Raw genomic sequence first — 69,030 nt, 5'->3', positions numbered from 1 at the left:
TCAGAATATAGGAGGTTGCATCTCATTTTAGCACATAGTGTTGGAGAAACCCACTTGAGGTGTAGTTAGTTGTCCTCTCATGCCTCTTTGTGTGTGAGATCCACCTATTTCTGTGACCTCTTTATCATCCTCTCATTATTACACATGTTGCACTTGTACTTTGTTGTACAATGGAGGATGATCCACCTTTATGGACATATGATTACACCTTATATACTTCATAGGTTATCACTTGAATCACACACAAGGATCACATAGAGAATTTAAAAACCAATAAACTTAAGTTCTTATGAGTGTGGGATAACTCTTACCACATACCAACTTTTGAAGGCATTCATCAGCACCAATCTGGCCTCCTTCATCCCAATTTGTAGAACAAACTATGTGACTTATGATATCACCCTTTAACTTGTCACTCAACTCACCCAATTACACCCCTACGTGTAGTGAGTGACATCATTAGACGTTGTTCACAACATCATGTCATTCATTAGAGCTACATCCAAGAGAAAGTGCATTTCTTTCAATGACTTGTCACCTGAGCCAATTTGATTTGGAGCATCGACTCTGAGCCAATTAAACGATATTCATTCCCAAGATCACTGATCATTTAACTAGCCAAGCTAGCCACCACTTGTACTTTTTATTGAAAATCTAGTTCTTTCGTAGATTTCACTATCAATTTTGGCACCTGTTTGAGTGTCATGGGGTCAAATTTATTTTAATGTGAGTCATATACCCTAAAAATTGTAATCCAATGATTGTACTGTCAATTGTGTATGTTAACTTTGACAACTATTTAACCATCAAAATTGAGTATTCTTGTTTTCATGTGATGGTCATTCAATTACTAAATTTGAGTTTGTACTTTTGATGACATCTTCATATTTTAATAAATTAGCCCCCTTTCCATATGCAATTTCAATTCAGTAGTCCAATCTTGATAAGCCATAACTTGGTCGTCTAGGCTCCAAATTGAGTCCATTTTTTTTTATTTTTTTGGCTAGGCTATCCTAAATTTTTCATTGGTACAACTATTTTAAAGTTTTGGTAAAATAATTTTGTAGAACTGACATTTTTTGGTGGTTGTACCTATCCAATCCTAGTTTTGGCAATTTTAGAGGCTTTGTTCAGGCTCATACAAACACATTCTCAAGAGTAATTCATTTTTAAAGTCCATGATTTTTGGTCTATTTTCTAGATCATTTTGTCTATTTTGACCTAGTTTAGCACTTGTAATTGATTAGATCCTATAGAGATATTGCATCTTATTTTTTTAGTATGTTAAAACTTTGTATTTGTTATTGTAATCATCAAAATCACAATTCCACTTTTATCCATTTTGATAAGTGGTGCATGACAAGAATCAAACTCCAATGGCTATGCAATGAAACTTCAATGCGTCTAATACAATGTTATTATCTACTTCCATCAAATATGAAAAAAAAATTCATTTAACAAAACCCTTGAAAAATTAACAAGAGAAATACAAAAAAAATGAAAAAATAACAACATCTCTAACAATTATATATTCTATTGATTAAATAAATTATAGAAACTAAAAAACAATATTTAAAGAAAAAACTAAATTAATATTAAAAAAATTAAACAATTAAAACTAAAATCAAAATCAATTTTATAAATCAAAAGCTAGATAAATAAAGATCACAAGATTAGCTAATGTGGAGATCACAAGTAATTTTTTTAAAGAATAAACAAAAAAAGAAAAATGATAGTTAAAAGTGGAGATAACAATTAATACATATCAAAACAAGAGTTAAAATTGGAGTTCGATAGAAACTGACCGGTAAATAAATAAATTTATAATTTTTCTACCAAATTGACAACTTTTTCAAAGGACTCTCAACTTTTTCATCAAAAAGTCAATTTCTAGGAACAAAGTTCCCACAAATAGCCTAGTGGCTAAAAGATCAATTATATATATAACTATCAAAACTTTCTTTCACTATAAGATAAAAACCACATTGAAAATAACACGAATATAGGAATTTCCTAATTTAAAAAAAATCTTTAAATCCATTATTACTTTTTAAAATTTGAGTAGAAACTTTACAAGAAGATAGGATAAATAACAATATTATTTTTCTATTATAAGATTCTTTAGAGTACTAGGAATTTTTGAGATGGAAATCATGTCACACAAGAGACAAAAGCAAGTTTACATCATAAAGACACTGAAATGCATGGCTAACTACCACATATGTTATTTCAAGGCCACATGTAATGTATAAATTATAGTATATTTACATATTTTTTACTACTATGGAAAATTTTCTAAATCCTTTTTCATCAAATTCTTATTAGTACTTGTTGTAGGCTAAGTACTATTGTGTCATTTTTTGGATTACTCACGTTAACTTGTTATTAAATTACCTCTATTCTACCAATACAAATTCATTTCATTCCATATTTTTCTATAAATATTATGTTAATTTATATATATTAATTTTCTAGCTTTTAATTGGATGAATGGATTAGAGTCTTATATGGGGATTTGTGAGTTTGTGGGAAGTATTATTTTATCAAAATATTTGTATTGTTTCTCTTATTCCTAATTTTTAGCACATTTGTTATCTGTTTTGTTGAAAGTGATTTTTGCACACTTCAATTATTATATATGGATTTTAGAATAGAAAAATATATATTATAATAATATAATCAATTATTTATATTTCTTATTTTCTAGAACTATTATAAATAGTTTGTTTGATTATAAAGAAATACATTGAAATAATTTTAAAAAAAATATTTTAATCATTTACTTTAATTATTTATTACAACTCTTAGGTGAGTGTTATTCCCTCCAATTCTTCAACTTTTGTTTGAAAGATTTATAATACTTTATTATATTAAATTTTTTAATACCATTGTTAAATTTTATATTGTATTTATTTCATTCATACACTACTAATATTTAATAAATAGTTCTTTCAATTATCAGTATTTAAATTTTAATATTATATTATAACATTTCAAAAGTAATATATTATAAAACAAAATTGAATACTTTTTTTTTTCCCAAATTATGTAGCATAGTACGCAAAAAGTATTGTTTCAATTATTATATTTAATAATATATTGTCAAAGCATTAAAATTAGTAATCAACTTATTTCTTATGTATTATAATGTGTGAAGCTTATGTGAATTAATGTGTTGGTTAAAAAAATTGATAATTTGCCACAACTACATGATTGTACAAAATCAATTATATATAAAATATATATAATTATGAAAGTACACATTAATATATTTGATACATATAATAAATATATAATAAAATTACAACTAAATTTATATCAAAATTAAAACTAATATTATTAAAGGCAAGTACTAAGCCACTATGTGGCACTTGTTAATAAATATGATAATGGAATTTTTTAGTCATCGATGAATTATAACTTTAGATTAGCACGGAAGAAAAGTAACCCTCTAATTGAGTACACATTTATGAAGTCCACAAATTGCCCTTTCAAGATGTATAGTCACTTAAAAGGTTTATAAGGAATATGGAATTTAATATTTTGAAATGGTTAGAGAGTGAATACAAAGGCTTAAACAAGTAGAGTGAAGATAAAGTGTTATATATTATTGTTATTTTTTAAATAATAAGAATAATGATTAGAAAATTGTATGATATAAGTTATTTATTTATTGTTGTAGTAGATGTGTTGAATAACTTTGTATCAACATTTTTTAATGAAAACTAGTTTAAGAAAGTGCAAGAGTATTAATTTAAAAGAAAATAGAATTAATTAAGTATTAACATTTCTTATTTATTTTTAGGTAATATGTAAAGTAGTTCATGTTGGGTTAGAATTATTATTTTTCATATATGGTTTGAATGTAGTTATGGTATTGCATTGTATTTTATTTTGATTATACAATTTGGATTTAGTGGTTATTATTCAATAAATGTGAATAGTAAGTTGAGGACGTGGCATTGTTATAATTGAATTTGTAACACAAACACAGGTTCCAAGATCAAATGACAAAACAAAAACACTTTTCACAAGGAGAGAAACAAGAAAATAATTTTGTTACTAAGAAAGAAAAAATTGTAAAGTTGAGATTGTAAGATGAATTACAATGAATATGTTATTCTTTTATAGAAAAAACATGTCTCTAAAAATAGTGTAAAAACTAGAAAGCTAAGGTATGGAAACTAGTGCACGATGTAAAAACTAGAGCTAAAAAGGAAAACTAGAGCCCAACTAGACAAGTGACTAAACTAAACTAGGCTCAACTATGTGGGATTAAGCTATGAATACATGCTCAATTTTGCACGAAGATATGTATGAAAATATTCTCAAGCATGCACCATTAAAATTAACATAATAAAATAAAATGTGCCCAATGTAACATAAATGCATGCTTTAACACCCCCTTAAGTGAAACTTAGCTAGACACAATGCTCCGAGAATGAAATCCATGAATGGGTCTTGACAACTAGGTCGTATTAGGTTTCCATGCATAATGAAGAACATCTCAGAGCTTATAAAAAGGAGAAAAACAATGTGGAAAAAATCTTCTCCAAAAGTGAAAGATGCAATTACATTATGTGCAGAAGAACAAACTCTAAGAAACTAAAAAAATATGAATAAAACTCAAATGATAATTGGCATAAAACTAAATGAAGAACCTCGTTTCAAACCAAGATGGTGATTAGGATCAATCTACATAAGTGCCCCTTAAACTACTACTCAGACAATGCTCGTAGATAGCCAAAAAAAGCCGAACATATGTTAGTCAAAGATACAAAAGATAATAATCATCATGAGTCCCCCAAATAACACTACTCAAAAAATGGATGTATGGAAACAAAGGAAAAATAAATGTTAGTCAAAAATACAAATGGAACATAAATTTTTATGAGTGACTCCAACAATAATACTCAACTATATAAGAGAAAGTTGCTAGTCAATATTACAAGTATCAATAGTTTACAATTCTAATCTATTAGAGAACAAATGAAGCATTAGCATAAATAATAGCACCCCATGTCCACACCTCCCCCCTATCCAATGTTGATAAAGGATATTCATGATAGGTTCATTGAAATTGTGTTGCACTAAGGAGAAGCTAAAAGAAAGGCCCATAGAAAAAAAGTGTAACAATTTCCTGTGTGTGAAGAAGTCATAGGATTTGAAATGTGATATTTTTGTAAAGCACTCTTGAAAGCATCTATTCTTCTCTAGTACTTGGTGTAGACACCTAAAAAACCTTTAGAAAATAAAGTATTTTTATTTTCTAAAAAATTCTTGATGACATCATCATTTATTAATTAATTAATTAATTTATTTATTTTTATGCCATTAAATCCCTTTATCTTAATTAAAAATATTTAATTAAGAAATCCCTCCCAAAAATGTTTAAATCTTATTTAAACATTATTTCCTTATTTATTAATTATTTAATTAATAAATTGACCAAAAATCCCAAAATAATTAATTTATTTATTTTTTTCCCAAAAGTTGGCCAATTTCCTTAAGACCAATAACCTCTTCCAAAATTTTCTAATCCTTCTTTAATTTTAATTAAAGGCTAATCCCATAATTTCCTACCCCTAATCCCAACTCAAAATATTTAATTAAGATTAAATATTAATCCTCATGTTTATTAAAAAAGTTTTAATAAATATCTCCTCAACCCAAACCCTTGAAATAAATAAAACTTTATTTATTTCCTAAAAATCTAATTTATCCTCATCCTAAGAAGTTCTAGACTCTTCTAGAAAGTCTTCATCCTCATCCTAGGAAATTTTAAACTATTCTAGAAAGTCTTTATCCTCATCCAAAGCCTAGACTCTTCTAGAAGATGTCTTTAACCCTAATCCTAATCCCCTCCTAACCTTGTCACATTCCCTAACCATGAGTTAAAACTTCCTAACCCAAGCCAAAGTTAACAAATATCTCCTCCTTCACCCACCCTCATTAAATGCCATCCACTTGCCTATCCCTAAGCTAATCCTAAACCATCCTAATCCATCCTCTAATCATTTGCACAAGCCTAAACAAGCTTAAAACCTTCCTAATCAAGTCCAAGTCGAAATTGCTCTCATCACCCTCAAAATATCTCAACCATAAAACTTTATGAAGTCCACTAGGTCATAAATGACTCTTCCAAGCCCTTTTATTGCTCTTACAAGTCATTATGAAGATTTTATCCCTTGAGCCTCCTTTGTTGACTCATCCTTCCCCTTTCTTCCATCCTCTCACCATGTGACATGTGTCACTCCCTGATTGGTTGAAAGGAAGCACAATCCATGTGCTCTCCTCTCATGCAATCTGAGCCTTCTATAAGCTTTTTCACATCCTTGCATCCTAGCCCTTGATCCCTCAAGCCCTTTGCCTATTTAAGGAATCCTCTCCCAAGTCATTTTAACACAATCCATGAAGTAAAGTCATAATGCCATTTTGAGAAGCCATTTTACATCAAAACCATACACTCACACCCAAATTCCAACTCCATTTGAAGCCCTTTTTGAAGCATAAGCTTGAGCATACATCCTATCTATTTAGACAAAGCCACTCAACAAGAGAGCTTCTCATTGAGAGAGTCCATTAATGGCTCATATTCTCAATTGAGAGTTCATCTTAGTCTATCTTGAAGTTTATGAATTTTGTTTAGTTTGTAGAAGCTTTATTTAAATTTGGTTTCTATTAGCATACTAACATTGCTCATATACATTTTGGCACGCCCGGTGGGACCCCGCATGGGTCATCTTCATTAGCTTTTTTAGTCAAGTTTTGTATGTCATTTGCTGATTTTGGCTAATTTTGCTTGTTTTTGTGATTGGTAGGATTGTATAAATTGGTTTTGTAGGTCCACATGAGCATGAAGAAGACAAAGGAACTCATAGTCTATCTCATAGTATTTGCAGATTTTTCAAGCTTATAGGTGGACAAAGCACTTGGAATTCTTCTTCCTCTTCTTGTCTATATTCTTCTTATTCCATCTACTTCTTCTTCTTCTTCTTGTGGGAGATCTTGGCCTTTTTTTTTTTAAGGAAGCAAAATCATACACACTTCTTTTTAGTGCTTAAAATGAACCCCCAAATCATACTTAAATCCATTTAGAAACTAAAAATTTGCAAAAAAAAAAAAAGTCTTTTAACAAGTGAAACTAAACCAATTCAATCATTTGCATCCTTGCAACATCAAGGTTTTAGATGCATTCATGCAAAGTTAGGAACACTTCATTTTTGGAAATTTAAAAAAACTTCAAGTTTCCATTTCAAAAGGTTCAAAATCAACACTAAGTGCACACTAAAATCTAAATCAAACTCAAAGCATCAATCAAGGATAAAATGAACCTCATTTGAAAATATTTTAAAGTTCTTTTAAAAATCTCATGAAAACTAAGAGTCCTAAATGGTTGCCAAAATTGACCTAAAAGCTTTGTTATTAGTTCCAAACAAATGTCTTGTTGCAAAATCTTGAATGTTTCTTAGGTTTTTCATGCATCAAAACAATCTAGGAATATCATTTTTTTGGGCTTAAAATATGCAAACTAGAACACAAAATCTTGAATGAAAACCAAAGTCCAAAGAGTCATTTTCACTTTTGAGTCCAAAACAATCTTGAATGATCTAAGGTTAAAACAAAACACTTCAAAGCTCTTAAAAAAACACACAAAATCTCAATCTTGAATGCTCTCAAAGGAAAAAACTTGAATGTTTAATCACTTGTCTTTGAATGCATGTTGCTAAAATCACTCTTGAGTGCCATGGATTAAAATCAAATTTTTTTCTTTTATGAATGCATGATTAAAACAACAAAATCCAATCTTGAATGCCATAGATCAAATAATCATCTTTTGGGGCATAAAAAGAATCCACATTTTTGAAATCTTCTAAGTTATAAAAACTAATAAAGACGCTTTGAGTAAGTTTTTAGTTGGACTCACCCTCTTCAATCACCCATCAATTTAACCATTGGTTGCAATCTCAGCACCATCTATGGGGATGGGTCTACCTAAGAGGGTGTTAAGTGCTCCACAAATATCAAACTCCACTCACTTGGGTCTTTAGTGGTTTTTCTAAGTTAGAAAATTTCTTGAATGCGCATTAATCTCGCTCACACTTCGTTTGGGCATAAAAATTGGACAAATCTTGATGTGGAGGGTCTCTGGGCGCGCGCTTGAAATCGAATCTCACACACCTTTGTTTTGGGCTTAAAATAAACTCACACTCAATCTTGAATGCCTTAAAGAAAAATCAATCGATACTTGACGTGGAGGGCCTCCGGGCGCATGGGTTTACCTTCTTGTTGACCCTAACTCTTCTTCTTGTTTGCATTCTTCAATCAATTTTATTTTTGTCGATGCTTCAAAGTTGGAATAAACATTGTATCTTAAACATGAGTGCTTGCAAAGTCTAAATCAGAAAACTTAAGCGTCAATTGGTAAAAGAACAAGCATGTTTTTTAGCCCAAGATCATCCAAGTCTTCTCTCCCCTTGTCATCTTTCGAGGCCATCTTGGGTGCATAAGATTAGGATCCAAAATCTTGTCTTAGCTTTTTAGGAGGCCTGCTTGGGGATTTCATCACCCCTTGGGACGACCTCAACTCCAGCGTTCCGACGGAGTATAAAGATCGGGAGGTGAATCCAAAGACACCTCTCTTGGGATCAAAATTTTGTCACTCGGGCTAAGCCTCAAGGAACTTTATACCCTTGAGAAATGAAAGAGGAGAAGTGGGTTACCGCTCCTCTCGGCTGTGTGACATCTTTTTGGTTTCATCTACAGATTTGGGCCTCACGTACCATGTGTATATCGAGGACTCCCTAGCTAAACCAAATTTCATCCTTGTAGAAAGCTTCCTAAGATGTTGGTGTGTTTGACGTGCTTGCTCAAAACTTTTGTCTGCTTGTTTGTTCATAGTTTTTGAATGAATGTTTGCCAATTTTGGTTGAAATCCCAGAAAAGCAAAAATCTCCCAACTCAAGGCATACTTAGCGTAGTCACTGCCTTATCAAAAAATCATCCAAGCTCCCCCGATGCAACCGAATCTATCTAGTTCTTTGCCTTAGAACAATCCCAAATCCAAAGTCCATCCAAATCATCCCCCCAGCCAGCTAGCAACCCAATCCAAAATCACCCAAGCCTTTAAAGAGTTGTTGTCACTTTGCTAGATTTTTCCATCCAATCAATCCTACCAATCAACCAATCTCACCAAGGTTATCCCTTTGACAGAGCATTGTCTAGGGTAATCTAGCTTTGTCACTTGTATCCCTCATCACCTTGAGCTAAAGGTTGGGATCCACAAGTGGTCAATCTCATGTCATGCCATAGGATCACTAGTCTATCCTTAAGTTGACACAATCACCACGAATCCTGCACATTGGAAAGCAAAACTCTCACTTTTTGATAGCATACCCTTGAAGTCTTCCACCCACAAGAAAGCCAAAAATATCCAGCCAATCCTCCTTAGGTCTGTCATATAGCTTTGACTCTCCCTAGGAAATCTTTCATCAGCCAATCCAAAATCTGTGCTTAATCCAAATCCAACCATGAGCTTCCGTGTTCATCCATATGCAAGACCCCATCCCCATCAAACTCATCATCAAAGCATGAAGTACCAATCCTATCATGATGTGTTTGGTCGCATTGTCCTTGCTCCCGCCACCTCCTATTCCAATGATGATGAAAATCTTGTTGACTATGACGGGTCTATTGAAAGCCTTAGAAACATTCCCCCAAGCATCCTCCAAAATCCAAGAGTTATTCCAAACTATCTAGTCATCCCATCTGATATTCCAGCTTCCCCTCCATCACCCCATCAACCAAGCTTCTAATCTTCCACCCCCATCACACTAGCTATTCCTGTCAATCCACCTCCACCTTTGACACACGAGTCTCCAAGGAATCTCCTAGAGTAAATACAATAAAAGTTGCCTCCAACAGTCGATAAGCCATGTCATCTAATCCAAAAATTTGAAGTAGTCAGTAATGAAGCTTCCCCATCTATAATATCACCTCCATCTCCCATAGCTATCATCCCCATACCATCCATCAAATTGCTTAAAATCCTTCCACTTCCCACAAGCATCAAAATCCCACCACCTGTCAAATCCCTCCAAATCCTATCCACATCGCCTCCAAGAATTTCCCAAATCTCTCGTAATGACCCTTATGCATCCATCTTCTACTCACCCACCTCCACTACAGAATCTCCCATCTATCCATCCGCTGCCTTTGAAGAATCCATCCCTTCACCTCCTATCGCACCATCCACTCCAAACCAATCCTATCAAGATCCTGCCCAAAAGGATGTTGACATCCCCCAAAGCATAAATGAAGATATCATCGTACCATGTCTTCCATCCATAGTGCAGTCACCATCTCCTCCATCTCCAAAACCTCGAGCCATATCTCCTCCACTACAAGATATCTTGTCATCCCACCAGCTACATCAAGATCCTATCCTTCCATCTCCCCCACTCCATGCTTCCATCTTACCACCTATCCAAGCTATTCCACCATCTATAATCTACCCTCTTGGTTCACTTACATTCATCCACGGTGGCCCTCTCTCAGCAGAAGAATTAAGAATAGTATCTCCCCATTGCAATACACCTAATAAATCACTTCTACCATTTTCTGCAAGCAAAAAGTTTCCTCAGCTTGTTCAAATGCTCAATCGATGGCATTATCAAGGTCAAGGTTTACGACCACAAGAGAAAGGAATCAGAGAGCCTATTATTGCACAAAAAAATCTAGGATTTCATGGTCTTGGATATGTATCCAAAGGCTCACCATCTAAAGGTGTTGGTACACCACACCCCCAAACCAAGCCTATCTCCAAGCCCACCATGCCAGCCTCCCATCACTCCTTCAAGAAATCTTATGGCATCCCCCCTCCACCATCTTTGCAACCCAAAACAACCTACCATATCCCCCCTTCATCCGCTAAATCCATTTTGGGTCCCTATGTCCCAAAATCTACCATCCTCCATCCTCCTATTAGCCATCATAAAAATCCTATTCCATCCATTCCTATGCAAGATCAACAAAGGCACATATCAGGGCACATCATCCATCATCATCCCCCTACATGCTCTTTCATATCCTCTCCATCTCACAAAGCTTCTCCTAACCATCTTCCCAAAGCTTACCACAGCAATGTGAATGCCAACTTCAAAATGCATAAAGCTAAAAATCCACATCCTACGCAATCATATGTCTATTCTAAAAGACATACTCCAAAAAGGAAAAATCCAATCAAAGAATGCAAAACAATGCAAAAGCCTATGAAAAGAAAATCCAAAACCATGTGGATCCCCAAGAAAAAAGTTGAAACCCCACCCACCATTGCTAATCCCCCATCTAGTGACTCATGCCCCCCATCTCCTAACTCCATCTTGGGTGCCTATATCCCCAAGCATGCTTCCACAAATCCTCCATCACGCCCGCATCTACCATCTATCCCCCATATGCTCTTTTCACACCCGTTCCAACATGTGCCAATGTTGCTCTTGCAAGCATCCCCATCTCATGCTCCTTTCCAGCATTTTCATCCCTCCATCTCCTACCATCAATCCCATCTAATCCGATCTATTGCATTAATCACACATCCGATGTACCAACAGCTAGCAACAAAATTGAACATTCCAACAGCCAGTGAAAAATCCCAAAAAAGCCAAAATAGCTGAAGAAAGCCAAAATCATTCCAGCTAAGTCCAAAGTCAAAAAGTGAAAAAAGAAAAGAAAAATAAAGCGTCCACTGGTGAAAACTTGGCAATTCAAGTGCCTTGGACAAGTACCATGATGAAAATTTGGCAAACAAGCGTCATGCGTAATCCCGCCATCCTCAGCTTAGCCTATCACCCTCATGCTTTTGGTCATCTCTTGACATCCAACTCCATCTTCCAATCTATCCACCTATCCTCCATTCTCTAGCTTCCATCTCACACCATCCACTAATCTTATGCAGCTTCAGCCAATCATCCCAGCTATCATCCATCTCCCTAGCCCCTTCAGCTTTTTCCATCCTAGCTTCAATCCTATCACATCCATCATAAGACCTCCTTCTGCATGTTATCTTCTGATTGGGGGCACTATATTCCTTGGAGATCTTGTCTTGTCCATCCTCCCTTGTCATTGGTATCTAGCTCTAGGCTATCCTCATGCAAACCCAATGTCATCTCCTTATATCCATCATAATCCTAGCTATCTACCATCCTATCCAGCCATCTCATCCTGCTCCTCTAGCTATCCTTGGTCACAAAATCTCTCATCATCATTGGATGCATCCTGCCAAATCCATATCTTTCGCTATCACCCCACCCTTAGCTTTCGCATCTTGCACAACATCGAACCATCCCACTATCCTCTCATCCTGAGCTTTTGCCTACTTGTAACTATCTTGGTTAGCTTCAACTTGTAAATATCTTGGTCTATTAGCTTGTACATCCTCTTTAGCTTAGTAACATTGTATCTATCCAGCGTTTGTGTCAGTTCGTCCTTGATCAGCATCTTGCACACATCGCACAACCCTTGGTTAGCTATTCCAATGCATCCTTTAGCTAGATCTCCTGTCACCAAAGTGCTATCCTTCTTAGTTCAGCTTGCCAAACGCATCACCCATCCAGATCCATCAGCTTAGGTGCTCTTCGATAGATCCTTGTAGGATATAGCTTTTCTCATGTCTGATCTTGGTCCGTTAGTACCTTGTCCTACCCATCTCGTTGGCAAACGGTTCTCTTTTGGATTTTCACTTTCTTTTGATTTGGAATCTTCCCTTTTGGGTCTTGAAATATCTTTTCCAAGAAATCTTTTTGTTTCCTCCTCAAGGTTGCCACGATCTTCCATATCCTGGTATGCTACGAATGGGGCAATCTGAGCGTAAGGTCTTGATCAAGTCTTTTGTTTATTTTTCTTTTCTGCTTGTGGGTTACCCAGTGTCGGTTCCACACTGCTTCCTCTTGGACTCATGTGTGATGCTGGGGCAATCCTTGCATGTTTGTTTTGAGTCAGTCCGTCAGTCCTCTGGACAGTTGGTGAAAAGGCCTTGATGTTCTTGGTAACCTTGGCAATTAACCAATAGTCCTATAGCAAATCTAGTGCTCAACTACATGGTGGTACTTCTCTTTGAAGTATCCCCCCGCTCAAAAAGCTTCAATGGTTTTCCTTCATCTCCATTATCCCCCATCCATATCCAGCATCCGTCTCTCCTACCCCAAATTATGCATCAGTATCTCTTTGAATCACTCCTCACCTTTAGCTTTAGGGATCCACAATCCTAGTCTTAGGGATCCACCAATCCAAATCAATCCACCAAGCCTCATCTTTCGAGATCCACAATCCTAGTCCTAGGGATCTCTGAAACCCATCTTCCGCCAATCTGACTCGTTGAAATCCTGTTGCATCAGCTTTTTTAATCCCCTCATCCATCTCCCCATCCTGGATTCCTTTTATAGCACTCCGCTCCTTCATCCTCTGCAATCCCTGAGATCTTAAGCTTGCTTCCTCTTGTGCCTCTGATTCTCCCTTTATCATTCTCCCATAGTGAGAGTTTGAGCTAACCAAACCTCTTCTCTTAAGCAAATCTGAGTCTTCTTGCTCATCTCAAATTCTTGTACTTTTCAAGAAGTCGTCGAGCCTCGCTTTCTCTCCCCACCGCCATCTTGAGGGGGCATCTCACAATCCATTCTCTCCTCTTCTGCTCTAGCCTTGGGCATCTTATTTTCTTATCTTTGATGTCATGCCACTTGCGGCATTACATCAAAGAGGGGCAAAATGTAGACACCTAAAAAACTTTTAAAAAATAAAGTATTTTTATTTTCTAAAAAATTTCTGATGACATCATCATTTATTAATTAATTAATTTATTTATTTATTTTTATGCCATTAAATCCCTTTATCTTAATTAAAAATATTTAATTAAGAAATCCCTCACAAAAATGTTTAAATCTTATTTAAACATTATTTCCTTATTTATTAATTACTTAATTAATAAATTGACCAAAAATCTCAAAATAATTAATTTATTTATTTTTTTCTCAAAAGTTGGCCAATTTCCTTAAGACCAATAACCTCTTCCAAAATCTTCTAATCCTTCTTTAATTTTAATTAAAGGCTAATCCCATCATTTCCTAAATCTACCATCCTCCATCCTCCTATTAGCCATCATAAAAATCCTATTCCATCCATTCCTATGCAAGATCAACAAAGGCACATATCAGGGCACATCATCCATCATCATCCCCCTACATGCTCTTTCATATCCTCTCCATCTCACAAAGCTAATCCTAAACCATCCTAATCCATACTCTAATCATTTGCACAAGCCTAAACAAGCTTAAAACCTTCCTAATCAAGTCCAAGTCGAAATTGCTCTCATCACCCTCAAAATATCTCAACCATAAAACTTTATGAAGTCCACTAGGTCATAAATGACTCTTCCAAGCCCTTTTATTGCTCTTACAAGTCATTATGAGGGTCTTTATGAAGATTTTATCCCTTGAGCCTCCTTTGTTGACTCATCCTTCCCCTTTCCTCCATCCTCTCACCATGTGACATGTGTCACTCTCTGATTGGTTAAAAGGAAGCACAATCCATGTGCTCTCCTCTCATGCAATCTGAGCCTTCTATAAGCTTTTTCACATCCTTGCATCCTAGCCCTTGATCCCTCAAGCCCTTTGCCTATTTAAGGAATCCTCTCCCAAGTCATTTTAACACAATCCATGAAGTAAAGTCATAATGCCATTTTGAGAAGCCATTTTACATCAAAACCATACACTCACACCCAAATTCCAACTCCATTTGAAGCCCTTTTTGAAGCATAAGCTTGAGAATACATCCTATCTATTTAGACAAAGCCACTCAACAAGAGAGCTTCTCATTGAGAGAGTCCATTAATGGCTCATATTCTCAATTGAGAGTTCATCTTAGTCTATCTTGAAGTTTATGAATTTTGTTTAGTTTGTAGAAGCTTTATTTAAATTTAGTTTCTATTAGCATACTAACATTGCTCATATACACTTGGTGACTTGCATATTCCACCTTGCCACAAAAAATACAAGGATCACTTGACTTCATCTATGTTTTGGAGGAAATATTTCCATAGTGAGAAGAAGGAGAAGGAGATGAAGTGGAAGATCTTTTATCTAACCTTTAAGTGGGATTTGAGGGATTCTCACTTCTTAAAGAGTATTTAAGGATTTTTCTTTGTCTTCTACTTCTCCTAAGATGATTGTACAATTAAAACATAGGACTTGGAGCCAATAAATGAATCATGTTGAATCAAAAGAGACTGCTCCCATGTCAAGTCCTCAAAGCATGCCTCAAAAGTAGGAAAAATAAAGGCATCTCCCCATAACATCTATGGTAGCATAAAGTGTTAGAGTAATTATTTGTTCACACTTATTAATTAAATCACTTTGATTTAATTAAATAAGTTGCCTATTACTCTAGTTTGCTTAAGCTATCTTGTAGGTACATATAATTAATATTTTATTAATTATATTGTGCAACCTAGATTTTTTTGGCTTTAGGTTACCCTTTTCGGGTTTTGATCTCCTTTTATAAGGATTGATCTCTTTGTATTTTTCATTATGAAGAATCCATTGAATAATATTTTTCTTCTTCATATGAGTTTTTCAAATCAAACCCTTGCTTCTTCTTGTCTTTTTCTTATCTGTGACAGGTTTTCTGCATGTAGGTTTTCTTGGGCTTCATAGATTTGTTGTGCACTTTTGCTCAAATCCTACATGGTATCAGAGCCAGATCTATTGTAGCTTGTTTGGTGTTTCAAGAAAAAGGGAGAACAAGGGTTTGGCATATCAAATCAGGTTTTTTTTGGGTTTTTTTTTGAGAAAATAGGGGGGTCACCAATTTTTAGAGTAGTTTGAGGCCAAATGAACATCACAGATGGATTCAGAAGGTGTCAAAACCCTCGTTTCCATATAAAATTTGTCTGATTTGGACAATGTTGATCTAGGAGACAAAAAAAATTTTCCATACAGGGCCATACGGCCTCTGCACGCAATCTGAGGCAAAAAATATTTAAAAAATCACAAAAAAAAATTAAAACAACGGTTTGAATCGTGCGGCAGTTAGTTAGCCGCAGAGGAATAGCTAGCGGTTAACTATTGCGGTCACTATTGGCACCCGCCGCGGCCCCACTGCCTCTCCACCCTATAGCGGCCCTCCGCACTCCCACCACCCCGATCGCCGCTTCGCCAGTGGTGCAGGGGTGGCACTTTTTTTGTTTTTTTAATTTTTTTAATTAAAAATAATAATTTTTCTTACATTTTAGAGGGCTTGATGGTTTTTTCTTCGTAACTTGAGCATTGGTTTTTTCTTCGTAACTTGAGCATACGAACGTATTTTTTCGATCTAAAAAATGTGCTGAAAAATGGTTTCGAGATGGAGATTTTTTTTAGACTTTTTTGAGTTTTGATATAGTTTGGTTGCCTATTTTGGCAGTCAAAGCTAGATGTTCTATTTTGCACTCTAGGAGGCATATCTTGAGCATCCGATCTCCATTTTTGGACTTCTTTATATCACTAGAAAGTTGTTTCTGTACTCTTTTTAGTGATGCTAGTTGTTGTTCCAGATTCTACTCCAAGTACATTTTTTTCAGCCTTCTGCATTTTTGCATGTTGGTGGATATCCTGGCTGTTTTAGGTCCGGGGATCAATTTTGTTGCTTCAGATGCTTTGTTTTGGCTTGTACCTTCGATTGTATCAGCCTTATGCTTTTTTTGATCATTGTTGATTTTCATTGTAAGCATCTTTATGCAAACACACTGAGATAACGTGTCACTCTTGCGTTTCAAGATCCTTTTCATCATTATGATTTGTTGCACTCGCACTATTTTATAAAGTGCCATGGGGGGATAGTTGATTGCCATTTTGGCCCTCTTCCTTTGTCAAGTGAGTGTCCCTTCCATGACATTAGCCTCATGATGTGTTGATGACACGTGTCTTTATAGGTGTCTATACCTCACTCTCAATGTGTTTGGTTCCTGCGTTGTAGAAGATTTTTGGCCCATCTTTTCAATTGCCTGTCACCTCAGCCCATCTGCATTAAGGGGGGGTTATATTGTTGTTCTATGCTTCCTCAGTTCGATGGTTCATTGGTGTGAGCTATGTATTTAGTACTTGATCCTATATACTAGGCGATTGCAGTGACTAACTACCTATGCATTTTGGTGAGATGGATCATCTACCATATAGACATGCTTGGTTCATGCCTTCTATTTCCATGGATGTTCTACAGATCAACATTTTGACAGATTTTTGCGGTTCTTCATACTTCAGTGATTCTCTTCTGATCTCTTTGTTCCTTCTTCTGGAACATTCTTTGCTATCTCTTTTTGGAGTAGGGTTTTTCCCATGTGGTTTTCTCTATTTCTCCTCTTTATAGAGATTTTTTTTGTGATTGGGTACCTGATCAGGCCTTGTTGCCGAGACCCAATTTTCCTACTTTCATAGCTGTGCTAGGTTAGCTTACCTCCTAAGCTTCGCTTAAGGGGGGGTGTTAGAGTAATTATTTGTTCGTACTTATTAATTAAATCATTTTGATTTAATTAAATAAGTTGCATATTACTCTTGTTTGCTTAAGCTATCTTGTAGGTGCATATAATTAATATTTTATTAATTATATTGTGCAACCTAGCTTTTTTAGGCTTTAGGTTACCCTTCTCGGGTTTCGATCTCCTTTTATAAGGATTGACCTCTTTGTATTTTTCATTATGAAGAATCCATTGAATAATATGTTTCTTCTTCTTTTGAGTTTTTTAGATCAAACCCTTTGCCTCTTCTTGTCTTTTTCTTCTCCGTGACAGGTTTTCTGCATGTAGGTTTTCTTGGGCTTCGTGGATTTGTTGTGCTCTTTTTCTCAAATCCTACATAAAGTGTAGAAGAAAAATCTAAAGGGGTCCTCAAACCTTAGATGAGATCATCAAGATGTGTTGGCTTTCTCTTTCCCACATCCATGAAAAATATTTATAACAGACTTAAGCTTCTTTAAGAATTCATGAATGGAAGGAAAATAATTTGGTACCAAAATAGTGAAATCTATCTCTAGCTACAATGTCCAAAACTCATTAAGCTTCCCAAAGAGAGTCTAAAACTTGAGCCACATGGATCTAAAAGTAGTGTAAGATCCAATTTAATATCCATAATACAAGGCACTCTTATACTAGCATAAATAATCGAGTAATCTAAGCCTATCCTTCTAATAATGGACATCTCAATTACATGAAGTATCGATAAGTTGTAGCTTTCAGTTTAGTAAATCAAAGGAAGAAGATAATGTATGAATTTATAAAGGCTTTAACATTACATACAAAACATATCAAATTAGACACAGTAACCAAGGAACATAAGTGACAAAGTGGTTATTCAATTACATACAATAAATGCATCCATGAACAATGATGGGGACATCAACTTTGGTATATAACATAGTAATGAAAAGGGTTATGAAGGCCACAACACTCCATGTGGAGGATACACTGATGAGAATTTAAGGATATTTCTATAATAAATAATAATAAGATAAACCATCCAAGTATTCACAATTGCCACATCAAAAGTCATCAACACCTTTATATACATGGATGAGGACAGCTAAGTGAAATATGATAGAATTGTATTAACAAATATACTATCATTTATCATATAACATTAGATTAGTAGTGGCGGTTCAAGGGATACAAGAGTCCACTTGGATAAACAAATATGATTAAAGTAAGTAATGACAAAGATTCTAATTATAAGCCATGGAAAAATTGAGAATGGTATAATTTCTAGTATCTCAAATATATTGATTAGTTAAGAATTTATTAGTAGCATGAATGATAGAATTACCAAAAAGAGACCTAAGGGAAGATTGAATCCATGAGAATGATATTGATCCTATCATTAACATTTATAAAACCCATAAAACTTAGAGATGATAATAATACATGGTAAATAACAATAGATTTATTTTTGGATAAATGTAAAAATAGGTTTTGAGGGGACCTGAAACTCCATACAATAATTATCCAAGAAAAAAGTAATAAATTTAAAGTATTAGTAAAATAAATAGGTTTTACAAGGACCTAAAACCTTAGGTATAAAGCATTACAATACAAAACAAAATCCCTAAAGGGGAACACCTTACTGATGTAAAAGAGACAAAGACCACTAGTACCATCCAAACACTATGACTAGAACTAGACCACAGACCAAAAAGAACTACATAACCAAAAAGAAACTAGAACCCCTTCAAATGAGCTCCTTCACTACTCAAGTTCTTACCAATGTTAGCCACTTCCTCAATAGATTCTTTAGTAGTCGAACTCAGACCAACTTCAATAGCCTTCTTAGTTCTCTACGTAGTGCGCTTTTTAGGATCCCCACTAAGAGAAACAACCATTGGAGAAACATTATCATCCACACTTCTCCTTTCCAAGATAGTAGTGGCTACACATAACTTGGAAGTAATCACATTCATGTTTTTCTCACTATTCTTAACAAGCTATCTAAGTTTGGCCTCATAGTCCAGGAGCTTACCACAAATTCCACAACCTTTTCTTCTAGCTCCATTCTATTTTTCTTTCCTTGACCATCTTTCTTAGAGAATTTATTTCATTATAGATCCATGTGTTGACCATGAGGGATAGGTCAGCATGCATCTTAGCCTTATGGAGAAACTCAAGATTACCACCTAAGTCCTTCCTAGCCATCTCATTAGGGTCATCAATAACATAATTAACATTCTCACCACATTGTCCCTTATTCAGATCTTTTGGCCTAGTATCCACAGTACCCTCTAATAGAGTCTTCTCATTCTCAACAACAATATTATCATTTGGGTCCTCCATACCATGGCTCAGTCACATCCCCCATAGGTTTGTTCAATGGGCTGCCCTAGATTTTCTGAAAATCCCCCATCTTATTCTTAGTCAGCTCCATATCTTTCCTACTCTCATTACCCAAGAAAAAACCCTTCACAGGAATATGACTAGATTCTAATAGGAGGACCTTCTGAGATCCATCATGGTTCTTCTTCTCCTAATCTAAGATTTCACTATAATCAACCCTACTATTAGACATTTTCTTCAACCCATTCGCAATTCAATAGAGTACCCATCATTGTTTGCACTATATCCACCACTCTTCGTAATAGCCCCTTTATTCTGACTTCACACATTCTTTTTTTCTCAGTGATAGATTTGTTGGTGTAATTAAACATTACTAATTACACTCAAGTTTACTTAAGATAATGCATTTGCATGTTAGTTGTCATGCAGATGACTTTGCATCTCATTTTAAGACATGGTGTTGGAGAAACCCACTTGAGGTGGAGTTAGTTATCCTCTTAAAACATAGGAGTTTGCATCTCATTTTAGCACATAGTGTTGGAAAAACCCACTTGAAGTGGAGTTAGTTGTCCTCTCATACCTCTTTGTGTGTGAGATCCACCTATTTCTATGACCTCTTTATCATCCTCTCATTTTTGCACATGTTGCAAGTACTTTGTTGTACAATGGAGGATGATCTACCTTTATGGACATATGATTACACCTTATATACTTCATAGGTTATCAATTGAATCACACACAAGGATCACTTGGAGAATTTAAAAACCAATAAACTTAAGTTCTCATGAGTGTAGGACAACTCTTACCACATACCAGATTTTAAAGGCATTCATCGGCACCAATTTGACCTCCTTCATCCCAATGTGTAGAACAGACTGTGTGACTTCCAATATCACCCTTCAACTCATCACTCAACTCACCCAATTACACCCCCATGAGTAGTGGGTAACATCATCAAACATTATTCACAGCATCATGTCATTCATTGGAGCCATATCCAAGAGAAAGTGCATTTCTTTCAATGACTTGTCACACGAGCCAATCTTATTTGGAGCATTGACTCTACGTTGATCAAACAACATTCATTCCCAAGATCGCAGATCATTTAACCAGCCAAGATAGCCACCACTGGTACTTTTTATTGAACATTTAGTTCTTTCACAGATTTAACTATCAATTTTGGCACCTGTTTGAGTGTCATGGGGTCAAATTTATTTTGATGTGAGTCATATACCCTAAAAATTGTAATCTAATGATTGTACTTTCAATTGTGCATGTTAAATTTGATGACTATTTAACCATCAAAATTGAGTTTTTTTTTTCATGTGATGGTCATTCAATTGCTAAATTTGAGTTCACACTTTTTATGACATCTTCATATTTTAATAAATTAGCCCCCTCACCATATGTAATTTTGATTTGGTAGTCCAATCTTGATAAGCCATAACTTGGTCATCTAGGCTCCAAATTGAGTCCATTTTTTTTTTTTTTTTTTGTCTAGATTATCTTGAATTTTTCATTGGTACAACTATTTTTTAGTTTTGGTAAAAGAATTTTGTAGAATTGACATATTTTGGTGGTTGTACTTATCCAATCCTAGTTTTGGCAACTTTAGAGGCTTTGTCTAGGCTCATGCAAACACATTTTTAGGTGTAATTTGTTTTTAAAGTGCATGATTTTTGGTCTATTTTCTAGATCATTTTGTCTATTTTGATCTATTTTGGCACTTGTAATTGATTAGATCCTATAGAGATATTGCATCTTTTTTTTTAGTATGTTAAAACTTTGTATTTGTTAGTGTAATCATCAAAATCAAAATTCCACTTTGGTCCATCTTGACAAGTGGTGCATGACAAGGATCAAACTCCAATGGCTATGTAATGAAACTTCTATACCTTTGATACCATGTAATAATCTACTTGAATCAAATATGAAAAAAATAATCATTTAACAAAACCCCTAAAAAATTAATAAGAGAAATACAAAAAAAATGAAAAAATAACAACCTCTATAACAATTATATATTCTATTGATTAAATAAATTATAGAAACTAAAAAATAATATATAAAGAAAAACTAAATTAATATAAATAAATAATTTTAAATAATTTAAAAACTAAAATCAAAATCAATTTAAAAAATCAAAAGATAGATAAATAAAGATCACAAGATTAGTGAATGTGGAGATCACAAGCAATTTTTTTAAAAATAAACAAAAAAGAAAAACAATAGTTAAAAGTGGAGATAACAACTAATAAATATTAAAACAAGAGTTAAAATTGGAGTTAGATAGAAACTTACTGGTAAATAAATAAATTTACAATTTTCCAACCAAATTGACAACTTTTCTGATGGACTCGCAACTTTTTCGTCAAAAAATCAATTTCTAGGAACAAAGTTCCCACAAATAGCCTAGTGGCTAAAAGATATATATATATCAAAACTTTCTTTCACTAAAAGATAAAAACCACATTGAAAATAACACGAATATAGGAATTTTCTAATTTTAAAAAATCTTTAAATCCATTATTATTTTTTAAAATGTGAGTATAAACCTTATAAGAAGATAGGATAAATAAAAATATTATTATTCTAATATAAGATTCTTTAGAGTACTAGGAATTTTTGAGATAGAAATCATGTTGCACAAGAGACAAAAGCGAGTTTACATCATAAAGAGATTGAAATGCATGGCTAACTACCACATATCTTATTTAAAGGAGTATAAATTATAGTATATTTACATATTTCTTACTACTATGAAATTTTTCTAAATCCTTTTTCACCAAATTCTTATTAATAAATATGATAAGTCATCGATGAATTATAACTTCAGATTAGCATGGAAGAAAAGTAACCCTCTAATTGAGTACACATTTATGAAGTCCACAAATTGCCCTTTCAAGATGTATAGTCACTTAAAAGGCTTATAAGGAATATAGAATTTAATATTTTGAAATGGTTAGAGAGTGAATACAAAGGCTTAAACAAGTATAGCGAAGATAAAGTGTTATATATTATTGTTATTTTTTAAATAATTAAGAATAATGATTAGAAAATCGTATGATATAAGTTATTTATTTATTTTTATTTATTTTTTGTTGTAGCAAATGTGTTGAATGACTTTGTATCAACATTTTTAAATGAAAACTAGTTTAAGAAAGTGCAAGAGTATTAATTTAAAAGAAAATAGAATTAATTAAGTATTAATATTTCTTATTTGTTTTTGGGTAATATGTAAAGTAGTTCATGTTGGGTTAGAGTTATTATTTTTCATATATGGTTTGAATGTAGTTATGATATTGAATTGTATTTTATTTTGATTATACAATTTGGATTTAGTGGTTATTATCCATAATTATTAGTATCAATGACATTAATATACATGAGATTGTCCTAAGTAACTTCTACAAATAATCCCATAGATTGTATTTGATTCTTCATTTGATGGTTGGCTTTGATAACATCTTGTAGAAGATTTGACAAATTAAACATCTAGAGAAGGATGCTAGAGTATGGATTTTTCTCTACCATATCCAAAAGCAAACACAAGTAATTAAAAACTACAATACAACATTCTTTTCAAATGTGATTAATTATAACTTGTCTAATATATTCATAAATAACATTCACCTTGAATAACAATAGCTTAACTTTTTGACCTACTACATGATCATAAATTGGCAAGGAATCCTTGAAGATAGCGTTGCTAATAGAGAGATACATTTGAAGTCTTAGAATAGATGTTTAAAATATGATTGGGGAAATAGTAGAACATGTATAAGATATGTAGTTCAAATAGTTTTTTTTTTAATGAGGACTTTGAAATGCAAAATATTCTAGACAAGGAAATGGGAGCTAAGACTCTCTTTAGATTAACAAATGTCAGGACTTAGCTTGGACCAAATTACAATACTAAGTGTTTATTCACTTTAGGGCGAGGAAGAGGGAAAAGATTGGTAAGAATTTGCAAGTAGAGTTTGTCCAAGGTAATGAACTAGGGTAGGAGCACCTTGATGCTTCATGATCCTACAAAGGGGTCAATATGGATTATTCCTTTTATTTTCTTCTTGTTTTCTAAACTTTGTAATATGGCCCCATAAGGCCATTTGTGTTTTTATAAGGCCAAAGAGTCAATATGGGTCATGTGTCCTATAAATAGTTGGTCAACAATGGTCAAAATTCAACAAATTATGCAAAACATAATTTTTAAATGGTGTTTGCGGATCCATAAGGTCCTTATTTTTATGTTTGTAAGATTTATGGTCACTAAAATGTTTCTTAGCATCATTGACAACATTTTTCAAAATTCACATTCCAACACTTGATTGATTCAAAAATTAGCTATGCCAGTTGGTACTAGTATAGGAAGATGATCTAAGGCCCATATTTCATAATCCTAATTTAATATGAAGAGTTGATGATCAGTTGGAAGGAGGTGTGCATTTGGTCCTTTAGTAATTCAATGTTCTTCCTATTTTCAAAGCATTGTATAGTCTTGTACAAATTGAAGGAATGTAAAAATACTTGTAGATGTTGGATAATTGAATTAGCTTCCATTTGATTTTAGTCTTGTGTAATTTGGTGTAGTAAGGGAGAAGATATGTTCAATTCATGGTTGATAGGTTTGGAACCTTGATCAACTAGGGTTTTAATTTAAAATGTGGTATAAGTCTTCATATCACTTTTATAAAATTCCCCACTTCATATAAATGAAGGGTCTCCATGTACTAGTAATATTTGAAGAGGTTTGGTACCAAATGCAAAAGGTTTCCATGGAGGATGACACAAATTAGGCTAGGCATCCTTTACGTGATTAGTCATGAATGACTACAAATAAATACATGGTGAGTGATTGGGAGGTAGTGTGGATAGATTGATAATATAATGTATGTTCTTGGATCATTAGAGAACTTTATGTAAAGTTTTGAGGCCATGAGAAATCAAGGAACAAGGACTTGCTTTGTAAAGGTGTCCTATTAGGCCTATTAGGGCTTAAATTGGTGGAATTGGGGTTAAGAGGTCTAAAAGAAGAACCCAAATCCAAAAACTTAAAATATAATAGAAATCCATAAAAGGGTATCTTGAAAGGTAATCGTTTTGGCCCCATATGGAAGTTTGGAAGATAACCCTGAAAAATTCCAAATTATGAGACTTAATTGCTAGTAGGTCTTCTACTTGGCCTAATTGGGCAAACAATGTATTGGGTTTCCAAGAGAAGTTAAAAGGAGTCAAGCTGGTGAAGTTGGATTTCATAAGAAGTGTAGAAGATGTTTTCAACTCTTACATCTACTATGATTATTAGATCCTGAATTGCAAGGAGGCGGATCACTTGGATAAACCTATGATTGTAAAGGTTGTTTGTGTATAAGTAGTAAGACTTACTTGTAGATGAACTACTCATGTTGATGGCCACAAGGAGGTGAGTTAGGGTAAGTTTCTACTACTTAGAAGACTCTTGGATAGGCTTTAATCATTGGATTCTTGGTAAGATTCCTAGAGAAGACAAGAGCCTTGGCCTCCTTTGAAAATTGGTTAAGTAATTAGATCTCTCTGTATCACAAAGGACAAATGCTGAGAGGAAATTTGATGTCAATATTTGATGAGGTAATAGGGGATTGGGTAGAAAGATTGATAATAATCTTGGGAGGAATAGAAGATGTAATGAGATGTAGATCAACTTCATATCAAAATAAGAGACTTCAAAATAGATGAAAGGTGGTTTTAAGCGTTTCTTGTAAAGATTGTTTAGTTATATGGTATGCAATCATCTTTATGAAATTGTAATAACATTATTAAATTATTCTTTTGAAAAGTAATGTATCTAAATGAAAATTGGTATTTTAGTTAAATGAATTTTAATATTTTTAGATGCAAAGGTCATTAAATATGGGTTGTTAGGTGAAAATTTTAAGTATAATCATGCCTTCATCTTGGAGTGTTTGATAGTTACATTGGACTCCCTAGTGGTAGGATTCAATTTGTAAGGAAAGTTACATTTTATTCTTAGAAAAGTTAGTTTTGGAGAGCATACACACTCTTGATTTTGATCCTATTATTGAAATCTTGTAAGGTTCCTCTTCGCACGTACTTATTAACTATGAATTCCTCTATAAAAACCTGTTGTATGAGAATTGGATGGATATGAAGTTATGTTTTATTTTGTGAATGCCCTAATGAAACTGAGAGCAGTTGGCTCAACCATGTTTATGCTTAGTGATTCAAGAACTATTTCATCACCTCGACTATTTAAAACATTAATTGTTACTAACAATGATGCTAGGTGCTTTCACCTGATAATGAGGTTTGCTAATTTTGGTACCATAATGATTAATTGGTATGCTTTCAGATAGTTCATTTTATCTTATTAATGATGCTTATGATATGCATACCTAACAATGATTATTCTAGTAATTCAATCTAAATTAATGCTTATAAACATGTATGATGAAGCAAATGAATGTGAGCTAGCACTTTGAATTTTTCTGAGTTTAATGAATAGAATAAGATGGATAATTGAATTGTGGAAATGGATGCTTTTATTAACGTGAAAATCTTGATGCATATTTTATGAACATATATTTCTTGAACTACTAACGGGTGCAATGAGTGTGCAGGTAATCTAGTCGAGAAATCCAATGGAGAGACAAGCGGAACCCCTTGTTTTAAAATTTTGTCATCTTTGTATTGTCCATCTGTAAAGGTTGTTATTTGATTTTATTTTCCCCTAACTTTTATGTTTTCCTACCAAGCCTCCAAGGCTTAAAAATGTTAAATTTAGCACCCATGGGTAAGGGTATGTGTTGAGGGTACTTTCCACCCACTTTTGCCACAGTAGTTGACTTTTAGGGTCACTCAAAAATCCCATTTATGGTTGATTGCGAAAATGGATTGTCATCCACTTGAGTGGAAATCAAACTCCATCATAAGGTTTCATGAAGTCTAGTTGAGAAAAGGAAAACCCCTATTGAGTGGATTTTGGAGAAGTTTTGGGACTCTCTCTTTTTTTTTGGTCACCCAATCTTGACTCTTAGGGAGAGAGTTTGGAAGATAGTTGGGGATGGAAGAAAGAAAAGGAGGAGCTCTTCTCAAACCTCCATTGTTACCATCACTCATGGTTGAAGGTAGGATTCTTGGCCTTGTATGTTGTTTTCTCCATGTTTGATCATGCTTGTTCTTGCATATAGAGTGTTGCATTGTTATTTGTTGCTTGCTTGCATGTTGGGTTGATTTGGAGGGTTTTATTTTGTGTTGTTCTTGGATGCTTCCTTGATTTTTTTTTCTTAATGTATTGTATTGAGGGGTTTTCGTGGGGTGTATTTGGCATTACTCACCCTTGGATAGGGAAGAAGTGGCCATATGGGGGTAGGGCTTAAGTTGGACCTCAATGATGAGAGTCTCCTCTCATGGTGAGAGGAGGGAGAGAGGGTAGGGTGTATGGGCCCCTACTTGTCAACCCATGCCTTGTTATGGTTGTGAAAATGTTGAGTATTGGAAAGGAATGAACATCCTTGTGATAATAGCCCCGAAAGGGCTTTGAAAAGAATGGAAATTCTTAAATTTTAACCCTGAAAGGTTTATGAAATGGTATGGTGTTTGACATCTCTCATTGGGAAAATCCACCTCCCCCCTAATAAGGTCCTATGGATGGATCTATTGTGTTAAACTGAGATGGGTGTATGTTGAAATGTGTCTTTGTGTTGTGTTGAATTACCTTGGGTCAACCTTGTTCTCCTTGTGCTTCCGTGAAGATTTGAAGTTAAAAGAAGATAATCTTGTGAAGAATCTTGAAGAGATTATCATTAAATTGTAAATTTTATGTAATTATATGTAAGTTATATTGTGAATGATTGGCAACGACATCGGGTTTTCTTACTGGTTCTTTCCGTATGGAGCCTTGAACCAGGATGCATAATAGGAGAGAAAAGAAAGGAGATTATGAAATATCCCTACAATGTCTCTTTGTGATCTCAAATTTTGGCTTATGGTTGTGAGAAAATAATAGGTAAAGAATGTCATTGAATTAGGGATGTTCAAGTTCAATTCTGATAATGGAGAGATAAATTTGATATGATAAAGTTTCAAATTGATGTATTAATATGTGATGAAATTTAAAATAAACCCTACATTGAACTCAAAAATCTATCTCATTTCTTGATAAATCTCATAGATGGATATGAGCAAATTGAATTAGTATTACTCACCACCTTTTTTTTTTTCAATTCTGTGTATTATATCCTATTTCCCATAAGTTCTTCAAAATTTAAATCCAATTTGATTAAGAAACTTTGCATCACTTGAATTTTAAAAAAATAAGGAGCATACACTTTGTTGTTTGAAGATTGTTAAAAATATAAATTATAGGAAGAAAGAAGGAATAACCAGTAAACAACTTGAAAGGGTATCCATTATGTTGGTTTCAAAGAAAGAATGAGATAGTAATGTAAGTTTTATCCAAAAAGTATATCTATGAGAGACCTGAAGAAGTAGATTTAGCATTCTGGAAAATGTATGGGTTGACAAACAAAAGAAACTCTGTCTATTACAGACATATAAAATAATAGCCTATATAGAATATTATTACTTTGATGGCAAGTAGAAACTAATCATTCCCAAAACTCATCTGATTTATATTACAAGTTGTCCTAAGTTTCCTCCATGATGCGACCCAATTTGGGTGGGACAGTTGCACAATAAATGAGACTAGAAGTGCATAAATATTTCTCATAATACTGCCTAGTCGATTCCCTTCCCTAGGCACCATCCAATCAAACATAAATTTGAAATGGGAGTTTCAAGGCAGATTTACATAGGCTTATTGTTTTTGAGATACGTAGGAGGTCTGTTGTTATCATGCCATGCGCTGGAATTGGCCGGTGTCAGGCCTATTACAGCTGTGTTGCGTGTGGCAGACTTGCACTTTTCTGAATTCTCTTTTCCCCTCACACAGCTTACGAATTTCTTGTGTTTCCACATTAATGGGTAGTTGAAACAGATCGATTCTATGATATAGGTGAAATCATCAAACAAAAGGTACAGTGCAGATCGACTTCATCAAAGATGGTGATTGGCAGGTTTTATGATAAATTTCGCAGCCACAGAGAGCCACGTATTGCACAAAGGATGATGGGGATTTGTTTCATCACAAACTTGTTTACTGTGAAAGATGAAAGATACATAAAATGGTACAGTTATTCAGTCTTTCCACTTAACCATCTTGAATACAGAATACAAGCAACTCTCGATGCCGTCAAACCCAATAAGTACCCACCTAGTGTACCATAAGTTACTCATATTGGTCATTCCTGCCGTGGCCTTTCCTAATCAAGGGGCATTGGCCAAGCTCCAAACCATACACCAATAACAGCTCCATATGCAAGAGAGCAGAGTGCGTAATCAATGCCTTCCAAAAGTTTCATATGGATAAAAAAAAAATGCTCTACCAATCTCGCCATGATATACCAAAAATAGTAGCTGTTGGTACAACAGCAAACAAAGACATTAACAACGACCACTGCGGAGTCCTTCCAGTATACACAAGTCCTAGAAGTGCACCAAAAAACAACTGCTCCAAATGCATGCACTAAAGCACCTGCGGGTATGCTTAAAAGACTTCGGCCAATAGCCCACCATACTGAACAAACTTGTGGATTAGCTCGGAATCGGCTGTAAGCAAGAATCACAGCAGGAGCTTCTAATGCCCATAAGAAGCCAATGGCTTTCACAGGAAATTGTGCTAGCGAAAAGGAAATGGGAGCTAAGGCATTATTCCATCCTTATTGAGCAGTGACGTGAAAACCATCCAAGCTTAAACATGGAGGACTCTTTGAATGTGCAGGACGATTGGACAAACCTGCGATACGGCAGGCGGGTGCCAGGTGTTTGATTAGGGTGCGGAGGGGGTAATATTTAACGATATTATAATTGTTTATTTTGTGTAGTATAGTTAGTATGTGTTAGTATGAAATTTTTAGAATAGTTTATTAAAAGTTAGATAGAGTTAGATCTGTGATTAATCTTAAACAAGAGTGGTTTTAAATTATTAATTAGATTAGTAAGAAGATTCTAATAAAGCCCCCTTTAGATTTAGTCTAGTATTATATGATGGATAAGTGTAGTATTTTAGTATGCAATCTAGCTAGGTAAGGATGTTAGCCAGGTTTTAGATTGTTTATATTAAAAGTGACATTAACCTATAATTTGATTTGGAGTCCTTGATAATATTTAGAGATAATATAATAATTGTTTGGTAGTATAGATGTTAGTAAAGAATTTTAAAGAGTAGTTAGCATTCTATGTTAGTGGTAATGTTAGATTAGTTTTTAGTTTACGTGATAGCTAGTCTATGTTAAATGTAGTTAAGTTATGTGTTAGTAACGTATAGTTATGTTGTTTGAATATCGGTTATTTAATATTCTAATGGTTACAAATTTTAATTGATTACTTAGATTTTAGTTGTTCCATATTGTTAAAGTCTTAAAGTTAATTAGTTTTATGATCATATTTGTAATGTTTTAAATATTAGTGATTAGTATCATTTGGTGATTTTGTTAATTGCAAATTGTTTTATTATTCTAGTTCAAGTTTTAATTTTGGATATATGTTAAGTAGATTAATTTAATATGTTGGCAGATAATAGTTAGTCAGGTAAGATAGTGTAGTATAAGTTAAAGTTGTTAATATTACTTGTTAGTAAGTTTTCAAAATTATCACAATTATAGTTAGAAGATAGTCGAGTATTTTTCCTTATATATTTAAATAGTATAGTTGGTATGCATGTTGTTTAGTTAGCTTAATTTTATATATTTCATGTTAGTGTAATCAAGTGCTCCACGTAAATGACAAAATTTAATAAATTGAGCGAGCTTAGCTCAAGGGATAGTGTGGTTGAATTAGAGACGTTAACTTTATCTAGAAATTAGTCTTATTAAGTGACAAATTTAACCAGTATATCCAAAGGGTTTCAAGTACATTGTGTAGTTACATCTTATCTTATAAAACTGGTGCTAATCGAGTAGCTGTTTACAGATTGATTAATTTAGTTTCAAATCAAGTAAAGTTTTAACCAATAAGTATGTTTTGTATAAAACAAGGTTATGTTAGACTAATGGAGTGATGAAGCAAATACTAATATCAATCTTATAGCGAGAGTTCTATTTAATGATTTATTACACCTCAAGTTTATAATCTTTGATGCAATGTAGAGGACCTATACTTAAATTATGATCGCAAACCTTATCTAACGTGAGTGTTATAATGATTATAATATGAAGTATAAGGGATGATAATGTTTACCTCAAATTCTATGTGTATATCCATGGTGAATTAGATTTTGGATTAAAGTTTTCATACGTAGATAGCATGAGTTGAATAGTTAAATTTAACTAATCTTTTAGTGTTCAATTGATTAAATATTGGATAGTAATTAGAAAGTTAGTTTCCATTATTAGTATAATATGTTGTTTAAGTAATGTTTTTTGATTCGTTTTGTTAAAAGAAGTAATTTAGTATTATTGTGCTAGTAACTAGTAATTACTAAGTTGAATCTCAGTTGTATTAAAGTTGATTGTAGAGATTAGTCACGTAGTTTAGTTTTAGTTTGTAAATATTAATTAGTTTTGATTTGATTAGTAAAAAGGTAGTTTAGATGTTAAGAAAGTTAATCATTATGTTTGTAGACATAACAAGTTATGTTAGACTACCAAGATAATGTGATTCGTTCTACATAGTTAAATTTAAGGCTAATTTATATTGTTCTTCAAATGATTTAAATTTATCGTTGAGATCTTAATGTGACAATGAACTAAATGTTGTTACAAATTTAATAATGACAATTTACTTTATCGATGCATTTCTTCACATCAGTATAATTCAGGATGAGTGTAGTAAATCTAATTTTTGCGAATCAACTCTTAAACCCTAGTGAACCTAGTAAGTTTTTTTTTAAAAAAAAAATTGTGTGTGTTTTGCCCTTACTTTTTGGGCATGACAAATCTATTGGCAGTTCACTGAATCTTCAAAGTCTATTTATAAATGGAGATTATATGATTGTTTGTATTCAAATTTATGCTACAAGAATTATTCTAAATATAATACATACATACTTACTTACTTACATACATACCTACATATGTACATATGTGCATACTTACATACAGACATATGTACATACATGTATACATCCATCTATCCATACATACATATGTAAATATGTACATACATACAATCCAAGAATTGAGTAGCACTCCTATATACTACAATGCATCTTGAGGTGATTGGTGATACTAATGTGACATGCCCTTCAATATGACATGGGATGAGGAAGACTTGACCTAGTAACCTTGTAGAGAAGGCCCTTTCTAATTGAACCACAACCCCAACCATTGAAGATTAATATACCTATATTTAATGTAAGAATTCAATTATTTTATTGTAAAACTCATCTCAATGTTATTATCTATCATTTTTCTAAAATTATTTAAAACATGATCCAATTATAGATATTTTCTTTTTTAGAATGCCTTTTTCTACTCAATTCAAACAAAAATCTTGGGGACTTTCATTTGCCTCAATTCCTTCTTGAACTTCTTCAACTAATATCCAATGTTCCCCTTTGGGATTCATGATATGCCTTAATTGCCTCATGTATTCTATAAATCTAGTATTTGTATAAAAAAAAACAAGTCAGTCTTTTTGTGTAATGACAATGGTAGCCTGTAACAAATTGTATTAGATCTTGGTCACAAGTTCAAATCTTCTCGCATAATGTTGATGGGGTGTGGGATTGTTGGACTAATCACCAAAATTCCCCTTTGATATTTGTGATATGGCATAACTGCCTCCTATGTTCTATAAGTCTAGTGATTGTGTCAGACATTGACAGGTCGATATTTTGGTGTAATGACAATGCCAAGTTGTAACATAACTTACACTACTAAGTTGGATCATGGTATAGTTGGAATCAAAACATATTGATTGACATGAAATCATCATAGATTAATTGTTTGACTAATACACATTGACTAGGAAAATGGTCTAAAGAGAACTCAAGTATTGAGTAAGTATGAAATGTTGTCATTGATTGGCAACCGGTTAACAAGAAGTGATGAAGCATTGAAAGTGAAACCACCTGTAGAGTAACTTACTAGTCATGGTAGAAGAAGAAAGGAGATGTGAAAGACTAAGTGTCACAACCCAATCACCATTGATGGATGATACAAGAGGAGGTTTGAATGTGACATGACATGCATGCATAAAGGAGTGGTGGAATGTAGTTAAAGCACACAAGGTTGCATACCTAGATATAGACTTGCAGATGGATAGACTAGCCTACAAGTATAGGCATCTACAAATAGGTAGTCACACGTTTCTTGTGACTATGTTTATTGTGCAATGCAAATTTCAAATTTGTAGTTAGAGTAGGATAACTTTTAGGGTTTCCATTTGTGAATAGTGAATGTAATTTAAAAGCTCACTTGGACTTCATATTTTGAAGAAGGTTGGTGAGGTTGATGAGAAGAGTTTTTGTTTAAAGAAGAAAATAGCATTGTTGTTAGTGCAATAGTGTGAAGCAAAGATCTTTGAAGAGAGGTTAGAATAGTTGTAAAGAAAGAGTAACAATGTACAGGTGTGAAAAACATGATAAGAAGGAAGAGAAAGTGAACAAAGGAAGTTCACCAAGCCTAAATAGAGGAATGAGATCAAAGCATCTTCAAAGATTTTTCATAGAGGATCTACTAGGAAAGGTGTGCCACATATTTTAGATCTAAACTTTTGCTTGATCTCTAACCACTGCAACTATTGTAATCCTTTAAAAGGAAAGACTTGTAATAAGTATGTTAAATCCTCTAACGAGGCATCCTTAATAGGTTTTTGTAATCCTAACAGGTTATAGGCATTCATAACATGATGCATTCCTAGAAGGAAAAAATGTAAGCCTTTAACAGGTCATCCTTTCACTTGCAAGGAAAGGAAAGTGGGTATATTACTCCCACTATTGTTTGCACCCTCACACTAGGGCTTTCCACTTAAAAATATGTGTTATTAGTGTATGCATATGTGTGTGATATTGTATGGTTTTACTTCATAGCCTTTACAATTTCCTTAATAGCTAAGGTGTTAGTAACAAAGTGTGTGTTAAAACTAGTTGTGTTAACCCATAGATTTTATATAAGTGAGTGTATTGATTCACCCCCCTCTTAGTACCAGTTGGGAGCAACATTAATCTCTCATTAGCTTCTACCAAAAAGGAAAAGTCACACTATCCACCTAGAAATCTAAAATTAGCCTAGTTTTGCTTACTAAAAAATATTTCTCCATCATGACATTCAAAGATATGAACACATTGTCCATATAGACACTAAATGCATTAAAAAATAAAAGTAAAACTTACAGGTAGTTTCGGGTGACAAAAAATCTATTTCTTCATAGTGGGGAGGGTGTTTGTGAAGGTTAAGAGTATAAAAATCCTTCAAAATGACAAATATAGGCTCTACAAATGCTATCACCAAAAATACTATAATATTGATTATTGTACAACTTGTCCATTATTCACTACTATAATTATAAGTACAATAATTTTAAAATGAAACAATAATATTCTATTTTTAAGCACCTTTTGTTTGCAAGAACCATAATTGAGATAATTATGCATATATGTTAAAATAGGTTTGTGGGTAGACAAGTACACTCATATAATTGAAAAGAAGAAGAATGAAATTCAAAGAACATTAAGCAATTAAAGCAATTCTAGTAGTACGAGTATTATAATCATCAAGCTTTTCGTACACATCATCAAAGACGAGCAATTATTAAATATGATAAATCTAATATATATATATATATATAATTGTAGTTTTGATTATAAATATTTATGATATTATTATATTTATTTATATTATTATTTTTTAATCATTTCATGTTGAAATTCAATTTTCTTCCTAAAATAATTTATTCTTTAAGGACAGAGATCTTGTTTACTCCATAATATCTAGGATGCTACCTCACTTCTTAAAGAATTGTTTTCACTTATTAAAGAATTTTTTTAAAGCCTTTGATAACTAACACACTTCTTATTCACTATGTTTAAACTAAAGGTCCTTAATATGAAATACACAAACCCAAAAAACTAGATTGTGCCCAGGACTCATCCCTCGTTTTTATTACAATGTATAGAAGTCACATACTTGACAAGAATGACCATTTCTATGTGATACCGATACACATAAACGACCCCTATTTTCATTATAACATGTGGAAGGAACATACACTATAAAGTTGACTATGCTTAAGCTCTAAGACATACATACTTATACTCATCCCTTCTTTTCATTACATTATATGGAACACACATGCTTGGTAAATGTAAGAAGTTGAGTATCGAAATCATGGAAGTCTTAGAGGTAAAAAATTTGTATCTAGAAATGGTAAAAAATAAGCACCCGCTTTAGACTCAGATGCCTGATCCTAAATACAATAATGGGTACACATATTTTTTCAAAATGGGCACTCATTATTTTCAAAATGGGTTCGTGTTTCAAAATGGGTATATGTTATTTTCAAAATTGGTACACATTTCAAAACAAGTGCTTGTTTCTAAAAAAAATAAAATTTGTTGCCTAAAACCTTATTTTTACCCATTTTTACAAATGGGTACATGTTTTGAAATGTGTACCTATTTCTTAAAATTCAAATTTCACAAGCTATGGTTTGCATTGAATTTTGGCTTGGGATAGGCTTGGTAGGACCAACTCTATGCTTGTGCAAGAATGAAATTGGCTAAGGCACATGAACATGACATTTTTGCCTTGCCGCAATTTTTTGGAGGACTTTTCAAATGATTTTTTTGACAAAACAAAAACCAATTATAGTACTTTTGTCTAGATTCTAAAAATGTAAATTTTATAGTGATATCATTTATTCTAGTATTTTTACAATATTTATCAAGCCAAATTGGTACCTACGATTCAAATAGTATGGTTAATGTTAGTCATTTTAGCACCCCCCCCCCTTGTTTATCCCTTGTCACCATCATTAAAATCTGATAAGAGATATCTATTCATGGTGTCAAGGTTGCATAGTTTGTCAAGAACGTGGCTAAAACCTAGCTAAAACCCTAGTTATCCCCTTCAATGTTATGATTGTATGTCATTTTCATAGTTTCCATGAAGTGTTACAATCTTACGATTGAGGATTTTTAGTGTCTAGTCATAAGCCTTGATTTTCCCTCTTCTGATGTTACAAAGTAAAGGTTAGCAGGGAATCATAAAGGTAAATGTTGAGTCTCCTGATCTTATGATATTTCATATTATCATAGTATCGCGAGTGTATGTTTTGAATTTTCTGATCTCACAATTGTCCTAGCTACATATCATCATAAGTGCTTTGTGATGGATAGTAAGTGGTTACGATGTTATGATAGGTTGTTGATCATAAAGTCTCAAAAAGGGACTCTTGACCATATGAGAGCAAGGAGATCACAAGATCATAAGAAGGAATGTTAAAGAAAAGTGGGGCCAGGTGCACATGTGTAGGAGAAATAAGCACATGTCAATAAGTCTCCTGAAGATATGAAGGTAGTTGATCGTAAGATCATAAGGGCTAAAGTACATGCTGGCAATGCTATAAAAGGTTTGTATTTTAGCAGTTGTAACACCGTATGATCATGTTCATTTCAATTCACTAATCTATTAAGTGATTCTGTTGTATTCCTTGCATGGTTATGTTATTCATTAGCTTTTCTATGGTGTTAAGATTGAAAGAATATGGATAGTTGTATGTCTTGTGAGGTCTATTGGATTTTAGTGTAGCTATTGAGAAGAAGTAAATCAACAATCAATTTGGTGTATCACCACTTTTCCCCTTCAACATTTTACGTTTTTGTTTCCTCCTTTCCTTTCCCTTCCCAAACTTAGCTAGGTGCATCCAAATTGTAAGGAAGCTAACCTTCTTTGGAGATTCAATCTCTGATTGCAAAGTCCCATACTTCTGAGATTTTTTCCATGTTACACAAGGTCTTTTGAGGGTCACAACTTAAGCAAGGGTGCAGACTTTTGTGTCAACAAGTTTTTGGCATGCCCGGAGGGACTACATTCAAGCTTACTAAGAAGTCGACTGGTTTGTCGATGTCTAAATAAGGACTTCAAGTTCTATGCTAAGAAGATAGTGTTGCTCTTAGCATTTCATCCTTCAAGAGGCTCACATTCAAGCTCTTGGTGATTCCATCTCTATATCTTAGTTTTTAGACTAGAATTGTTGTAATCCATGCCCAAGGTTCACACAAGGGCATCTTCTACAGGTAACTTTCAGTTCACTGAGCTTTCATTTTCAAATCCTAAAAGAAAAAGAAGTAGACTCTCTCTATCACCAGTTAGGAGTTCAGAAGTAACACATACACCTTCTAGATCTCTTTCTACTTCTGTAGACGATAGATCATAACCTAGGGCACCATCTTTTCATTTGAACAAATGATTATTTCGCATGGCCCTCCCTAAAAATTAGGTGTTATCTCCCTTTAATGGTGGTAGCTCTCTTGTTTTAGCTTAAAGACAGGATATTCTAGTATCTACCCTTAAAATTCTACTAGATTTGACTAGTGAAACTTTGATTTCCCTAATAGAACATGTTCAAGAAGTTTCAAATATCTGCAACATACATGGTATTACATAGGATGATGTTGATGTAAGACTATTAGATTCATCACTAAGGGAAAATCCATACAATGGTATAGAGGATTGCCACACAACTCTATCCAAAATTGGGATGAGCTAGGAGAAAGGTTATGCAAGCATTTTGAAGATAAGAGTGATCATCTATCACTCTTGGAGCAATTAACTACAATTAAAAGAGCACCCTATGAGTGCACGAAAAATTTCAATTATATATTCCAAAAAATGTGGGATAGAATCCTTGTGGCAATAAAGCCTACTCCTTGTAATGCTTTCTTGCATTGTCTTAAAGCTCTTAATAGTGATATTGCTACCACATTGCAAACCATGGGAGGGATCACTTTTCCAGCTACTTATGAAATTTCTATAAAGGTAGAGAACACTAACTCAAGGAGTAAAGCTAGCTCCAAGACCTCCAATGCCATTGTTTCTTGACATGCCTACACATCAACCTGCAATGGCTCCCATCCCAACTATGACTACATGCCAACCTCTTGTTGTTGCCCCTTTAACTTTCACATCTTTGAATGGGATAGATGAAATTAAGGCCATGATGTGGGCTATGATGCAAAATATGGTTAAAATTAAGGATCATAACTTTGATATAGATAAAAAAAATTAGGATCAAAATGTAGTCATGCAAAAAATGAACAATGAATTGGTGATTCTAAAGAGACAACAAACTCAAGGTAGTGGGTCTTTTCAGACCAACTATTAGAATCATCCACTCAATAGGAAACCAAACTATGGTTAAGGCCCATATAAAAAAAATAGACTTATGGGTAATGAAACCCCTAAAAATGCAAGTGCAAATCTCATAAGGAAGGTAGTTGCTCAAAATAACTTGGTGAACAAGAATATCATTCAATCTGTAACTTTTCATATGAGCAATGTATCTACCACAGAGTGGAACCTTCTCAAGCTTTGGTTACACAAGAACAAGCAACATGGCATCAACATGATGCTAATGCGCCCACCATTGGTTTTCAATCCCAATAGCAAGGGGACTGCACTTTCATGAATTATTAGCTTAAAGATTCCTGTCATGTAAATCAGGATGGTAATGATGGAATAGTTCATAACACTAGAAGAAAAAGGAGAATTGTAGAGGAGGCTCTGTCCTCTTCATCAAATCAAGCTACAACATTGAAGCCTATTCCACATGACATAAGTATAGATGTACAACATAATGTTGCTGCTCCATTGCAAAATTAGAACAAAAAGAAGATTAAAAAGCCACATGTTGCTCCCATTCATATACTAGACCAATTAGTCACCAAGGTTCTAGCCAAGTCAACATATAATCATCTCAACATTATAGACCAAATGAAGAGGACCAATATCAGTTTTCTGATGTGGGATGTTCTTGCAATGTTATCTCAATTGGAATTACTACAACAATAATTGAAGATTGTCAAAGTGTAGGATGGACAACTATCATGGAGGGAGCAATGAGCTTTTTGCAACCTACAAGGGAAGAAGAAACAAGTAAGAAGGGTAAGCTTTTCCATTTTTATCTCTCTTTAATTATTGGAGATAAATTAGTTCACAATTGCATGATAGACTTCAGAGCTAGCAACTCAGTTATGCCAAAGTGTTTGGCTGAAGGCCTTGGTATTCAATATGAGCTAATGGATAAAGGGGTTCTTCAGTTTGATGGTAGTTATGTTACAACAACTAGAGTGTTTAAAAATATGAAGATGACATTACATGCATGTCATGGTTGTACTATCATACAAGACATATCAGTTGTTGAGTTCCCTCCACATTTGGCTATTTTCCTATCTAGGGAGATTACTACACAAATTGGTGCTTATATTGCATTTGACTGGTTCTATATGTTCTTTAGGAGAAGATATGAAAAAATGGCTTCCATAAAGGCTGAACCATTGGCCCTTAATCGCATATAAACTTATGCTCTAGCCCCATAAATATGAATTGCACAATCCATGAAGAAGTTGAGGAATGCATAACTCACGAACATGCTAGACTCTTAATAGAGGTTCCTGACTATCTTTTAGGTGAATGGGCTAATGATTTCCAACTTGACCCAATACAAGAAGCTAAAGAAATAGACCTTCAAACTTGTTGTATATTTGAGGAGGGTGCTCATATTCCCAATCTAATGAAAGCAAAAGATGATGCAAATGGATTATGGAATATGTTCTTTGATGGCTCAAGGAACAAAAATGGTTTAGGTGCTAAAGTAATGCTTGTTTCCAATAATTTGGAGAAATGCTACTTTTCATATAGACTACAATTCAGCTGTACTAATAATGTGGCTGAGTATGAAGCCTTGATCCAAGGTTTGCAACTTGCACAAAGAAGAGACAGAGCTCTTGAAAGTATTTGGGGACAACAAGTTTGTTATCAATTAAATTAGAAATTAGAATGTCACAAAGAAAAACCCTCTCAAGTTATAAAAACATAGAGTTTGGGATCTACTTGAAGGCTTCCAAGAATTCAATATTCAAAGTATTCCTAGGAATAAAAACCAACATGCTAGTAGGCTTGCTTGCAACAATTGGTGCTCATTATGACATACCATAACATGTTGTTAATGTAAAGGAACAATAGAATAGACTTGTTGTAAGGCCCAATGTACTAGATAATTGCACAAATTGGCAAGTATTTGATTTTGGTTTACAAATTGTTAATTTTGTGCAAGATGAAACATAATTCTTTCCTAAAAATCAGTCTAAGATGCAAAGTCGGTATGGAGATTAGATTGTGAATCTTAATTCCAGCAAATTGCCTAAAGGTCTAGTCACTTTAGAGGACATATTAAGCTCTGATGATCAAGAAAGAAGCAAGGGCTCAAACTAGATTGCAAGGAGGGATGACTGCATGCCTATCACCATTTCTAATGGAAAGACTCTTAACTTGGGAAAGGTATGCACTAAGGTTGAACAAGAAGTTTTCATTAATTTATGTCAAGAATTTAGTGATGTTATTTCTTCGACATATGAAGGCTTCAAGGGTTTTGACCCAAGCTTATTCCAATATGCTATAGATTTAAACCATGATGCAAAGATTATTAGACAAAAGTAAAGGCCAGTCAACCCCAAGATTTAACCATTAATGAGAAAAGAGTTGTCCAAGCTTATAGAGGCTAATATCATTTTCCCTATTAAGTACTTTTCATGGGTGGCCAATCTTGTTCATGTTAGAAAGAAGAATGGAGAAATTTGATTATGTGTAGATTTTAGGGACCTTAATAAGGCTTCTCTTAAAGATCACCATCCCCTTCCTTCTATGGAACAAATTCTATCTGAAATTAGTGGCTTAGAGAGGTTTTCTTTCTTAGTTGGTTTTTCAGGTTATGCCCAAGTGTGTTAGTCCAAGAGTCAGACTAATACAAGACAACCTTCACTACCAAATGGGATACTTATGCCTATTGTAAGATGTCATTTTAACTAACCAATGCAGGTGCTACATTTAAAAAAGAAATGGAGATGGATTTTAAGGGTGTGCTGGAGAATTTTGTGCTGATATATCTTGATGATATAATTATCTTTTCAAAGCATGTAGTAGACCACTTTGATCATTTGAGGTAGATGTTCATTAAATGTAGAGAGTATGGTGTGTCTCTAAACCCAAAAAAGTGTGTGTTTTCCATTAATCAAGGAAAACTCCTTGGACACACTGTGTCAAGAGATGGACTAGCAATAGATCCAAAAAGGGTTTAAGTGATTCTCTCTCTCCCACTTCCTAGCCACAAGAAATGATTGCAGATATTTCTTGGTAGGATCAACTTCGTGAGAAGGTTCATCCCTAATCTTGCTTCCATGATGAAACCTCTCACAACCATGTTGAAGAAGAATATGATGTTCACTTGGACCAAGGAAGAAAATGCCAATTTTGAGGATATCAAGAAATCAATTGCATTAGCTCCTACTCTTGTCAGTACCAATTTTGATAGAGATTTTATCTTTTACTCTCTTGGAGGAGAGTCAAGTATATCGAGTATATCTTTAGTGAAGGGCTTAAAGATTATGACAACAGATATAGTGTAAGGAAACTTGGCAATAAATAATATAACCGTTTCCACATAACCCATAATATATCTGAAATAAACACAGAATTAAAATTCACATGCAAGAGAATAAACAACATACCCATAAAATGTGACACAAGATATACCCTGAGAAACCCTCATTGAGGGAAAAAACCCAGCCTCCAAAAGCATCCATCATTATGTATTATTCAGCAAAATAACCATTGCCATACAACCATGGAAGCCTTCATGGCCATAGCCACAACCGAGCAAACTATGTGAACAAGCATGAATCCACACATCCCATGCCATGCTTTCAACCTTCACAAATGCTCCCTTGGCTAACCTGTCAAGCCTTGTCCCGCTTGACTCTTGCCTTTTGTCTTCTCCTTGTCTCTCTCTCTCTCTCTCTCACAACAACTACCCTTGTGGCTGCTTATATAGTAGCAAGTCCCACAAAACCACCAAGTGGTATTACATAAACCATGTGCTAAAACCATGTGCTATCTAACCCATTGACCCCACATTTAATATTGGGCATTTAATTCTTTTCTCCAATATTAAATAATTACATGAAATATTTTCACAATGTTACAATACAACTCATCAAGAATATTCCATGGAAATCTTTACATGTTGCACGTCCATCTAGGTACAACATTACATAATAAAAATAAAATAATAAAATAACAATATTATGCAATGTGTGCAACAACCATTATCTCAACAATCTCCCACTTGTTGTATACATTGCATAGGGTCAATCCGTAGCCACATAAATGAACAAAGGAACAATCCCTCCCAGCACATCCACCATCATGGATCAAAATACACCAAGTGCTCCATCCTAGTACCCGCAACAAAATCAAAGTATCCAGCATCTCGAACATGAATGATCTCACCTCCTATTATGCCACTGCCACTGGACATACATAGAAGCCATCCAAAGAGAAAGCCACCCAACCTGTCGCATTAGAAGATCATTAAATCATGTACCAATTGAAAAATTCCGAGCACCAATAACCTGATCCAAAGGTAATCACATGTATCCATAGTTGTCAAAATATCCATAGCTGAAATAGAACCCACAACAAAGTGCCAAACCCATCCAACTATCCATACGTCAAAGGTATAACAAGTGAATCTCATATCACCGACATATCCAATCTATAACTTGCAATCACAAGCCTCAAGAGCAATACCTGCCACATATATACCAAGAAGCTCCCACTGTAAAAGATAATGTCAAATCTATAACCAATCCACTCAACACATCTAAAAGAAGTGAATCCATGTAGTATCAAGGACATCCACAATACATAAACTGATATCCTCCAAGAACAATTCTCATAACAAGTCTCCAATGCTCTCCCAAGTTCTCCACAACCAACAGAGGAAAGAGAAAGAAATAACCATGTCATCTCTCACATGACATACATGAGCACAAACCAGTGATCACAATCTCTAACCAATCTCAAATCCAATGTAGGAAAAACTAAACATCCAGGAAGATAACCAAGACTAGAGAAACCATGCAAATCATAACCTGTATCATGTCCTTCTACACACACCTCTAGATGTAAACTGTGCAAGTATGATCTCCTCCATAAAACCCCAACAAGAAGCCTCAACAACACCCAAACCATACCATATAACTCATCATGGATGTAAGCCTCTCACAAGAAGATCAAACTCAATAAAACCATTCCTAAACCAAGGAATAACCATTCCTAATCCAAGGAATATGCCCAATATAAAACCATCTCCCAAACTCAACCAACATAACAACATATGCACATGGAGATAACCAATGCTAAACCATCTCTCAAATGAACCCTCTAGAACTAACTCATGTACCATAGCTCAAGATCCATATCCATGAAAGATAAGCATAAATATAATGCAATTGAGAGAAAAAAATGGGCTATACCTCTCAAGTAGCAAACCACTGAGTAGACCAAGAGTGGGGAATGAGAATGCTCATCAAGATACCCAAGTCTCCAACCAAGACTCATCTAAGAACAATCTCCTCTCAAGTCCATATCAGGTGACTGCCCCTCGGACTTCCTGCTGAAACCATCAACCGTCCCAACAAATACTTCTCTAATCCAAGAGAAATCAGCATCACCACTGTCTCTAAGTATCCATGAGCACTTGTAACCAATCAATCCATGCCAACTCCAAATGCAACATAGCAATATCATGAAGTATCCAGCTTATGATCAATGTACTCAATACCAAGAAACCAAACCAAGATCAATGTCAAAGTTCCAACCATGGCCTCAGGAACATAAACATGACAACATGATCTTACCATCTCAACTAAAGAGATAACATGCTCCATATGAACACACCATAATATGTCACAACTCTAAACGCGTATCAAGAGTATACCATGACATAATAATGAAACCATCCTCATACCAAGGATAACATGCCAAATAAAAGCATAAACCACACCTTTGCCAAGAACTCTGTAAGTCCTTAAGATGCAACCATCTCCACACACCATGAAGAAAAAACCATCTCCACATACCAGGAAGAACCATCTCCACATACCATAAAGATAACCAAGAACTCCATGAGTCCTCAAGATCTAACCATCTTCAAACACCATGAAGATAACAAGTGCACCATGCAAATGTCAAAGACGCTTCTACAGCAACAGGATCTAAGACAAACCTCCAACATCTGCAAACACTCAATAAATATATCAATGCCAACAACTCCCACTCAACTGTGCTACCAAGTCACCTATGGCATCATAAAATCCATCCTCTCCAAACCAAGAAGATATAAACCAAACCAGGAACTAATCCTGCACTGTCACCCCATCACTGTCACAAGCTCCCACTAAACCATGTATCCAAGCTATCCATGACATCATGATGAAAAAATCCATCCTCTAACCATGAGAATCAACCAAGGCATTAAACCATCAAAGAACTCAAAGTGCACATCATGAGCTCCTCAAAAGAAAACTAAATAACTATGATCCTCAACCAAGAAGATATACCACCATAACTGAATCAAAAAATCCAAGCTAATAAACATCAAGGATGTACCTGTATATCCAATCATGTCATGCCAAAAACCATGACACCATGATCACATCCATGAACCGAGCATCAAGCTCTCAATATGTCCAACCTGTCAGCATAGTCAACCACAATCCTCCACCACGACTGTACCTGGTAACATCTCATCCCTTCTACATGAAGATAAAATCATGTGACTTAGGGCATAGACAACCCAAATCCAAGCCACCAATCTGAATATGCATCAATAATGAAAGATCAATGGGCAAAGACAACCCATAACCAAGCTATAAATGCAACCTGTAAGTATAGACCGCTTACAACACTGCACAACTTGTAGATCCAACAAGTCATCATGCATATCCAAACCAAACACTGATAACCATATCATCATGAGACCAATCTAAAATATGAACTGAGTATACAATGACATCAAATCTTAAATCTTCAATGGCATAAACTCACAATGTTACCATAGTCAAAATATACCTATAAGCTGTTCAGATAAATATATCACCAAATAAATCATGCCAAACCTGCACCAAATCTGAACCAATTTGTAGATCTCTCCAAGAGCTTTCCGTTGACTACTCGAAGTCCAAAATCTGACTCCGTATGCCCAAGTTATGCCCTAATCCGTGCTCAAAATAAATAACATCTGACTTTAGGGCTCTTAAAACCTAACAAAATTTCAAAATCATAGAACCAAACCTACACCATGTTGTAGTGCTCTGAATTAGCTTTCCAACGCCTGTAAGAACTCTGAAATCTGATATTCTGAGAGAAAGTTATGGCCGTTTTACTAAGACAATCTTTTTACCATTTTCAGTACGATTTTTCATTTTTTATTTTTTTTTCAGTGACGAAAATTCCGACGGGATTAAATTTGACGGCCATCATGGGCTGAAACCAAAAAACTCTTTCATTTCCTCTGAACATGGCCAAATTAGGGCATATTATATATCAAATTTTATGAAAATGTCAACCTGGATCCAATGGTGAGGTCTGTTTTTACCCAAGAGGTCATTTATGCAAGCTACCCCCAAAACCCTCATTTAAATGAAACATCCGAAAAAATATTTTTGTCCAACAATTTCACATTCCCAAATATTTTAACATCCCATCATAACAGCAAATCCAAAACCCTTAGATCTGCAATAAATCATTCATATATCTTGCCCTTTCTTTTATCCTCTCATGCATTCCCATGGATTCAATCTAGGGTTACAATAATAAAACCATAGCTCTGATACCACTTGTAAGGAAACTTGGCAATAAAGAATATAACCGTTTCCACATAACCCATAATAGATCTGAAATAAACACAGAATTAAAATTCACATGCAAGAGAATAAACAACATACCCATAAAATGTGACACAAGATATACCCTAGGAAACCCTCATTGAGGGAAAAAACCTAGCCTCCAAAAGCATCCATCATTATGTATTATTCAGCAAAATAACCATTGCCATACAACCATGGAAGCCTTCATGGCCATAGCCACAACCGAGCAAACTATGTGAACAAGCATGAATCCACACATCCCATGCCATGCTTTCAACCTTCACAAATGCTCCCTTGGCTAACCTGTCAAGCCTTGTCCCGCTTGACTCTTGCCTTTTGTCTTCTCCTTGTCTCTCTCTCTCTCTCTCTCTCTCACAACAACTACCCTTGTGGCTGCTTATATAGTAGCAAGTCCCACAAAACCACCAAGTGGTATTACATAAACCATGTGCTAAAACCATGTGCTATCTAACCCATTGACCCCACATTTAATATTGGGCATTTAATTCTTTTCCCCAATATTAAATAATTACATGAAATATTTTCACAATGTTACAATACAACTCATCAAGAATATTCCATGGAAATCTTTACATGTTGCACGTCCATCTAGGTACAACATTACATAATAAAAATAAAATAATAAAATAACAATATTATGCAATGTGTGCAACAGCCATTATCTCAACATATAGCTATGTAGAAAAGAAAGTTATTGCTATTGTAAGGGATCTCAAAAACTTTAGACATCTTCTATCCCATAACAAGGTCCAGCTCTTGGTCCCACATGCAAGTGTAAAGGAGTTCCTTCTGAAGAAGGATATCAATGAAAAGAGAGCTAGATGGATCACCAATCTTGTGAGAGGCAAAGGATTGTGTGAGACAATGGCCTCATCTTTTGAGACACCCAAGGAGGCTTCCCTCTTAATACAAGGTGAACAACCAGCGGAGAATGAAAATCAGAATGATTGGTTGTACGATATGACTACCTACTTAGTAGAAGGAAGATATCCCCAAGGTCTAAATAGAGCTAAGAGAAGATGGTTCAGATTACGGTCTATCCCTTACATCTTGGTGGATGGAATATTATTTAGAAAGGATTCTAATGGAGTCCTATTGAGGTGTATCAAAATAAATTAGATCAACAAGTTGTTAAGAGAGTTCCATGATAGCCCTATTGGTGGTCATTTCTCAGCTAGGATTATAGAAATGTAGATAATGAGAGTTGTTTATTATTGGCAGACCTTATTCAATGATTCTCATAAGTGGGTGAGGAAATGAGAAAAATGTGCATTCTTCTTAGGAAAACAAAGATTGGTTTCCCTTCCTCTTCATCCTATTTAGGTAGAACAACCCTTTGGTCAATGGGGTTTGGATTTCATTGGCCCAATAAACCCACCCTCTAGTTTTGGTCACAAATGGATGTTGGCAGCCATAGATTACTTTACAAGATGGATAGAAGAAATAGCTTTGAGAGATGAAACAAAGGCTTCGATGGTTGAGTTCTTTGATGGAATAGTGACCAGATTTGGTGTTCCTTCAACTATTATATTAGATAATGCCAAGTCTTTTGTTGGAACTCATATATTCTCTTGGGCTATTGAATATGGAATATATTTGAGCACTTCCTCAAATTACTATCCCCAAGGGAATGGCTTGGTTGAATCCTCCAACAAGAACCTCATCAGAATAATAAAGAGGAAAATTGAAGATAATCAGAGGTGTTGGCATGCCAAGTTGAAGACTGCCCTTTGGGCTGATAGAATTACACCCAAGAGACTGTCATATCCCCATTTTAACATAGAATTTAAATAATAATTAGATAATAAAATGTTATTAAATAAATAATGATAATAAAGTTATATTAAAACTAATACTAAAATATAAAACTAGGAAATAATAATTATTTAATCTATATTATTAATGAAATAATATTTAGTATGGTATTTTAAATAATTAAAAAAAATAAAATTTCAATGAGTAAATAAAGAAATAAAATTAGATACAAGAGATAATATTGTAGAAAGCACGTTAACTTTCTAAATAGAATTTAATAATAAATAATAATAATAAACACAAATGAGTAAGTAAATAAATAATATAACATAGGATAATATAAATCAACTAAATCTAATGAAAAGTCAAGTGATGTTTAACAAATAGACATTACTCCTTAAAATTGAGATATTAAAGGGAGGAGAGTTTATTTTAGAGAGGACAAAAAATAAGGAGGAGAAGAGAGGAGTTCAAAAAGGAAAAATGGAAGAGGAAAGTAATATGATGAAAATAAGGAAGTGACTTTTTGAAAAGGTGTCAATGATACTGAAAGGATGTGAACCTTCAAAAGGGTCATAACTATGAATATTTGTGACTTTTCAAAAATATTGTGATTATAAAGTAGTGGGACTTTTCCAAAGGATTTTAGTTATGGAGTGTTGTGGCTTTTTTTAAGTATTATAACTATGAAGTGTTGTGACTTTTCAAAGGATTTGTATTATGAAAGGTGCAACTCTTAGAAAAGAAGAAGGTAAGAAAGGTATGTTTATGAATTATATTTGTTTACTTATGTTTATGAATTTATTTATATTAATGAACCATACTTGTGGATAATATTGTGTTAGCTCATGAGGTTAACACCATGGATATTAATGAGACTCGAAGCATGGAGCATGTAAGATATTAAGCTCTCCATTGTCCTCCATGGCTAAGAATCAATGTGAACTCGAAGCATGGAGAATGTGCGATATAAATATCTACATTGTCTGCCATGGCCGAGAATCGATATCAAAGCATGGAGCACGGAGATATTAAGATCTCAATTGTCCGTCATGGTTGATAATCAATGTGTTAGAATATTATGATGTTGTCAAACATATGCATATGTCATTGGCCTTGGATAAAGGATGCCTATCCAAGAAGAATCTTAAGGGGTGCACTCTCAGGATGACAGTGAGCTAGCTATGAGCTAAGAAGCCTAATATGGAGACATCCTTAAGATTGGGGTTAACTTAGAGGGTAGAATAATATAATTAGTTTTATTATTATTGTAATTCTAACATTTATTTTGTAGGTATTACTTATCCCTAACCAACCCTATTAGTGGGGACATTACAGTGGTATCAGAGCATGATCTTGCCATCCTGTAGGGTTAAAGAACATCTAGAAAAAATAATTTATATGAAAGACTAATGTAATGACTATTAGAAAGGATACAAACATATCAATGATAGCAACCTAATAATTTGGACTAAAAGAAATATATATTTCAACTCAATAGAAAAAATTATCTAATTGCTTGAGGACAAGCAATTTGAGGAAGGGTGGACTATCATATCCTCATTTTAACAAAGAATTTTAATAATAATTAGATAATAAAATGTTATTAAATAAATAATGATAATAAAGTAATATTAAAGCTAATGCTAAAATATAAAACTAGAAAATTATTATTATTTAATTTATATTATTAATGAAATAATATTTAGTATGATATTTTAAATAATTAAAAAATAATAAAATTTGAGTGAGTAAATGAAGAAATAAAATTAGATACAAGAGACAATATTGTAGAAAGTATGTTAACTTTCTAAATAGAATTAATAATAAATAATAATAATAATAAACACAAATGAGTAAGTAAATAAATAATATAACATATAATAATATAAATTAACTAAATCTAATGAAAAGTCAAGTGATGTTTAACAAAAAGACACGACTTCTTAGAATTAAGATATTAAAGGGAGGAGAGATTATTTTAGAGAGGACACAAAAAAACAGAGGAGTTCAAAAAGGAAAAATGGAAGAGAAAAGTAATATGATGAAAATAAGGAAGCGACTTTCTAAAAAAGTGTCAATGATATTGAAAGGATGTGAACCTTCGAAATGGTCATAATTATGAATAGTTGCGACTCTTCAAAAATATTGTCATTATAAAGTAGTGGGACTTTTCCAAAGGATTTTAGTTATGGAGTGTTGTGACTTTTTGGAAGTATTATAACTGTGAAGTGTTGTGACTTTTTAGAGGATTTGTATTATAAAAGGGTGCAACTCTTGGAAAAGAAGAAGGTAAGAAAGGTATGTTTATGAATTATATTTGTTTAATTATGTTTATGAATTTATTTATATTAATGAACCATACTTGTGGATAATATTGTGTTAGATCATGGGGTTAACACCATGGATATCAATGAGATTTGAAGCATGGAGCATGTGAGATATTAAGATCTCCATTATCCGCCATGTTCGAGAATCAATGTGAACTCGAAGCATGGAGCATGGAGATATTAAGATCTCCATTGTTCGCCATGGCTGATAATCAATGTGCTAGAATATTCTGATGTTGTCAAACATATGCATATGACATTGGCCTTGGATAGAGGATGCCTGTCCAAGAAGAATCTTAAGGGGTGTGCTCCTGGGATGACGACAAGGTAGCTATGAGCTAAGAAGCCCGATCTGGAGATGTCCTTAAGATTGGGATTAACTTAGAGGATAGAATAATATAGTTAATTTTATTATTATTGTGATTCTAACATTTATTTTATAGGTATTACTTATTCCTAACTAGCCCTATTAGTGGGGACATTATAGAGAGCAATTGGGAACTCACCTTTAATTCTATTATATGGACGGGAAGCAAGGCTTCCTATTTCACTTGAGTTCCCCTCTCTTGAACTAGCTCATCAATTGGAGCTAGTTGAGAATGATGCTATGACAATCAGATTGGCTGAAGTAATGTAACTGGAAGAAAAAAGACAACAAGATATGCATACACTCAAGGTAAGTCAACAAAAAGTCAAAAGAAGCTTTGACAAGAAGGCTACAGCTAGAATTTTCAAGGAAGGAGACCTTTTCCTCAAGTGGGATGCTGATAGAGCCAAGCCTAGTAGGCATTTCAAATTTGATGCTATGTGGAGTGGCTCACATATTATCACCAGTTACAAAGAGGCCAAGGCTTTTCAGCTATCCAGGCCTGATGGTGAAGTTTTTCTAATTCTAGTAAATGGAATTTACCTTAAACCTTGATTCTAGGGAATGTTAAGGGTTTATGTACATAATAGAGTAGTTTTTCAGTTTTCAATAAGTGCACAAGCACAAGCTATTTCTTTGTGAAATAACAAGGGTTTTGAGGTTTTGCAGTTGCAGAGGTTACATTTTTTGTTATAGAACATGGCTCATTTTTTGTAACTCTATAGCCCAATGGATTGGTTAAGGCCATTGATCATATGCTTAGTAGGCAAGCATCCCCTTTGATTTTCTAGAAGTGTTAGCCATTTTAGCCCCTCCCTTTATCCCTTGTTACCATCATTGAAATCCGATCAGAGATATCTATTCATGGCATCAAGGTTGCACAGTGTGCTAGGTATGTGGCTAAAACATAGCTAAAACCCTAGTTATCCCCTTCAATGTTATGATCATATGTCATTTTCATATTTTCCATCAAGTGTTATGATCTTATGATCGGGCTTTTTAGCATCTAGTCGTAAGACTTGATTTTCCCTCTTTTGATGTGACGAAGTAAAGGCTAGCAAGGGATTGTAAAGGTAAATGTTGAGTCTCCTAATTGTATGATATTCCATATTATCGAAGTATCATGGGTGTGCATTTTGAATTTTTTGATCTAATAATTTCCCTAGCGGCGTATCGTTATAAGTGCTTTATGATGGATAGTAAGTTGTTACGATGTTACAATAGGTTGTTGATCGTATCATCCTAAAGGCTCAAAAGGGGACTCTTGACCATATGAGAGCAAGGAGATTGTAAGATCATAAGCAAGAATGTTAAAGCGAAGTGGTGCCAGGCGCATAGGCATAGGAGAAATAAGCACATGTCAATAAGTCTCCCAAAGATATAAAGGAAGTTGATCATAAGATCATACGGACTGAAGCACATGTTGGTGATGCTATGAAAGGTTTGTAAACCACTGGTGTAAGATCATAGCTATGAAGAGGACATTGTAGTTGATGTTTTGATCTTATGATAATGTTGTTGATTGTAAGATTGTGGAAGACTTGAAAGGAACCCTCAATCATGTGATAGGGAGGTGATTGTAAGATTGTAAAGGCTAGATTCCAAGCTTATGAGAATACGAAGGGTTTTGACTTCAAAGTGATCATAAGATCATAAGACCTAAGTTTGACATGAGAAAAACATTTTTTTATTTTTTGAGCTAGAGAATAATAGAAAGCCCTCAGAAAATGAAATTTGAGAATGATGTAGAACAGGGCACAAGGCAACACTAAATAGAGCCAGAAGGATGAGCATTGATGCTTAATCTACAAAGCAATGATGGGGATCTAAATTTCAGGTAGATTAAGGCAGTAAGAAACTTATATGAAATCAGATGCATTGAATGACCACCAAGAGGGAAATAAATGTCTTAGAAGTAGTTGGAGAGATTAAAGAGAAAGGTGGTTGTAAGCAACAAAAGGATTTGTTCACCTGCAACCACCCTTTTTGTGTTCTTGACGCCATTACACTCCATCCCTCTTTAAATGCATATCATGATCAAATCTAATTGATTTGATCTCTTGCAGTTGGGTGCACTCTTTTTCTTGCTCATTCTGTCATGTCTAGTGGGCAATAGCACTTAATGATTAGATTTTCTTTCTAATTCTTAGTTATTGCTCTCATTTGCAATCCAACCCAATGGTCGTTGGAATTTAAACTCAAGGTTGTATCTTGGTTATGCATGCACCCTATAAAGGCAAGTTTTTTTGTTTTCTAAAGGATCTCTTTTTCTGGTCTTCTACAAATATTCTCTATAAATGCTCTTGCCTCTTATTCAATAGAAATCACTACTGTTATATCCATTCTCAACTAGTTAAATTTATGTAATCTAATTACACCTCATTTTCCTAGATATATTTTAGCAATTGCAAGACTATATGATCATATTCATTTCAATTAACTAATCTATTAAATGAATCAGTTGTATTCCTTGCATGGTTATGTTATTTCTTGGATTTTCTATGGTGTTAAGATTGAAGGAATATAGATAGTGGTATGTCTTGCGAGGTCTATTGGATTTTAGTGCAGTTGTTGGGAAGAAGTAGATCAACAATCTACTTGGTGCATCATTGCTTTTCCCCTTCAGCATTTTACTTTTTGTTTCCTCCTTCCTTTTCCCATCCTAGACTTAGTCAGGTGGATCCAGATTGTAAGGAAGCAAGCCTTCTCTAGAGATTCAATCTCTAATTGCAAAGTCCCACACTTTTGAGATTGTTTCCATGTTACATAAGATCGTTTGAGGGACACACCTTAAGAAAGGGTGCAAACTTTTGTGCCAACAGTTAACTAAAATCTTAATAACTTTTTTGAATTGACATTTTTTGAAAAATGAATTATATGACATTAATCTACATAGACTTCAATATTATAAAAAATGAAGTTGGAAAAAAGGTGAAATTTTTATCAAATTATGGTGGTTGTACACTAGAGGTTTTCAAATTCCACTTTATGGTCAAATAAAAATTTATAAAATAACAAATATTCAATAAATAAAAAAAGTAAAAATATTTATATCAATCTTTGGTGTGTTAGGTACCTTTCCCCTAAAAGAATCACAGAAAATCATTTTTTTGCTCCAAAAAAGGTGGTCGTACACGTATGTGGTATGATCATGAAGTAGGCATTTTGAAAAAGTGATTTTTGAATATGCCTACCAAAATATAATTTATATCATGTGAGTATCCCAAAAATTTACATATTTGAAAACTAGACTACGAGCACTACATTTTCTAGTACTAAATTTTTTCAAGATTCAATCTTAATGTGCCTCAAATTTGGACATCAAGTGATAGGAAATTTTTAAAATAGGAAAAACATTTCCACTCGACTTCTTGCACCCACCCTACTCTCAAATATGAGCATGCTTAGCCTAGGAGATACACATACCTATAGTCCTCACTTCTTTTTCGTTGTAGCATATGGAAGAGATGCACATACTCATACTCCATCCTTCTTCCATTACAATATATAGAAGACAAATATTGTTCGGTTCTCGTTGTTCTTATCTTGTGAAGGACACACATGCATACTTTTTTTTCACTATAATATACGGAAGACATGGACTCTACAAACTTGACCATGTATGCATTTTTTATTATGCTTAGCTTGTAAGGCATACATATCCATACTCTTTTTATTATTATAACATATATGGAAAACATATACTATATGAACTTGAGCATGCATGCAATCTTGATTCTGCTTAGCTTGTAATACACACATAGCCAAGCTACCAATTTTTATTATAATAAAAATATGAAAGGCACATACTCTACGAAATTGAACATGCTTAGCTTGTATGCCTCACATATCCATATTCCTCCTCTATTTTCCATATTGTAAGCATGTGAAAGGTGTATACTCTACAAACTTGAATGTGCTTAGCTTGCAAAATATTGCTTAAACATACTCTTCTTTTCTTTCACCATAGAACATAAAAGACACACTATACAACTTACTATATCTAACCCATAAAACACTTTGCTCATATTCATCTCCTCTTTTCATTGGCCCAATTAGAAAGAAATATACTCTACAGTGTACTTAAACTTAATCTACAAAACGCATACATCCTTACTCCTCCCTCCATAGCTCAAACATTAATATATTTTTTTTCTAATTATATTAGTAAAAACTTTTTTTCCTTTAAATCTTAAATTCAAATTAAGTATTAATTCAACAATCTTCACTAAAATTTGGTATTAATTCAACAATCTTCACTAAAATTTTTGATTAAATTTTGTAATAGATATTTAATGTTTAAATTGTTGACCACAGCAAACATTGAACTTTTAAAAAGTTTTCAAATCATTTTTTTTATAAGTCGGCACTTAAGATTTCTTACAATGCTTTCAAAACATTCTAATAGTCAAATTCTCAATCAACTTTCTAACTAACAATTTTAAATTCTAATACAATTTATCTAACAAATAATTTTATATTTTGTTAATTTTATTTTTTTCTTGGCCCAAATAGAAACATGTAATACAATCTAAAACGTTAAAAGTACTTTTTATATTTCTCTACAAAATCTAGTTTTAATCCATTTTTCCTCTGTTTTCCATTACTTCTCTCTGCAAGAATTCGAGAGAGGGAAAAAAAAAAAAAAACAAGACTGCATTATTATTTGCAAGATTTTGGGAACAAAGCGATTTCCTCAGCTTTATCAGAATTACCAAAACCATAAATTTCTTTTAAAAACATCATCATATTTTCTTAAAAACAAAAGAAAATGTTTGTAATAGTTATCAATCATATACAGAACCATGAAAAATCAAAAGAAAAACTGATAATCAATCCATAAATTAAAAGAAAGGAAGTTACACAATTTTTTTTTATAAAAAAATTTAAAAATTGTTGACTTACTGTAATAAAAGAGAAAAAGTCTGCAGAATTTCTGCCTGCCATGGCCTTCTGCAAATCCAGTCTTTAATATTTGTCAGTTTGATACAAATATTTATAATTGTAATGGTAGTAAATATATTTATATTGTTTTCCATTTGAATGTGATAAGCATCAGGGAAAAAATGTACATTTAATTTTTTTATTTCACTTGAAGTCTCATAAAAGTTGAGATGAGCAAGAGCAATTTGACTGTTCATTTCATTTTCATGTACCTAATAAAATTATAAGCTCTAATGGGTTTTATCTTAATTAAACATGTGCCTGTTAGTTATATTTATTCAATTTGTTTAAATGATTTAGAAACTCATTTCATTTAAATTTATTTAAATTATTATTTTGTTTGTGCTTTGAAAAATAATTCTAATTTCATAATTTTTCAAAATCTTAGAAGTGCGTTATTATATTATATCTGAAAAATTAGGTACATAATAATATAATAATAATTATAATTCCAATATAAGATTTCGTTTCGTAGTAGGAAAGTGTTATTTAAGATAAAATTGATTAGATGTCGTGTATACAAGAGACACAAGTAAAAGTGATTTTACATTATAAAGAAGACTGAAATGCATGTCTAACTACCACATATTTTATATGATGGACACATGTAAAGTCACAAAATCAGATCAGACTACATTTGCAAAATTTCTTCCCATACTAAGAATATCTTGGAAGTTTTTCTATAATAATCATAATGATTTGAATCATAAAATCACAACCCTCCACAATAGAGTACGTTTTTCCTCATAAAAGAAATTATGGATGTGAAAGGTTGTACACAAATTGCCATTCAAGATGTGTGGTCACTTAAAGCAAAGATTTAAATCAAAAATCAATATCTTGAAGTGGTTATAAGGGTGAATTAAAAAGGAATAGACAAAGATAGTGAAGATAAAGTATTATAAAAGCTAGTTATTCTTATTATTTAAATATTTTTATGTGGAATAATAATAGTGACAAAATAAGTATCAATTTGGTGTTTATAAATTATAATTGAATTTTTTGGCAATAGAAATCGAGTGGCTTATGTCAAGTTTTTATATACTTTTCATGTATGATTTGAATGCAATATATAATGTTAAAAGGTATTTTGTTTTGGTTTAAATTGTTACAAATTCAATTGTTGTTATTGGGAGGAATTGGTAGTATGAGATTGTTCTACGTAATTTCAATTTTAGAAATATTATTTTCAATTGTTTGTAATTGATTTTGCAATTGGCAAACAATTTTGATAATATTTGTAAAATATTGGCATATTAAGTATTAGAAAAAGAGAGTAAAGATTTTGGACTACTACTTCTTAAAGAGAACATAAGTAATTTAAAACTACGGACTTGATACAACATTTATACTAAAGATATTTTTTGTTACTTGCTCAATATAATCATAAATAGTGTTCACCAATTTCACACCTCATTTTATGACATTGTGATTACTTCTTACTTTCATTCTAATATGCAGTGAATATGCATATGAGATTAAGTTTACATCACATGACTTGTATTCTAATATGTAGTGAATATGCATATGAGATTAAGTTTACATCACATAGATGTTTTTGATTCAATAAATGTGAATAATATGTTGGAGATGTGGCACTGTTATAACATATGGAACTTGTGTAGCCATCTTGAATTTGTAACACAAACTCCTCCAAGATCAAACAACAAAACAAAAACACTTTTCACAAGGAGATAAACAAGAAAATAATTTTGTTACTTACTTAGAAAGAAAAAATTGTAAAGTTAAGATTGCAAGATGAATTACAATGAATATGATATTCTTTAATAGAAAAAACATTTCTCTAAAAATAGAGTAAAAACTAGAAAGCTAAGGTATGCAAACTAGTGCACAATATACATTTCTAGAGCTAAAAAAGACAACTAGAGCCCAACTAGACAAGTGACTAAACTAAACTAGGCTCAACTAAGTGTGATTAAGCTATGCATACATGCTCAATTTTTTTTTGACAAAAAGAGGGGTAAAAATTTATTAAGACAGAAAGGAATACAACAAGGAGAGCTCAACAAGGAGCTCGATCCTGAGCAACAAGATCATCAAATTCTTGCACCATCTCAAAGGACAGTTGCCTCCTATCCCTAATATTCCAACCCGGATCATGACTAGAAGCCCATTTGGCTAAACAATCAGCAGTTCTTTTCCATTCACAAGGAATATACGTGAACCTAATGAACTAAAAAGAGGAAGAGAAGAAAAGAATCTGCTTAACAACAGTGGCTATCTGCCAACTAACATCCTCAAGCTCTTGCGAAGAAAGCATGTTCACCACCACCTGTGAATCAGACTCACAGATAATCTTACTCCATCCTCGCAAGCAACACTGTTCCATAGCATATAAAATAGCCTGAGCTTCCATGAGATTGTTAGTATAATCACCCTTATGAACTGAGAAGAAAAATTTAACATCTTGAGAACTACAATGAGCCACTCCGCCAATACCAGCCAGACCAAGATTCCCACGGGAAGAACCATCAGTGTTAATTTTCAGAACTCCACAGGGAGGAGGAGTCTAGTGCCCATACCGGTTAACCCAACCCCTCCTCTGATGGTGAAGTTGCCTGGACATAGAAGGAAACCTATGAGCTGCAGCCCCATCCTGCAGATGAAAATTGAGGCGATTACAGATAGCAAGATCAACCGGATCCATACCCCCATCAAGCTCACACTTCACAAGAATAGTTTCCTGAAGAGAATGTGATATTTTCCACCAAAGATGCAAAACACCAAGCCAAACATCTTGGAATATGCGACGATTCCTCTCCAACCAGATATGCCAAAGCATTAAAGATGGGCCAGCAATCCAAGTAGCATGGAGAGAAGAAGACTTGGAGGGAGCACTACCCAAGCGGGCCTAGAACTCAGGCAAAGAGGAAGCATGCCGACAAGAGCAACCCCAAGCGCTCCACCAAAGGTGCCATATCTGAGTAGAATAGGAGCAATGGAAGAACAGATGGGAGACAGACTCCTCTCCATTACCACACAAAACACAATAAGAGGGGCCCTGAAATCCACGTTTACAAAGATTATCCCAGGTAAGACAACGGTTGTGAGCCACTAGCCACATGAAAAAATTGCATTTGGACCAAGAAACTTTATTCCAAACTTGCTTCCACCAAGGGACCTCAGCATCCCCAAATAATTGTCTAGTTATCTCCTGATACCCAGCAGAGACATGATATTTACCAGACAAGGTACCGCCCCAAGCCAAAACATCTGGACCAAGCAAAGAAGAACACTCTCTAGAGGCCAGAATTTGAGAAAGCTCCTGACGATCCATGTATGTACCTCCAGGAGGCCAATCAGAAGAATGCTTCCATCTGTAACCAACAACAGGTCCCAATTGATAAGGAGTCTTGTAATGATCCACTTTATCCCATCCAGCGGCAAGAAAAGAGTCACAAAGAGGCTGAAGATGAGGGTATATGGATAAAATGGAAGGGAATCCATCCCAAGTATCAGACCAAAACAAAGCCTGAGAACCTCCTTTACATATCCAGAACAGACCCCTTTTCACCAACATCACACCTATCTTCAAAGTATGCCAAACCATTGAGCCACGACCTCAAGAGGAAGTGCAGAAACAGAGCAAGGATCAACACCATGAAAATATTTATGAGTGATAATACAAGCCCAAAGTTGATTTTTTCCAGAGCACCATCGCCAATAAAGTTTAGCAGCCAAAGCTTGACTACTCAATAGAGCAGATCGAAGACCAAGACCACCCTCCTTTTTAGGCCTACAAACAGTTGCCCAATTAACCAAGCTCCATTTAGTACTATGAAAATTACCACTCCAAAGGAATTGTCGAGAAAGAGCATCAAACTCCTTGAGAAAGTAAATAGGTGCAGCGTGAACCATGCTTCTATAAGTAGGAAGAGCTTGGATAACAACTTGAAGAAGAGTAACCCGGGCAGCAGTAGAAAGCCATCTATGAGTCCAATGATTTACCTTATCCTGAAGCTTGGTAATCAAATTTTTCCAGAAGAGACGTGGCTTCCTGGAAACAGAAATAGGAATGCCAAGATAAGTCAAAGGAAGTGATCCTATCTAAAACCGTAGGATACCAACAATCCTGTGCTGAATAGAATCAGGAGTGTTAAAAAAGTAAATGGAAGATTTGTGCTCATTAACTTTTTGGCCTGAAGCTGCCAAATAAATGTCCAAAGCATGTCGAAAGGCTTCAGCTTCCTTGATCCTAGCAAGACTGGCAAGAGTAGAATCATCAACAAATTGAAGATGGGAAAGAGAAGGTAAGCCATTACCCCACCGCCAGCCTTGAATAGAATTCTGGGACACCTGATGCTTAATGAATCTGCCCAAGCCTTCAGCCATGATGATGAATAGATATGGGGAGAGAGGGTCACCCTGGTGGAGGCCTCTAGAAGCACCAAATAGTTGAGAAGGTTGACCATTAATAAGAACAGAAAAAAGAGGCAGAAGTAACACAACTCATAATCCAACTCAACCAGTCAGAGCTAAATCCAAAAGAAAGAAGAATACTCCTTAGGAAGCTCCATTTAACTCTATTGTAGGCCTTAGCCATATCTAGCTTAACAAACATGGCTCTCTCCCTTGAAGTAGCCATAGAGTGAATAGCCTCAGTAGCAATAACCACCTCATCCAAAATTTGTCTGCCAGCAACAAAACCACCTTGTTCTTCTGAGATAATAATGGGAAGCCACCTTTTCAGTCTCTCAACAATCAACTTAGTAATAACTTTGTAAACCACATTACATAAGGCAACTGGTCTAAAAAACTCCAATTGATTAGCACCCTCTCTCTTAGGAATAAGAGTCAAGAATGTAGAGTTCAAAGCTCGAAGCATCTGCTTGCTAGCATAGGATTCTTTAACCACCTCCAACAAATCATGATTAATGATGTCCCAAAATTCTTGAAAGAATTCAACTGGAAAGCCATCAGGACCAGGAGCCTTCCCCTTAGGCATGCCAAAGACCACCTCCTCCAATTCTTCCAAAGAGATAGGATGCATGAGATAATCATTCATTTCCTGAGTGATAAGGGAAGGAATACAGGACAAAATAAGATTTTCTTCATTATCAGCAGGAGGAGAGTCCTCAGAGAAGAGGGTAGAGAAGTACCAAATAGCCTCCTAGAACAAAGCTGGCAAGGAATTCAGTTGGATACCTTGAGAATTAACCAAAGAAGAGATAGTGCTCTGATTCCGGCAAGATTGCACTATTTTATGGAAAAAGGCAGTGTTTCGATCACCTTCCTGGAGCCAATCAACTCTAGCCTTTTGCTTCCAAAAAATTTCCTCTCGAAGTTCCCATTCTTCTAGAGCTCTAGAAGCAAGGGATTCAGCCTTGCCAAGATCCTCTGAGAAACCTCGATCTCTAATCTCCCTTGTGATGACATCGAGATCTTCTTGAGCAAGCCTCTTCATAAAATGAAGGATCCCAAAGCATTCCCTATTCCATATCTTGAGCTGCCTTTTAACATATTGAAGCCTTTTAGAAAATGAGAACATTGCAGTACCATATGCAAGAGCACCATCTTTCCACCAACAAAAAACAAAATCATGAAGAGAGGAGTCACGAAGTCACATCAACTGGAATTTAAAAGGAGGATGCTTCAGAACATAAGCCCCTATAGTGGAAAATTTGATTGGCCAATGATCTGAACCCCTCCAATCAAGGATTTCTGAAGAGATAGTAAGGGTGCCACTAACCCAGAAGCAAGAAACAAGAAATCTATCCAAACGTTCTGAGATAGCAGCAACACCAGTCTTGCGATTATTCCAGGTATAGAGACCATTAGAAGGCTTAACATCAGAGAGATGCAAAAGAGATATGTGTTGCCGAAGAAGAGCAGAAGAAGGCCCCAATCTAGCCAAACCACCATGCTTCTTCTCCAGACTTAAAACTGAATTGAAGTCCCTTGCTAACACCCAAGGATGATAAGGATGACAATTTCTAACATATTGAATATGATCCCAAAGTTCCTCCTTTCCCACAAGATCAACAGGTGCATACACATTAGTAACCATGATTACCTCTCCTGAGTCTAGAGCAGAAGCTACCATAGAGAGAGCTGAGTGAGAAGACATCCAGCCAAGAGGAGAAATTTTTTGAGGATCCCAAAATATAGCTAAACCACCCGCACTGCCTGTTGCCCCAACACACTAGCATTGGCCACGAGACCAAATACTAGAGGCATGTTGGACCATAGACTCCACAAAGAGCTTAGTCTCTTGGATACAAAAAACATCAGGACTATTATCAACCACCAAGTTATGAATAGCCTTTTGTCTAGGGATGCTATTCAACCCTGTTACATTCCATGAGAATAATCATCATTGGGTAGAATTGGGAAAATGAGAATCCAAAGGTTTCACTGAACCAGACTCAACCAATATATCTCCTGTGAGTTTAATCTTCTCTTGGTCTTTTTTGTGCCCACTGCTTAGAGGGGGAGTAGAAGAAGCTCGCTTAAAGGGTCAAGACATCAACCCCAAGGGGAGAGGAGATCCCTTGCCCTTACCTGATGGTAGCACATCCTTAACCAAGTAAGCTAAAACAACATCATTATCCTCCAATACTGCAGGAGTCACCAGAGCCTCTATCACAGGAGCTACATGGACCTCACAGTTTTGATATACTACAACTTGGGATGCCCCACAAGCATCATTAGGAACAGATCTCTCATCTGGGAAAACTAGATCAGAAGAGATAGGAGGAGGAATACCCTCCTCTAGAACCATACTATCCAGCACCTCAAAGCGGTTAAAACTTGAATCAGATAATCTTTCTTTCAAAGGCCTCTTTTGACCATGTCCCTTAGCTCGAGGGCGAACAGGGGTAAATCCATCCTTATCCTGCATTTGAGCCTTACCCTTACCTGTAGCATCTTGCGGATTCATCCCCTTGGTAGTATTAGCCATTTGAGATTGTCCTTTTCCTGTAGTATCTGCCAAACCACCAACATTGCCAGTTGTAGAACCATCCACTCCTTTGAAACTCGAGTTATGGGGGCACTGACGCTGTAAATGACCATACTCATGACAAATCCGACAACAAAAAGGGAGGGATTCATAATCTAACTGCTGTACCCAAGAAGAATCCCCCATACGAATTTCCAAAGAATCTAGTAATGGGTTATTCAAATTAATTTCAACACAAATTCTAGCATAAGAAATAACCTTTTTATCGAGGGATTGATGTGTGATCACAGTCGGCTTCCCCAACAAAGCAGCAATTTGTCGAAGGATGTCTTCATGCCAAAATTCCAAGGGAAGACGAGGCAAGCGAACCCAAACTGCCACTGTTGAAGGGAGATCCTTAGCAAAATTAAAACCTAAATGCCAAGGTTTGACAAATAACCCCACATGGTTGTAGAAATAAGGGCCTCCTTCAAAAACACGATCCTAATCAGACATGCAAGAGAATACAACAAAAAAAACTATTCCCTACCAACATAATCTCCATATCGCCTTCCACCTGCCATGAGCAGCGGATCCATGCCTCAAGAGCAGATAGAGAAATCCGGATTCCAAGAAATTTGCATATCAAAGCATGCTTGGTCCAATAATCAATGTCCTCCATTACAACCGTTGGAGGAATAACCAGAACAGGGCGATCATGGCTACGCGGAAAACAACCATTAACTTTTTTCAGCTTGGAGCTCTCCCCTGAATAAAATGATTCAGATCGAATTGCATGCATAGTTGGAGAAGAACCATCTGTTCTCACCAACGGAGAAGAAATCCCAGGCCCTGCCATGCAAACAATAAAACCCCAATCCAAAATTGAGTGCAGAAGATTTCCAAAAACACCGACGCAAATTATGTCCAGTAGCTAGCAATCCAAATAGAACAGAAAAATAGTAAAAATCAAACACCAAGAACAGGCTAGGGGAAAAACCCTAGCCCAGTCGGCAGCCAACGCTTCTCCACATTCTCCTCGAACCTCCAATTACTTTGTCTTATTTTACATACATGCTCAATTTTGCATAAAGATAAGATATGTACGAAAATATTCTCAAGCATGCACAGTTAAAATTAACATAATAAAATCAAATGTGCCTAATGCAACATAAATGTATGCTTTTAACACCCCCTTAAGTGAAACTTAGCTAGACACAACTAGGCCTTATTAGGTTTCCATGCATAATGAAGAACCTCTTAGAGCTTATAAAAAGGAGAAAAACAATGTGGAAAAAATCTTCTCCAAAAGTGAAAGATGCAACTACATTATGTGCAAAAGAAAAAACTCTAAGAAACTGGAAAAATATGAATAAAACTCAAATGATAATTGGCATAAAACTAAATGAAGAACCTCGTTTCAAACCAAGATGGTGATTAGGATCGATCTGCATAAGTGCCCCTTAAACTACTACTCAAACAATGCTTGTAGATGGCAAAGAAAGGCCAAACATATGTTAGTTGAAGATACAAAAGATAATAATCATCATGCATCCTATAAATAACACTACTCAAAAAATGGATGTATGGAAACAAAGGAAAAATAAATGTAAGTCAAAGATACAAATGAAACATGAAATTTTATGAGTGATTCCAACAATACTACTGAACTATATAAGAGAAAGTTGTTAGTCAATATTACATGTATCAATAGTTTACAAATCTAATCTATTAGAGAACAAATGAAGCATTAGCATAAATAATAGAACCCCATGTCCACACCTCCCCCTTGCCCAATGTTGATAAAGGAGAGTCATGATAGGTTCATTGAAATTGTGTTGCACTAAGGAGAAGCTAAAAGAAAGGCCCATAGAAAAATAGTGTAACCGTTTCTTGTGTGTGAAGAAGGCATAGGATTTGAAATGTAATATTTTTGTAAAGCACTCTTGAAAGCCTCTATTCTTCTCTAGTATGTGGTGACTTGCATATCCCATCTTGCCACAAAAACTACAAGGATCACCTGACTTCTTCTATGTTTTGGAGGAAATATTTCCTGTTGGAATTTCTTAATGGGAAGAGTGCTTCTAAGAGGGGGGGGGGGGTGAATTAGAAGTAGTGGCCTTTTAACCACTTTTAAACCCTTAATAACATATAACTCAAATTAACATGCATGCATATAAACATTAAACAATCATGAGAAACAAACATGCATCACCACACAACACTTGAGATTTTGGTGACCTAGAAACCCTCCAGGAATAAGAAGATAAAATTGGGGTGGGGATGATACCCATGAAATTACTACAGCAATTGATTTCAACCACTTTTGATGGTTTGCCCTGTTAAAGGCTACAACACACTGTTAAATGTGACCCTGTTAAAGGATTTCAACACCTTGTTAGGAGTGTGCCTTGTTAGAGGACTTTAAGAACATTCAACTTAGAATGCCACCCTGTTAAAGTATTTACATAAGGTTGTTAAACCCATTTAACTCAATAGGATTTTCAAATTCCTAATACAGTTGTGAGAGAGTATTAGAATAATACACCTGATCTAATGCAATTCTCTAATGCTGATCTCAAGTACTTGATTTTCTCTTCTATCACTGATCTCTGCTAGATCTGATCTGTTGATTATGTTCCTTGTTCTGTTATGATCAACTAGATGTGTAAATCTTGTCCTTTCCACTAAATCTTTGACACTAATGTTCTGCAATGACCTTAACAATAGGCTCTAGTTTTCCTTCTTCTTTCGACTCCTCTTCTTACTCTCACATTTTTCAATGGCGTCAAGACTCCCTTATAAAGATTAGTGGTTCGTTATACATCCTTGATTCAAGTGTTCCCACTCAAACCTTGAAATTCACCCATTGGCTGCATGTAGTCTCCAATTTTTTGATTGGTTACATGAGGATCGCATAGGTAGATGTGAGGATTTGATCTTATCCTTTTATCTTGTCATTAGTCATGCATAACCATTTTACATCTTTGTTTGCAATTGCACAAACTCTTATGCTAATCCTACATTGCTCGGCACATGAAGTAATACTGATACTCAGCACCATCTATTCTAGATTGCTTAGCATCCTCTATGTTTCTTGTGTTACTTGGCACCTATTAATTTTCTACATTGCTCATCTCCTATTGGATCCTGAGTTACTTGGCACATATTGGTCTCATCTACTTGGCACATACGGTCTTCTAGTCTACTCAGCACATACTGTCTTCTAGTCTACTCAGCACTATCTGTAATTTGGCATGTGTAGTGTAAATGGTTAAGTGTGTTGACACTCATTTTTAAATCTTACTTATTTGATCAACATTTCCATAGTGAGAAGAAGGAGAAGGATACGAAGTGGAAGATCTTTTATCTAACCTTTAAGTGGGATTGGAGGGATTATCACTTCTTAAAGAGTATTTTAGGATTTTTCTTTGTCTCCTACTTCTCCTAAGATGATTGTACAACCAAAACGTAGGACTTGGAGCTAAGAAATGAATCATGTTGAATAAAAAGAGACTTCTCCCATGGTGCTCAAAGCATGCCTAAAAAGTAGGAAAAATGAAGGCATCTCCCCATAACATCTATGGTAGCATAAAGTATAGAAGAAAAATCTAAAGGGGTCCTTAAACCTTAGAAAAGATCATAAAGATGCACTAGCTTTCTCTTTCCCACATCCATGAAAAATATTTATAACAAAATTAAGCTTCTTTAAGAATTCATCAATGGAAGGAAAATAATCAAGTACCAAAATAGTGAAATCTATCTCTAGCTACAATGCCAAAGACTCATTAAGCTTCCCAAAGAGAATCTTAAACTTGAGCCACATGGATCTAAAAGTAATGTAAGACTCAATGTAATATCCATAGTACAAGGCACTCTTATACTAGCATAAATAATCAAATAATCTAAGCCTATCCTTATGATAATGGGCATCTCAATTGTGCGAAGTATCAACAAGTTGTAGCTTTCAGTTTAAAAAATTAAAGGAAGAAGATAATGTATGAAGTTACAAAGGCTTTAACATTACATACAAAACATATCAAACTAGACACAATAACCAAGGAACATAAGCAGCAAAGTGGTTATTCAATTACACACAATAAATGCATACATGGACAATGATGGAGACATCAACTTTGGTATATAACATAGTAATGAAAAGGGTTATAAAGGCCACAACACTCCATGTGGAGGATACACTGATGACAATTTAAGGATACTTCTATAAGAAATAATAATAAGATGAACCATCCAAGTCTTCACAATTTCCATGTATCAAAAGTCATCAACACCTTTATATACATGGATGAGGGTAGCTAAGTGAAATATGATAGAATTGTATTAACAAATATACTATCATTTATCATGTAACATAGATTAGCAGTGGCGGTTCAAGGGATACAAGACTCCACTTGGATAAAAAAATATGACTAAAGTAAGTAATGACAAAGATTGTAATTATAAGCCATGGAAAAAGTGAGGAATGGTATAATTTATAGTATCTCAAATATTTTGATTAGTTAAGAATTTATTAGTAGCATGATTGGTAGAATTACCACAAGGAGACCTAAGGGAAGATTGAATCCATGAGAATGATATTGACCCTATCATTAACATATATACAACCCATCAAACATACAGACAATAATAATACATGGCAATAGCCATAGATTTATTTTTGGATAAATGTAAAAATAGGTTTTAAGGGGACCTGAAATCCCATACAACAATTATCCAAGAAAAAGGTGATAAGTTTAAAGTATTAGCAAAATAAATAGGTTTTACAAGGACCTAAAACCTCAGATATAAATCATTACAATCCAAAATAAAATCTCCAAAGGGGAACACCTTACTGATGTAAAAGAGACAAAGACCACTAGTACTATCTAGACACTATGACTAGTACCAGATGATAGACCAAAAAGAATTGGGTAAAAGCACAAACCTGTGTCGCCCTTTTGTAAAGGAAAAGACTAACAAAAGTATAACTATTCACCTTCAATGACATAAAATTGGTATTATTATTTTGAATTTGGAAATGAAGTAAACTAATAAAATGTGTAGAAATGGATGAAGTCTAAGATTATAATTTTTAATAATTATTTGGAATAAGAATTGATATATTTTTCTAATTTTTATAGATAATTTTTTAGCTGCTGGAAAAAGCTAAAAATTAGGGGTTTAGTTCCCACCACAAAACTATATGAAAATAAAATTATTTCCCTTTGATCTCAGACTATGTTATAAATAACATATATATCTAAAACAATCAAAAATAAAAATTGGCTTTAGACCTATATTTTCTCTTTTATAAGGATTGAAATAGCAACTCAGCTGAAATTGATAGTTTTCATCTCCCACCACATTTCTTAAAACAAATATATTCTAAATAGGAGAAAAACTATAAATTCTAGAAGACGACTCTCTCCTCTAGAATGTCATATAATTTTTAGATTTTTTTGATATGATCTAATATTTTTTCTTTCTCAAAATTGACATCTTTTTGAGTGTTAAAATATGTGGTTGTAGAATTTCAATTAAAAAATACTATATCTAATTAAAACACTATAAACTCTATATGATAATATTATTGACTCTGAGCTCTATCGAATGGTGTTTATATATTAGTAAAAAAATATCATAAAAAATAGTAAGAGTTATTGAAATGCCACTTTTCTGAAATAATTGTATTTCTTTAGTAATTGGATACAAACTAGTATAAAACATGCATTTAATAGACATTTCCAATTGGAAAAGTGTGAGACAATATATAACTTAATTAGAATGAATTTATCTAGATCACATGTTTAAAAAAAATAGATTTTTAGATATAAATACTCAAAATTAGTCATTCTGATAAGTCAGCCTGAAAGGTGACACAACTTTGTACTTTTACCCAATTGCATAACCAAAAAAGAAACTAGAACCCCTTCACTACTAAAGTTCTTACCAATATTAGCTACTTTCTCAATAGATTCTTTAGTAGTCAAACCTAGACCATCTTCAATAGCCTTCTTAGTGCTCTACCTAGTGCACTTGTTAGGACCCCCACTAAGAGAAACAACCATTGGAGAAACAATCTCATCCATACTTCTCCTTTGCAAGCTAGTAGTGATTGCACATAAGCTAGAAGTAATCACATTCATGTTTTGCTCACTATTCTTAACAAGATACCTAAGTTTGGCCTCATAGTCTAGGAGCTTACCAAGAATGCCCCAACCTTTTCTTCTAGCTCCATTCTATTTTTCTTTCCTTGACCATCTTTCTTAGAGAGTTTATTTCATTATAGATCCATGTGTCAACCATGAGGGATAGGTCAGCATGTATCTTAGCCTTATGAATAAACTCAAGATTACCACCTAAGTTCTTCCCAGCCATCTCATCGAGGTCATCAATAACATAATTAGCATTCTCACCACATTGTGCCTTATTAAGATCTTCTAGCCTAGTATCCATAGTACCCTCTAAAAAAGTCTTCTCATTCTCAGTGAAAATATCATCATTCAGATCCTCCATACTATGGCTTAGTCACATCCTTCATAGGTTTGTTTAGTGGGCTGCCCTAGATTTCTAGAAAATCCCCCTTCTTATTCTCAGTTAGCTCCATATCTTTCCTACTTTCATTACCCAGAAAAAATCCTTCACAAGAATATCCCTAGATTCTGACAGGAGGATCTTCTAAGATCCGTCATGGTTCTTCTCCTAATTTAAATTTTCACCAAAATCAACCCTACTCTTAGACATTTTCTTCGACCCACTCCCTATTCACCAGAGTACACATCATTGTTTGAACTATACCCACCACTCTCTGTAATAGTCCCTTTACCCTGACTTACCACATTCTTTTTCTTCAGTGATAGATTTGTGTGTGTAATTAAACATTAC

General features: G+C 34.3%; 1 pseudogene; it reads right to left on the bottom strand.

Annotated features, from left to right (window-relative positions):
• Positions 1–29,031: 29,031 nt before the first annotated feature.
• On the bottom strand, positions 29,032–68,661 carry LOC149576813 (glycosylphosphatidylinositol anchor biosynthesis protein 11-like; annotated as a pseudogene).
• Positions 68,662–69,030: the final 369 nt, after the last annotated feature.

This window comes from Cupressus sempervirens, chromosome 1, assembly GCF_028749045.1.
Source record: "Cupressus sempervirens isolate cs-2001-9-10 chromosome 1, ASM2874904v1, whole genome shotgun sequence".
NCBI classification, from domain to species: domain Eukaryota; kingdom Viridiplantae; phylum Streptophyta; class Pinopsida; order Cupressales; family Cupressaceae; genus Cupressus; species Cupressus sempervirens.
The sequence above is the reverse complement of the archived record's forward strand: the minus strand, read 5'-3'. Positions and strand labels throughout refer to the sequence as shown.